At 51.5% G+C, this 71725-nt stretch overlaps 2 protein-coding genes across 2 annotated transcripts; one reads left to right on the forward strand and one right to left on the reverse strand.

Annotated features, from left to right (window-relative positions):
- The first annotated feature begins 23732 nt into the window (after nt 1-23732).
- On the forward strand, nt 23733-35272 carry LOC142250706 (uncharacterized). The gene is made up of 5 exons (XM_075322904.1): nt 23733-23965; nt 24779-24971; nt 25041-25158; nt 33750-33815; nt 34208-35272. Exons 1-5 carry the CDS (start codon nt 23901-23903, stop codon nt 34627-34629), a joined length of 864 nt encoding a protein of 287 aa, XP_075179019.1. The 5' UTR covers nt 23733-23900; the 3' UTR covers nt 34630-35272.
- A 7714-nt stretch (nt 35273-42986) lies between these two features.
- Nucleotides 42987-58074, reverse strand: LOC142250707 (uncharacterized). The gene is made up of 5 exons (XM_075322905.1): nt 57955-58074; nt 47366-47558; nt 47179-47296; nt 46660-46731; nt 42987-45071 (listed from the first exon to the last, which is right to left on the reverse strand). The coding sequence occupies exons 1-5, from the start codon at nt 58017-58019 to the stop codon at nt 44623-44625; spliced, it is 897 nt and encodes a 298-aa protein (XP_075179020.1). The 5' UTR covers nt 58020-58074; the 3' UTR covers nt 42987-44622.
- Between the last annotated feature and the right edge of the window lie 13651 nt (nt 58075-71725).

Here is a 71725-nt window from a genome sequence, read left to right on the forward strand (position 1 = left end):
CAGCTCTTAGGTTGGAGGAGATCTTCCACCCGCGCCGATTATAGTTTCTGCTGTATGGTCTGTGTGCTGTGGTGTCCCAGAGTTACTGGATAAAGTGTTGTTTTATGCTTGGTGTTGTGGCGTTACCCATCGTCTTGCTTCCACCCTGTGTTTTGACGCTCCGTCGCTGCCGTGCTCTGCGTGTTTTGATGCCTTTCGGCTGTTGCTTGTATCAGTCTGAGACTTTTTATGTACTACGTCATAATAGTACAGCGTAGCTCTTCAGCAGCCATAGGGAACAGTCACATGGACTGCAGTCACCGATCACTCTGCGGCAGCTCTGCTTGGTTTATTTTGTATAAGTCCTTATCTGATGAAGTAATATATACAAGGCACTCCTGAATTCAGTAAAATATGATGATTTTTTTTATTATTTCATACTCCGTATAGTCAAGTCAGACGTTGCGGCCCAAACATGGCCTTCATCAGTAACTAGCACCTGAGATGAATATAGATAGATTATAGTTTCACTCTTTTCATTGGCAGTATTTGGAATGCTAGCAGATATGTGACTGTGATCTGCAGCCTGTTATTTCTGCCATGGGCAGTTGTAGTAATGCTATTAAGAGAATTTCTGTGGTTTGCAGCCTGTCATTAGCAGTATCTGCTGCTATCCACTCTATTCATCTCAGGTGCTAGTTACTGATGAAGGCCATGTTTGGGCCGCAACGTCTGACTTGACTATACTGAGTATGAAATAATAAAAAATCATCATATTTTACTGAATTCAGGAGTGCCTTGTATATATTACTACTGTATATGGTCTGGAAACCTACCTGAGCACCCTGGTAACTAGAAATTCGGTGGAAGTGCCTTATCCTTTTGAACTTATCTGATGAAGGACTTTTACACAACCGCAGCGTTGCACATGGAATGTCTCAGACTGCTGCAAACACAACGTTGTGGGCATTACTGTAGAGCGGCAGCTTTGTCGCACATTGGAGGGCAAATTGTGCCCTTTCTGAGCCCAGGCTGTGTATCCGCATTGTCACCATCTTCCTATCATAGTTAGGATGCTCTGTGAGCCCCGACTCCAAAATGCCATAGTCTCAGGGGTTAATGACCATCTATTGGTGGACATAAAGGAGGGCGAGCGGCCTGCACTGAAGGTGGTGTAGAGAAGAAACTGGCAAGGTCTGGGATAACGGGTAGGTGTCACCAAACTGGCCAGCGTCAGTGATGTAGGACCTGCAGACGGAGGCTCCAGCACACACAGTGCTGGGAGGTTTGTTTTAATGGGCCTGGAGTTTTGGTCCTTGTTTTAGGAGTGACCAGGCTCCCATGCCTCCAGTCTAGGTTTTGGTGGGACTACATAAGGCAGTTAAGCTGCCATTTTCAGAGAGTGGAGTTGGAATCGCCTCTTGTGTGTAGGGGACAGTCGCTTTATACAGTTTTGCTGAAAAGTTTACACACCCCGGCAGATTTTTTTTCTTTCACGGACTTTTTTCAGAGAATATGAATGATAACACACAATCATGTTTTCCACTCTTGGTTAGTGGTTGGGTGAAGCCATTTATTGTCAAACTACTGTGTTTTCTCTTTATAAATCATAATGACAACCAAAAACATCCAAATGAACCTGATGAAAAGTTCACACACCCCGGTGATTTTGACTGATAACATGCACAGAAGTTGACACAAATAGGTGTGAATGGCTGATAAAGGTAACATCCTCACTTGTGACCTGTTTGCTTGTAATCAGTGTGTGTGTATAAATGCGGAGTGAGTTTCTGGGATCGACACAGACTCTTGCATCTTTCATCCAGGCACTGACATTTCTGGATTGTGAGTGATGGGGAAAGCAAAAGAATTGTCATTGGATATACGGGAAAAGATAGTTGAAGTGTATAAAACAGGAAAGGGATACAAAAAGATGTCCAAGGAATTGATAATGTCAGTCAGCAGTTTTCAAACTGTGATTAAAAAATGGAAAATCAGGGGCTCTGTAAAAACCAAACCACGATCAGGTAGCCCAACAAAAAATTTGGCAACAACTGCCAGGAAATTTGTTCGGGATGCAAAGAAAAACCCACAAACATCATCAGCTCAAATACAAGAGTCACTGAAAACAAGCAGTGTGGCTGTATCAAGATGCACATGAAGAAAAATGGGCTGCATGGTCGAGTCGCCAGAAGAAAGCCGTTACTGCGCAAATGCCACAAAGTATCTCACCTCAAATACGCCAAACATCACAGAGACAAGCCTCCAAACTTCTGGAACAAGGTAATTTGGAGTGATGAGACCAAAAGCAAACTTTTTGGCCACAACCATAAACGTTACATTTGGAGAGGAGTCAGCCAGGCCAATGATGAAAGGAACACCATTCATACAGTAAAGCACGGAGATGGATCAATGATGATGTGGAGATGTGTGAGCTACAAAGGCGCAGGAAACTTGGTCAAAGCTGAAGGAAAGATGAATGCAGCACGTTATCAGCAAATACTGGAAGAAAATTTGCACTCATCTGCCCAAAAGCTGCACATGGGACATACTTGAATGTTCCAACATGACCAATCCAAAACACAAGGTCAGGTCAACTTGCCATTGGCTACAGCAGAACAAAGTGAAGGTTCTAGAGTGACCATCTCAGTCTCCTGACCTCAATATCATTGAGCTACTCTGGGGATAACTCAAGCGCGCAGATCGTGCAAGAAACCCAGGAATTTACAGGAACTGGAGGCGCCAAGAAGAATGGGCAGCTTCACCATCTGACCAAGAAGAATGGGCAGCTTTACCATCTGAGAAAATAAAGACCCTCATCCACAACTACTACAAAAGACTTCAAGCTGTCATTGATGTTAGAGGGGGCAATACACGGTATTAAGAACTAGGGTGTGTGAACTTTTCATCAGGGTCATTTAGATGTTCTTGGTTGTCATTATAATTTAGAAAGAGAAAACACAGTAGATGATAGTAAATGGCTTCACCCGACCACTAACCATGAGTGCAAAAAAAGATTGTGTGTTGTCAGTCATATTCTCTGAAAAAAGGCCAAGAAAGCAAAAAATCTGCCGGGGTGTGTAGACTTTTGAGCACAACTGTATTGTTCTATCATTTTGCCAGTGGACGGACATCTGTGTGAATGAGTATGTTAAATAGATCTAACAATTGGACTAAGGCGGGCTTTGCACACTACGACATCGCAGGTGCGATGTCGGTGGGGTCAAATTGAAAGTGACGCACATCCGGCATCGCATGCGACATCGCAGTGTGTAAAGCCTAGATGATACGATTAACGAGCGCAAAAGCGTCGTAATCGTATCATCGGTGCAGCGTCGGCGTAATCCATAATTACGCTGACGCGACGGTCCGATGTTGTTCGTCGCTCCTGCGGCAGCACACATCACTGTGTGTGAAGTCGCAGGAGCGAGGAACATCTCCTACCGGCGTCACCGCGGATTCCGTAGGTTATGCGGAAGGAAGGAGATGGGCGGGATGTTTACATCCTGCTCATCTCCGCCCCTCCGCTCCTATTGGCTGCCTGCCGTGTGACGTCGCAGTGACGCCGCACGACCCGCCCCCTTAATAAGGAGGCGGGTTGCCGGCCAGAGCGACGGTCGCAGGGCAGGTGAGTGCATGTGAAGCCGGCGTAGCGATAATTTTCGCAAGATATTGTACCTGCGACGGGGGCGGGGACTATCGCGTGCGACATCGCAGCATCGGCTTGCGATGTCGCAACGTGCAATGCCCGCCTAAGAATTGTGCTGCCTGTGCCGACCTCAACCTCTGCCGAGTGGAGTCTCCACAGGGCTGCAAAGATTTATGTGCTGCAGGCCCCTCGTATCTGACCTTATTAGGGGGCGACGTAACCCCACTCTGCCGGAGAAGGACACAGCTCTGCACAAAGCCACAAAAATACTTTAATGAAGATAAAAAGCTGATAATCCACCTCTCACATACAGAAACTGGGCTACGTGTGCCAGACAGGCCATGCTGGAAGCTGTAGTTCTACATGCCCTCTCCATCTACTGCAAGGCTCATCCACCAGTCAGGCCATGCTGGGAGTTGTAGTTCTGTGAGGTGCTGTAATATGGTCTATTGTTGGTTCTTCTCCCAGCGGCCCCCTCTCTTCTTTACTCGTCGGGGTGCTGGGAGTTGTAGTTCTGTGGGGTCCCCTCTCTTCTTTACTCGTCGGGGTGCTGGGAGTTGTAGTTCTGTGGGGTCGACTCGTCGGGGTGCTGGGAGTTGTAGTTCCTGTTGTCCCTGAGCCATAGTTCTGGTTTAGCTTTTTGGCCACGATGATGTTCTCGTACTCGGCCTCCGCCTGCCGCAGTGCGTCCATGAGGAGCGGACTGCCCAGCTCTGCCGCGAGTATCTTGTGGTGCCTGATGCTGTACAGGGCGTCTGCCAAGTCTATGGCTTCTTCAGCAGGCAGAGGAGCTTCCGGACCATTGGACTCGGGGTCACTATGGGGATCATCATCCTCACAGCCGTCGGCACTGTTGAAGCATTCAAGGTGTTCATCAATATTTTCCAAGTCGAGGGTTACGTTGGCCGCTTCACCATATTGATTGAGAATAGCAAGAGAGCGTGCAGCGTCCTCGTCGTCATCATGGCTGATATTTAGTGTGGGCACAAAGCCGCTCAGCAGGAAGCCCCGTGTGATGGTCTCCGGCTTTACGTCATCCCATGCAGTCTTCACCCAGCTCAGTGCATCTGTCACAGTGATGCCCTCCGCTAGTGCCTGTTCCGGCCGGGCGTCATCCATCCTGGCCAGCAGGGAGCGCAGCAACTTCTTACGATAATGGATCTTAAAGGCACGTATCACACCCTGGTGCATCGGTGGTAACCATGATGTGCCGTGCGCCGGGAGCAGCCTCACCTCCACATGTGGCAGCTGATCGGTATAGTGACAGGGAGTGCTGTCTACAAATAGTACAATTCTACGCTCTTGTTGCTGCATTCTCTCATTCAGTGATTCTAGAAATGAGCGATAGATCTCGGGGGTCATCCACGCCCTCCTGTTAGTGTGCCGGCACACCCCCAGCGAGGACACATGCATGCTGCGTGAGTACCCTGGAAGATTAGTGGTGTGGACCACCAGGGCCGGCTCCTTATCTCCGCACAGGTTGGCACACAATGCCACGGTCAGCCTGTTTCCTGCCTTCCTCCCACCCTCGCACTGGGCACTCTTCCCTTGTAATGTCTTGTCTGGAATGTCTTTGAAGAGGAGGCCAGTTGCCTCCATGTTGTAGATGTCACTGTCCGCGTAGCCGGCCGTTGTGACCTGCAGCCACTCCTTCCAGGCTGCGCCGTAGTCGTCTTCTCTCATTTCTAATCTGGCACCACAAATAGGATGTAAACTGATGTTGTGTCGTGTCCGAAACTTGTTCAGCCAGCCATTACTGGCGTGGAAGCGGTGGAGGCCCAGCTGGGAAGCAATCTGTAAGGCCTTCTCCTGCAGCATGGGACCACTGATGGGGTAGTGTACCGCACGGGCGTGGTGGAACCAGGCCAGCACCGCCTTGTTCACGTCCTCATATGGCTGCCAGCGACGTCTCTTTGAGTTCTCATTCACATTCTCCTGCCACTGCCGCAGGTAATGCTCCTTGTTGGCCAGGGTCGCCTGGATCTGGGTCTTACTGCAATGGAACTCTCTGGCCAGGTCCCGCTGGGATCTCCCTGCTTCATTCTCCTTAATGACGGAGATCCGGTCCCGTAGGGTTAAGATGCACAGTTTCCTCTTTGTGCTGCAGGTCGCCATGTCCACCGCCTGCTCCTGAAACACAAGTCACACAATGATATCACACAGTCACTTATCCACAATCCCTGCCTCTGTCCTCCTGCAGCTACCAGCTATCACCATCTGTGTGGTGTGACTGTGGGCACAAATTAGTGCATAGGTGCCCAGTATACAAGTATGCACAAACGCACAGCGCTGAGCACTTGTAAAACAGAGCAGCTCTACCACCGCTCCAATCTCGTGGACAGCTCTCGTCACCGCTGCACTCCGACAGAGATGGCAGAGGATATGCTCTATTATTTTACAAGTATAAAAGATTTGGGGTCCTTAAAACTCCTTAAATTATTCTATAACTTCCAATGTAGCTACTCGTGTGGCCGACATGTGCGGGGTACGATTCATTATTGAATGGGTGGGTCAGCAGAAAATAACTGCTTGTATAAAGCAGGTTTTAGTGTTGTTTTTTTCATTATTTTTGTACTTTTATTATTTTCCATCTCACACTGCATAGAAAATACTAAATCTTCTCATTTTCACCCTGCGGCTTTCTATAATAGTACTCATGGATTAGAAGCATCAGACGCTCTGAGACCATCTGCAGCAAAGAAGCATCTAATGTGCATGTGACGGGAGGGGACACTGCCTATTGGGAATGATGGATCCTGAGTTATCTATGGTTCTGCCCCACCCTCTTCCCCTCTGATCCCAGTATGGTTCCACCTATTCTGATCCCACTATGGTTCCCCCTCTCCCTCTCTAATTCTAGTATGGCTCCCCTTTCTCCACCTCTCACCCCAGTATGGTCCCCCTCTTCCCCTCTGATCCAGTATGGTCCCCTCTCTCCACCTCTGATCCCAGTATGGTTCCCTCTCTCCACCTCTGATCCAGTATGGTCCTCTCTCTCCACCTCTGATCCAGTATGGTCCCCTCTCTCCACCTCTGATCCAGTATGGTCCCCTCTGTCCACCTCTGATCCCAGTATGGTTCCCTCTCTCCACCTCTGATCCAGTATGGTCCTCTCTCTCCACCTCTGATCCAGTATGGTCCCCTCTCTCCACCTCTGATCCAGTATGGTCCCCTCTCTCCACCTCTGATCCAGTATGGTCCCCTCTCTCCACCTCTGATCCAGTATGGTCCTCTCTCTCCACCTCTGATCCAGTATGGTCCCCTCTCTCCACCTCTGATCCAGTATGGTCCTCTCTCTCCACCTCTGATCCAGTATGGTCCCCTCTCTCCACCTCTGATCCCAGTATGGTTCCCTCCTCTTCCCTTCCGATTCCAGTATTACCCCCCCTCTCAACCTTTAATTTCAACATGAGACCCTCCACTCTCTGATCCCACTATGGTACCCCCTCCACGCCCTCCACCTCTTATTCCACAATAGTCCCCCCATCCACCTAATCCCAGTATGGTCCCCTTTCTGATCCTAGTATGGGTCCTCCCTCTGTCTGATTCCCATCCTCTCCTCTGATCCCAGTATTGTTCCCCCTCTCCCTCTCTGATCTCAGTATGATTCCCCCTCTGATGCCAGTATGATTGCCCCTCTCTGATCTCAGTATGATTCCCCACCCTGCTCTAGTAAAATCCCCCCTCTGATCACAGTATTGTCCCCCCTCTCCCCCTCTGATCCCAGTATGATTCCCCCTCTGATCCCAGTATGATTCCCCCTCTGATCCCAGTATGATTGCCCCTCTCTGATCCCAGTATGATTGCGCCTCTCTGATCCCAGTATGATTGCCCCCCTCTGATCCCAGTATTGTCTCCCCCTCTGATCTCAGTATGATTGCCCCTCTCTGATCTCACTATGATATCCCCCCCTTTCTGGTCCCAGTATGGTTTCCCCCTTCCCCCTGTCCCCCTCTGAACCACAGTATGTTTCCCACCCTTTCTCTCTTTGATTCCAGTATAGTGCCACCTTCTGATCCCAGTATCGCCTCGCTGAATGGTACCCTATCTACCTCTTTGATCCCAGTATGGTTCCCCCTTCGCCCTCTCTGTTCCCAGTTTGGTGCCCGCTCAGATCCCAGTATGGTTCCCCCCTCTCCACCTCTGATCCCAGTATAGTTCCCCCTCATCCCCTCTGGACCCAGTATGGTCTCCCCCTCTCTCCCTCTGATCCCAGTATGGTCTCCTCCTCTGATTCCAGTATGTTCTACCCTTCTTCCCCTCTGATCCCAGTATGGTTCCCCTTTGTCCCTCTTTGATCCCATCCCAGTATGGTCTCCGCGCTTTGAACCCAGTATGTTCTCCCCCTCTCTCCCTCTGATCTCAATATGATCTCCCCTCTGAACACAGTATGGTTGTCCCTATCCCGCTTTGATCCCAGTATAGTTCCCCCTCTTCCTCTCTGATCCCAGTATGCTTCTGCCCTATGCCACCAGTATGGTTCCCCCTCTCTCCCTTTGATGCCACTATGGTTCCCCCTCTCCCTCTCTGATCGCAGTATGGTTCCCCCTTGTCCTCTGATCCCAGTATGATTCCCCCTTCTCCCTCTCTGATCCCAATATGGTCCCTCTCTGATCCCAGTATGGTTCCACTTCTCCCTCTCTCATCCTAGTATGGTTCCCTCTCTGCTCTGATCCCTGTATGATCTCCTCTCTAATCTCAGTTTGGTTCCCCCTCTCCCCCTCTGATCCCAGTATGGTTCCCCCTCTCCCCCTCTGATCCCAGTATGATTGCCCCTCTCTGATCCCAGTATGATTGCCCCTCTCTGATCCCAGTATGATTGCCCCTCTCTGATCCCAGTATGATTCCCCCTCTGATCCCAGTATGATTGCCCCTCTGATCCCAGTATTGTCTCCCTCTCTGATCCCAGTATGATTGCCCCTCTGATCCCAGTATTGTCTCCCTCTCTGATCCCAGTATGATTGCCCCTCTGATCCCAGTATTGTCTCCCTCTCTGATCCCAGTATGATTGCCCCTCTCTGATCTCAGTATGATTCCCCCTCTAATCCCAGTATGATTCCCCCTCTGATCCCAGTATGATTCCCCCTCTGATCCCAGTATTGTCTCCCCCTCTGATCCTAGTATGATTCCCCCTCTCTCTGTCTGATCTCAGTATGATTCCTCCCTGATCTCACTATGATATCCCCCCCCTTTCTGGTCCCAGTATGGTTTCCCCCTTCCCCCTGTCCCCCTCTGAACCACAGTATGTTTCCCACCCTTTCCCTCTTTGATTCCAGTATAGTGCCACCTTCTGATCTCAGCATCGCCCCCCCCCCCCCCCACCGCCTCGCTGAATGGTAGCACTTCTCCCTCTTTGATCCCAGTATGTTCTCCCCCTCTCGCCCTCTGATCTCAATATGATCTACCCTCTGAACACAGTATGGTTGTCCCTATCCCGCTTTGATCCCAGTATAGTTCCGCCTCTTCCTCTCTTATCCCAGTATGGTTCTGCCCTATGCCACCAGTATAGTTCCCCCTCTCTCCCTTTGATGCTAGTATGGTTCCCCCTCTCCCTCTTTGATCGCAGTATGGTTCCCCCTTGTCCTCTGATCCCAGTATGATTCTCCCTTCTCCCTCTCTGATCCCAATATGGTTCCACTTCTCCCTCTCTCATCCTAGTATGGTTCCCTCTCTGCTCTGATCCCTGTATGATCTCCTCTCTAATCTCAGTTTGGTTCCCCCTCTCCCCCTCTGATCCAAGTATGGTTCCCCCTCTCCCCCTCTGATCCCAGTATGGTCTCCTCTCTCATCCAGGTATGGTTCCCCTTCTCCCCATCTCATACCAGTATGGTTCTCCCTCTCCTCCTCTGATCCCAGCCAGTATGATCCCCCCTCTCCCTCTCTGATCCCAGTATGGTTCCCCCTCTCCCTCTCTGATCCCGGTATCGTTTCCCTCTGATCCCAGTATGGTTCCTCCCCCCCTCCTTTTCTGATTCCAGTATTGTTCCCACTTTCCACCTCTGATCCCAGTATGATCTTCCCCCCTTTCTGGTCCCAATATGGTTCCCTCTCTCTCTGATCAGAGTATGATCCCCCCTTTCTGGTCCCAGTATGGTTCCTCCCTTTTCCCCTCTGATTCCATTATTGTGCTACCTTCTGATCCCAGTATGGCCCCCCCTCTGTATGGTCCCCCTTCACCTGTTCTGATCCCAGCATAGTATGGTTCCCCTTCTCATCCCAGCATGGTCCCCCCTTTCCGCCTCTGAACCCAGTATGGTTCCCACCCTTTCCCCCTCTGATTCCATTATAGTGCCACCTTCTGATCCCAGTTTGTCCCCCCCCCCCCGTATGGTTCCCCTTCCCCCTCTCTGATGCCAGTATAGTATGGTTCCCCCTCTGGTCCCAGTATGGTTCCCCCCTTCCCCCTGTTCCCCTCTGAACCACAGTATGGTTCCCAACCTTTTCCGCTTTGATTCCAGTACAGTGCCACCTTTTGATCCCAGTATCGGCCCTTGCCTCTCTGAATGGTACCCCCTCTGCCTCTTTGATCTTACTATGGTTCCCCCTTCTCCCTCTTTGATCCCAGCATGTTTCCCCCTTCTCCCTCTCTGATCCCAGTTTGATTCCATCTCTGATCCCAGTTTGGTCCCCTCTCAGATCCCAGTATGGTTCCCCCTTCTCGGTGTCTGATCCCAGTATGGTTCCCCCCTTCTACCTCCCTGATCCCAGTATGGTTCCCTCCTTCTCTGATCCCTGTATGGTTCCCCCCTTCTCCCTCTCTGATCCCAGTATGGTATCCCTCCCTCTCTGATCCCTGTATGGTTCCCCCCTTCTACCTCTCTGATCCCAGTATGGTATCCCTCCCTCTCTGATCCCAGGATGGTTCCCCCCTTCTCCCTCTCTGATCCCAGGATGGTTCCCCCCTTCTCCCTCTCTGATCCCAGGATGGTTCCCCCCTTCTCCCTCTCTGATCCCAGTATGGTATCCCTCCCTCTCTGATCCCTGTATGGTTCCCCCCTTCTCCCTCTCTGATCCCTGTATGGTTCCCCCCTTCTCCCTCTCTGATCCCTGTATGGTTCCCCCCTTCTACCTCTCTGATCCCAGTATGGTATCCCTCCCTCTCTGATCCCAGTATGGTATCCCTCCCTCTCTGATCCCAGGATGGTTCCCCCCTTCTACCTCTCTGATCCCAGGATGGTTCCCCCCTTCTCCCTCCCTGATCCCAGTATCCCCCTGTCTCTGAGCCTCTACTCACTTGCTTCCTTTATCTGGGGGTCTTCTGGTCTGTATGGTGACGCAGTGATCAGGTGGTCCCTGGTCACGTGAGCTGGCCTTTTTGTGTCTTCAGTGGTCTTCCCCCTCCCCCTCGGCAGCTCTCTGCTGTGGTGCTGTGATTGCTGCCCCCTGGTGGTGCTTGTGAGGAAGGCTTAGTGTTACTGCTTTTCCTTTAGTCTCTGATTGCTGTCAGTGACTCTGCAGCTCGTCCTGCTCTGAGCTGAAGGTTTGTTACAGTGGTTTCCACTCCGTAACCACATCAGCTGCAGCTTTGTTACAATGTTTAAGAAACATTCAGGTCGAGACTGGATACAGTGTAAAAAACCTACAGCTCACAGTGGAGCATCTGTGGACATAAGAGATTAGTTCCCAGGGGACCCTGGATCACTCTTCTGGGGGGATCATCCACTTCAGTTGTGATCTCTCTCCTCCCCTCATTGGGGCTCAGTGGTTAGCACTGCAGTCTTGTGGTGGCTTAGTGGTTAGCACTGCAGTCTTGTGGCTCAGTGGTCAGCACTGCAGTCTTGTGGTGACTCAGTGGTTAGCACTGCAGTCTTGTGGCTCAGTGGTTAGCACTGCAGTCTTGTGGTGGCTCAGTGGTTAGCACTGCAGTCTTGTGGTGGCTCAGTGGTTAGCACTGCAGTCTTGTGGCTCAGTGGTCAGCACTGCAGTCTTGTGGTGGCTCAGTGGTTAGCACTGCAGTCTTGTGGCTCAGTGGTTAGCACTGCAGTCTTGTGGTGGCTCAGTGGTTAGCACTGCAGTCTTGTGGTGGCTCAGTGGTTAGCACTGCAGTCTTGTGGCTCAGTGGTTAGCACTGCAGTCTTGTGGTGGCTCAGTGGTTAGCACTGCAGTCTTGCAGCGCTGCAGTCCTTGGTTTTAATCCCACCAAGGACAACATCTGCAGGAGTTTGTATGTTCTCCCCGTGTTTTGTGGGTTTCCTCCAGTTTTCTCCCACACTCCAAAGACTGATAGGGACTTTAGATTGTGAGCCCCAATGGCGACAGTGATACTGATGTCTGTAAAGCGCTGTGGAATATGTTAGCGCTATATAAAAAGAAAGGTTTATTTATTTATCCCCTGTAGGTGGTGCTCTGTCCCGTCGCGTGTTCTCCACCCCGCTGTGCACTGACACTGGACATGACGCCTCTCTGCACTCTCCAGTTTGGGATTATCCAACCTCGCAGAAATTCCAGGACAGTTCGTGAAACTTGGGCACTTTCTTGTTTGTGAATAAATGTGAAGTGTCCGAGAGTTATTGATAATCTGTTCAGAAAAGATAAAAGTCAAGCCGACGATCCTGCGCATCAGGGAGGTGATGGGGCCCTACAACAGTGTGATGGGGCCCTACAACAGGTGTGATGGGGCCCTACAACAGGGGTGATGGGGCCCTACAACAGGGGTGATGGGGCCCTACAACAGGTGTGATGGGGCCCTACAACAGGTGTGATGGGGCCCTACAACAGGTGTGATGGGGCCCTACAACAGGTGTGATGGGGCCCTACAACAAGTGTGATGGGGCCCTACAACAGGTGTGATGGGGCCCTACAACAGGGGTGATGGGGCCCTACAACAGGTGTGATGGGGCCCTACAACAGGGGTGATGGGGCCCTACAACAAGTGTGATGGGGCCCTACAACAAGTGTGATGGGGCCCTACAACAGGTGTGATGGGGCCCTACAACAGGTGTGATGGGGCCCTACAACAGGTGTGATGGGGCCCTACAACACGTGTGATGGGGCCCTACAACAGGTGTGATGGGGCCCTACAACAGGTGTGATGGGGCCCTACAACAAGTGTTATGGGGCCCTACAACAGGGGTGATGGGGCCCTACAACAGGGGTGATGGGGCCCTACAACAGGTGTGATGGGGCCCTACAACAGGGGTTATGGGACCCTACAACAGGTGTGATGGGGCCCTACAACAGGTGTGATGGGGCCCTACAACAGGTGTGATGGGGCCCTACAACAGGGGTTATGGGGCCCTACAACAGGTGTGATGGGGCCCTACAACAGGTGTGATGGGGCCCTACAACAGGGGTGATGGGGCCCTACAACAGGGGTTATGGGGCCCTACAACAGGTGTGGTGGGGCCCTACAACAGGTGTGATGGGGCCCTACAACAGGTGTGATGGGGCCCTACAACAAGTGTGATGGGGCCCTACAACAGGGGTGATGGGGCCCTACAACAGGGGTGATGGGGCCCTACAACAGGTGTGATGGGGCCCTACAACAGGGGTTATGGGACCCTACAACAGGTGTGATGGGGCCCTACAACAGGTGTGATGGGGCCCTACAACAAGTGTGATGGGGCCCTACAACAGGGGTGATGGGGCCCTACAACAGGGGTGATGGGGCCCTACAACAGGTGTGATGGGGCCCTACAACAGGTGTGATGGGGCCCTACAACAGGGGTTATGGGACCCTACAACAGGTGTGATGGGGCCCTACAACAGGTATGATGGGGCCCTACAACAGGTGTGATGGGGCCCTACAACAGGGGTTATGGGGCCCTACAACAGGTGTGATGGGGCCCTACAACAGGTGTGATGGGGCCCTACAACAGGGGTGATGGGGCCCTACAACAGGGGTTATGGGGCCCTACAACAGGTGTGGTGGGGCCCTACAACAGGTGTGATGGGGCCCTACAACAGGTGTGATGGGGCCCTACAACAGTGTGATGGGGCCCTACAACAGGTGTGATGGGGCCCTACAACAGGTGTGATGGGGCCCTACAACAGGGGTGATGGGGCCCTACAACAGGGGTGATGGGGCCCTACAACAGGTGTGATGGGGCCCTACAACAGGTGTGATGGGGCCCTACAACAGGTGTGATGGGGCCCTACAACAAGTGTGATGGGGCCCTACAACAGGTGTGATGGGGCCCTACAACAGGGGTGATGGGGCCCTACAACAGGTGTGATGGGGCCCTACAACAGGGGTGATGGGGCCCTACAACAAGTGTGATGGGGCCCTACAACAAGTGTGATGGGGCCCTACAACAGGTGTGATGGGGCCCTACAACAGGTGTGATGGGGCCCTACAACAGGTGTGATGGGGCCCTACAACAGGTGTGATGGGGCCCTACAACACGTGTGATGGGGCCCTACAACAGGTGTGATGGGGCCCTACAACAGGTGTGATGGGGCCCTACAACAAGTGTGATGGGGCCCTACAACAGGGGTGATGGGGCCCTACAACAGGGGTGATGGGGCCCTACAACAGGTGTGATGGGGCCCTACAACAGGGGTTATGGGACCCTACAACAGGTGTGATGGGGCCCTACAACAGGTGTGATGGGGCCCTACAACAGGTGTGATGGGGCCCTACAACAGGGGTTATGGGGCCCTACAACAGGTGTGATGGGGCCCTACAACAGGTGTGATGGGGCCCTACAACAGGGGTGATGGGGCCCTACAACAGGGGTGATGGGGCCCTACAACAGGTGTGATGGGGCCCTACAACAGGGGTGATGGGGCCCTACAACAAGTGTGATGGGGCCCTACAACAAGTGTGATGGGGCCCTACAACAGGTGTGATGGGGCCCTACAACAGGTGTGATGGGGCCCTACAACAGGTGTGATGGGGCCCTACAACACGTGTGATGGGGCCCTACAACAGGTGTGATGGGGCCCTACAACAGGTGTGATGGGGCCCTACAACAAGTGTTATGGGGCCCTACAACAGGGGTGATGGGGCCCTACAACAGGGGTGATGGGGCCCTACAACAGGTGTGATGGGGCCCTACAACAGGGGTTATGGGACCCTACAACAGGTGTGATGGGGCCCTACAACAGGTGTGATGGGGCCCTACAACAGGTGTGATGGGGCCCTACAACAGGGGTTATGGGGCCCTACAACAGGTGTGATGGGGCCCTACAACAGGTGTGATGGGGCCCTACAACAGGGGTGATGGGGCCCTACAACAGGGGTTATGGGGCCCTACAACAGGTGTGGTGGGGCCCTACAACAGGTGTGATGGGGCCCTACAACAGGTGTGATGGGGCCCTACAACAAGTGTGATGGGGCCCTACAACAGGGGTGATGGGGCCCTACAACAGGGGTGATGGGGCCCTACAACAGGTGTGATGGGGCCCTACAACAGGGGTTATGGGACCCTACAACAGGTGTGATGGGGCCCTACAACAGGTGTGATGGGGCCCTACAACAAGTGTGATGGGGCCCTACAACAGGGGTGATGGGGCCCTACAACAGGGGTGATGGGGCCCTACAACAGGTGTGATGGGGCCCTACAACAGGGGTTATGGGACCCTACAACAGGTGTGATGGGGCCCTACAACAGGTGTGATGGGGCCCTACAACAGGTGTGATGGGGCCCTACAACAGGGGTTATGGGGCCCTACAACAGGTGTGATGGGGCCCTACAACAGGTGTGATGGGGCCCTACAACAGGGGTGATGGGGCCCTACAACAGGGGTTATGGGGCCCTACAACAGGTGTGGTGGGGCCCTACAACAGGTGTGATGGGGCCCTACAACAGGTGTGATGGGGCCCTACAACAGTGTGATGGGGCCCTACAACAGGTGTGATGGGGCCCTACAACAGGTGTGATGGGGCCCTACAACAGGGGTGATGGGGCCCTACAACAGGGGTGATGGGGCCCTACAACAGGTGTGATGGGGCCCTACAACAGGTGTGATGGGGCCCTACAACAGGTGTGATGGGGCCCTACAACAAGTGTGATGGGGCCCTACAACAGGTGTGATGGGGCCCTACAACAGGGGTGATGGGGCCCTACAACAGGTGTGATGGGGCCCTACAACAGGGGTGATGGGGCCCTACAACAAGTGTGATGGGGCCCTACAACAAGTGTGATGGGGCCCTACAACAGGTGTGATGGGGCCCTACAACAGGTGTGATGGGGCCCTACAACAGGTGTGATGGGGCCCTACAACAGGTGTGATGGGGCCCTACAACAGGTGTGATGGGGCCCTACAACAGGTGTGATGGGGCCCTACAACAGGTGTGATGGGGCCCTACAACAAGTGTGATGGGGCCCTACAACAGGGGTGATGGGGCCCTACAACAGGGGTGATGGGGCCCTACAACAGGTGTGATGGGGCCCTACAACAGGGGTTATGGGACCCTACAACAGGTGTGATGGGGCCCTACAACAGGTGTGATGGGGCCCTACAACAGGTGTGATGGGGCCCTACAACAGGGGTTATGGGGCCCTACAACAGGTGTGATGGGGCCCTACAACAGGTGTGATGGGGCCCTACAACAGGGGTGATGGGGCCCTACAACAGGGGTTATGGGGCCCTACAACAGGTGTCGTGGGGCCCTACAACAGGTGTGATGGGGCCCTACAACAGGTGTGATGGGGCCCTACAACAAGTGTGATGGGGCCCTACAACAGGGGTGATGGGGCCCTACAACAGGGGTGATGGGGCCCTACAACAGGTGTGATGGGGCCCTACAACAGGGGTTATGGGACCCTACAACAGGTGTGATGGGGCCCTACAACAAGTGTGATGGGGCCCTACAACAGGGGTGATGGGGCCCTACAACAGGGGTGATGGGGCCCTACAACAGGTGTGATGGGGCCCTACAACAGGGGTTATGGGACCCTACAACAGGTGTGATGGGGCCCTACAACAGGTGTGATGGGGCCCTACAACAGGTGTGATGGGGCCCTACAACAGGGGTTATGGGGCCCTACAACAGGTGTGATGGGGCCCTACAACAGGTGTGATGGGGCCCTACAACAGGTGTGATGGGGCCCTACAACAGGTGTGATGGGGCCCTACAACAGGTGTGATGGGGCCCTACAACAGGTGTGATGGGGCCCTACAACAAGTGTGATGGGGCCCTACAACAGGTGTGATGGGGCCCTACAACAGGTGTGATGGGGCCCTACAACAGGTGTGATGGGGCCCTACAACAGGTGTGATGGGGCCCTACAACAGGGGTGATGGGGCCCTACAACAGGGGTTATGGGGCCCTACAACAGGTGTGGTGGGGCCCTACAACAGGTGTGATGGGGCCCTACAACAGGTGTGATGGGGCCCTACAACAAGTGTGATGGGGCCCTACAACAGGGGTGATGGGGCCCTACAATAGGGGTGATGGGGCCCTACAACAGGTGTGATGGGGCCCTACAACAGGGGTTATGGGACCCTACAACAGGTGTGATGGGGCCCTACAACAGGTGTGATGGGGCCCTACAACAGGGGTGATGGGGCCCTACAACAGGGGTGATGGGGCCCTACAACAGGTGTGATGGGGCCCTACAACAGGGGTTATGGGACCCTACAACAGGTGTGATGGGGCCCTACAACAGGTGTGATGGGGCCCTACAACAGGTGTGATGGGGCCTTACAACAGGGGTTATGGGGCCCTACAACAAGTATGATTGGGGCCCTACAACAGGTGTGATGGGGCCCTGCAACAGGTGTGATGGGGCCTTGCAACAGGGGTGATGGGGCCCTACAACAGGTGTGATGGGGCCCTACAACAGGTGTGATGGGGCCTTGCAACAGGGGTGATGGGGCCCTACAACAGGTGTGATGGGGCCCTACAACAGGTGTGATGGGGCCCTACAACAGGTGTGATGGGGCCCTACAACAGGTCTGATGGGGCCCTACAACAGGTGTGATGGTGCCCTACAACAGGTGTGATGGGGCCCTACAACAGGTGTGATGGTGCCCTACAACAGGTGTGATGGGGCCCTACAACAGGTGTGATGGGGCCCTACAACAGGTGTGATGGGGCCCTACAACAGGGGTTATGGGGCCCTACAACAAGTATGATTGGGGCCCTGCAACAGGTGTGATGGGGCCCTGCAACAGGTGTGATTGGGCCTTGCAACAGGGGTGATGGGGCCCTACAACAGGTGTGGTGGGGCCCTACAACAGGTGTGATGGGGCCTTGCAACAGGTGTGATGGGGCCCTACAACAGGTGTGATGGGGCCCTACAACAGGTGTGATGGGGCCCTACAAGAGGTGTGATGGGGCCCTACAACAGGGGTGATGGGGCCCTACAACAGGTGTGATGGGGCCCTACAACAGGGGTTATGGGGCCCTACAACAAGTATGATTGGGGCCCTGCAACAGGTGTGATGGGGCCTTGCAACAGGTGTGATGGGGCCCTGCAACAGGTGTGATGGGGCCTTGCAACAGGGGTGATGGGGCCCTACAACAGGTGTGATGGGGCCCTACAACAGGTGTGATGGGGCCTTACAACAGGTGTGATGGGGCCCTACAACAGGTGTGATGGGGCCCTACAACAGGTGTGATGGGGCCCTACAACAGGTGTGATGGGGCCCTACAACAAGTGTGATGGGGCCCTACAACAGGTGTGATGGGGCCCTACAACAGGTGTGATGTGGCCCTACAACAGGTGTGATTGGGGCCCTACAACAGGTGTGATGGGGCCCTACAACAGGTGTGATGGGGCCCTACAACAGGTGTGATGTGGCCCTAGAACAGGTGTGATGGGGCCCTACAACAGATGTGATGGGGCCCTAGAACAGGTGTGATTGGGGCCCTACAACAAGTGTGATGGGGCCCTACAACAGGTGTGATGTGGCCCTACAACAGGTGTGATTGGGGCTCTACAACAGGTGTGATGGGGCCCTACAACAGGTGTGATGGGGCCCTACAACAGGTGTGATTGGGGCCCTACAACAGGTGTGATGGGGCCCTACAACAGGTGTGATGTGGCCCTACAACAGGTGTGATGTGGCCCTACAACAGGTGTGATGGGGCCCTACAACAGGTGTGATGGGGCCCAGAACAGGTGTGATGGGGCACTACGACAGCTGGAGTGGGCATAATAATGTTATTTCTGTCGTCCACATATGCAGCAGTGCAGTGCACATCAGATAAAAAGACATTACAAAGTAACACGGAGCTCACCAGTTACAGGAGATGGGGGGTCCTGCCTGCAAGCTGCAATATATGAGGAAGTGGAGGTAGAACAAGCTAGTCGTGTACGGTCAGCCATCCGCATAAGGGTCACGATATAAAGCAGTGGCATCCGTCAGCAGCCAGGATCTTTCTAATACAGGTACTTAAAAATATGAGGGCCAGGTATTGTATCAATCAGGGTAGAACATTCCAGAAAACTGCCGCAGCATGAGAGAAGTCCTGGAGACAGGAGTGGGAGGTCCAGATTATAGAAGAAGGGGGGGGGGAAGCTCATACATAATGGATGTGCACACCAGACAGTCTGTATATTGAATAAAGGGAAAATCTTTATTATATCCAAGGACACTGAAACACATAAAATAATTTAGAAACATGAGAACATCCAGAAGGCGACCTCCACAGAGTACAGCGACCTCCACAGAGTACAGCGACCTCCACAGAGTACAGCGACCTCCACAGAGTACAGCTACCTCCACAAAGTACAGCGACCTCCACAGAGTACAGCTACCTCCACAAAGTACAGAGACCTCCACAGAGTAAAGTGACCTCTTCATGTACAACACCCCATATAATCAATTATGCAGTGATAAGTCAGCGCATGGATAGATGCAAATATCAAAGAATTGCAAAATCATATGTCTATCCGGACATCGAGGGCATAAAGGGCAAAGCAAAGGAATACTCTGCGTGACAGGGCACCTGATGGATCTAGTAGACTCGCTGTAAGGGGTGTTTAGGGGGTTAATATAGTGGTGAAAGACGGGGCTTTTTTGTCTTTTATTTCAAATAAAGGATTTTCAGTGTTTGTGTTTATTTACATTTACTTACAGATTAGTTATAGGGGGGGTCTCATAGACATCTGCCATCACTAAGCTAGGGCTTAGTGGCAGCTCTGGGCTGCTATTAACTCCTTATTACCCCAATTGCCACCACATTAGGGTAATCGGGATGAGCCGGGTAAAGTCCCGGGACTGTTGCATCTAATGGATGCGGCAATTCCAGGCAGCTGCTGGCTGATATTTGTAGGCTGGGGGGACCCAATAACATGGGTCTTCCCAGTCTGAAAATATCAGCTGTGAGGCTTTATCTTGGCATCAAAATAGAGGGGGACCGCACAGCGTTATTTTTTAATTATTTATTGTACTGTATGATATAGAGCCGCCCACCGGCAGCTGTGATTGGTTGCAGTCTAACAGCTGTCACACAGCGTGGGGGCGTGTCTGACTGCAACCAATCATAGGTGTCGGTGGGTGGAGGAAGCAGTGAAAATGAAATGAGCCTAATGAGCAGCTGGCACTTTCAGAAGCAGGAGAGGCCGCGGGAGCAGTGTACAGCCGCGCTGCGTCAGTGAATATGAAGGAGAGAGATTAGAAACAAGTTGGTGACCTGCGTTTTTTGTTGGCAAGAACGGATCCAAAGCGCAACAAAAATGTGATGCAAACGTACGCTCCGTCTATAGTGTGGCCCCATCACGTCAGTAACCTCGTATTGTGCAGTCACCACCTCTCGTTACTCGGACCTATAGAGGACGACTTACGGCTCTAACAAAAAGGTCCATATAGCTTCATTATCCGTCTATCAATACCAACTGTCCATACCACATTAAATGATCTTACACCTCTGCCTCTCACATGTATTATGCTTATGTGAGTGACCGCTATGGACTTGTGTCCTCTATACACCTCTTCCTACGATGCGTAGTAACCTATATATTCTTGTCTTCTAGCTATGGTCGCTTTCCCTCGTCCCCAGACCTCTCCTTCCGGTATGTTCAGTATTTGCTCTTGAGCTCTTCCTCTTTGTACTATGTGATGTTATTAATCAGATTTCATGTTCTGCTAATTCTTGTTATAATTTCTGTAATCTTATTTCTTCCACTTTGTGCTAATATCTGTTCTCACCGTTCCATGTAGAATGTCTATGAGAATTTGTATTATTATTTATTATAGCGCCATTTATTCCATGTTGCTTTACAAGTGAAAGAGGGTATACGTACAACAATCATTAACAGTACAAAACAGACTGGTATAGGAGGAGAGAGGACCCTGCCCACGAGGGCTCAGAGTCTACAGGAGGAGAGAGGACCCTGCCCACGAGGGCTCACAGTCCACAGGAGGAGAGAGGACCCTGCCCACGAGGGCTCAGAGTCTACAGGAGGAGAGAGGACCCTGCCCACGAGGGCTCACAGTCCACAGGAGGAGAGAGGACCCTGCCCGCGAGGGCTCACAGTCTACAGGAGGAGAGAGGACCCTGCCCGCGAGGGCTCACAGTCTACAGGAGGAGAGAGGACCCTGCCCACGAGGGCTCAGAGTCTACAGGAGGAGAGAGGACCCTGCCCACGAGGGCTCACAGTCCACAGGAGGAGAGAGGACCCTGCCCACGAGGGCTCACAGTCCACAGGAGGAGAGAGGACCCTGCCCGCGAGGGCTCACAGTCTACAGGAGGAGAGAGGACCCTGCCCACGAGGGCTCACAGTCTACAGGAGGAGAGAGGACCCTGCCCGCGAGGGCTCACAGTCTACAGGAGGAGAGAGGACCCTGCCCACGAGGGCTCACAGTCTACAGGAGGAGAGACGACCCTGCACACGAGGGCTCACAGTCTACAGGAGGAGAAAGGACCCTGCCCACGAGGGCTCACAGTCTACAGGAGGAGAGAGGACCCTGCCCGCGAGGGCTCACAGTCTACAAGAGGAGAGAGGACCCTGCCCACGAGGGCTCACAGTCTACAGGAGGATAGAGGACCCTGCCCACGAGGGCTCACAGTCTACAAGAGGAGAGAGGACCCTGCCCACGAGGGCTCACAGTCTACAGGAGGAGAGAGGACCCTGCCCGCGAGGGCTCACAGTCCACAGGAGGAGAGAGGACCCTGCCCGCGAGGGCTCACAGTCCACAGGAGGAGAGAGGACCCTGCCCGCGAGGGCTCACAGTCTACAAGAGGAGAGAGGACCCTGCCCACGAGGGCTCACAGTCTACAGGAGGATAGAGGACCCTGCCCACGAGGGCTCACAGTCTACAAGAGGAGAGAGGACCCTGCCCACGAGGGCTCACAGTCCACAGGAGGAGAGAGGACCCTGCCCGCGAGGGCTCACAGTCTACAGGGAAAGGGTGATGGTAGAATAGGTGAGGACAGAGCTGGTTGCGCAGTGGTGTACTGGACTGAGGGCTATTGTAGGTTGTAGGCTTGTTGGAAGAGATGGGTCTTGAGGTTCCTCTTGAAGCTTTCCACGGTAGGGGAGAGTCTGATATGCTGAGTAGTGTTGAGCGGACCCGGACTGGCAAAATCCGGATCCGCACGGTTTTAGCGGCAGATCCAAATCCGACCCGGACGTGGGATTCCGATTGCACGATCCGGATCCGTTTTTTTTCTTTTCTCTATCTCTATCTCGTCCCGGATTCCGCTCCCCATTGACATATATGGGGCCGGATTCCGGATCGGATCCGGACTTCTATGTCAACCCGCCGCGGATCCGCCGGACCCGGATTATAGGCAGTCCGCTCAACTCTAATGCTGAGGTATCATTGCATTATTTTATTAATGTTTTGTTATCACATGTAATCCTTGAAATCGGCTGATGTTTAGGCTGACACATCGCACAGGATCTCCCATGTTTTATTATTGATCACGAAAATAAAAGCGTTATAGAGAGGGAATTCCTCCTTTTCCTCTTTTTTTTCCCTCTTATTATTTGAGTGCTGAAGCATTTACTGCTCTATTCTACTACCGTTGTTTGGCTTCAGAGCACCACATTACTGACCTTGTGAGCCAGTTATATCCTACTATGTGATGGAGGCCGCGCCGTGTGATGGAGGCCGTGCAGTGTGACGAAGGCCGTGTCGTGTGACGAAGGCCGTGCCGTGTGATGGAGGCCATGCTATGTAACGGAGGCTGACGAGTGACGGGGGCCGTGCTGTGTGACAGAGGCCGTGCAGTGTGACGAAGGCCGTGTCGTGTGACGAAGGCCGTGCCGTGTGATGGAGGCCATGCTATGTAACGGAGGCTGACGAGTGACGGAGGCCGTGCTGTGTGACAGAGGCTGTGCTGTGTGACAGAGGCTGTGCAGTGTGACGGAGGCCATGCTATGTGACGGAAGCCATGCTGTGTGACGGAGGCTGTGCCGTGTGATGGAGGCCGTGCTGTGTGACAGAGGCTGTGCCGTGTGATGGAGGCTGTGCTGTGTGACAGAGGCCGTGCTGTGTGACGGAGGCCATGCTGTGTGATGGAGGCCATGTTGTGTGACGGAGGCTGTGACATGTGACAGAGGCTGTGCTGTGTGACGGAGGCCGTGGGCCCCACCAGCTGGTTCCTGTGTGCTCTCTGCTGCTCTCGGCACATGTGGTTGTTGTTAAACACGCGTCATATAGTGTTGGGGCAGATTAACCCTTCACTGGATTCTGCTCTTTCCTTATTCATTCCCCATGTTGGGGTCTCTCAGGAGCCATCAGCCCCCAGTATGAGGATTATTTGTCTAGCAGGAGCCCCTCTCCTTGGGTCATGTCCGCACTTCTGACATTTTCTTTCCACAGCTGAAGCTTCACTTCAAGTTTGTGTTCTTTCAACTACACAGTGCGGCACAACTCACCTCCTCCCCTTCCTGCACCATACGTCCACAAAGGACACAGAGCAATCAATGTCTATACATAATGGGCACAGCACACCTCCTCCCCTCCCTGCTAACAGGGCACAGAGACATCAATGTCTATAGATAGTGGGCAGAGCTCACCTCCTCCCCTCCCTGCTCCATACCGTCCACACAACAGACAGTATCACACAGGAGAGGATTAGATACACAGCTCAGCAGGCAGTATCATACAGGAGAGGATTAGATACACAGCTCAGCAGACAGTATCACACAGGATAGGATTAGATACACAGCTCAGGAGACAGTATCACACAAGCCGAGATTAGGTGCAGCACTTCCGTCCTTCTTGTTACATGTAAGTAGAGGGTTAATGGCAGCTCCGTCCTCCGTCCCTTCCCCTCAGTGATTTCTGGGCAGGAGACAGTCAGCATTGCTGCTATCACACTCCCACAATCTCATAACTTCTGCCAGTGTGATAATTTTCTGGCAGCCTGGTGCATAATAAGTGCCCCCACCCGGAGGACTTCCCACGGATTACAGCTCCGGAGATGCTGCTGTTGCCGGTTGCTCTGCTGCTCCTGCTCTGCGGGGAAGGACGGGGGCGCAGACCGATGTAAGTAAAGGCTAGTCAAGGAATGCATGTGCCATAGTGGCTATAGTGTGTCGGCAGCACAGAGTATTTAAGGCATGGATGCACCATAGTGTCTTGACTAGAGTATATCACCAGCACAGAGTATTTCAGGCATGGATGCACCATAGTGTCTAGAGTATATCACCAGCACAGAGTATATAAGGCATGGATGTGCCATAGTGTCTAGAGTATATCACCAGCACAGAGTATTTCAGGCATGGATGCACCATAGTGTAGAGTATATCACCAGCACTGAGTATTTCAGGCATGGATGCACCATAGTGTAGAGTATATCACCAGCACAGAGTATTTCAGGCATGCATGCACCATAGTGTAGAGTATATCACCAGCACTGAGTATTTCAGGCATGGATGCAACATAGTGTCTAGAGTATGTTAGCAGCATAGAGTATTTCAGGCATGGATGCGCCATAGTATCTGTAGTATGTCGGCAGCACAAAGTATTTCAGGCATGGATGTGCCATAGTATCTTGAGTATGTCAGCAGTACAGAGTATTTCTGGCATGGATGCATAGTGCCTGGAATATGTCAGCAGCACGGAGTCTTTCAGGCATGGATGTGCCATAGTATCTGGAGTATGTCGGCAGCACAGAGTATTTTAGGCATGGATGTGCCATAGTATCTGGAGTATTTCAGGCATGGATGTGCCATAGTGTCTGGAGTATGTCAGCAGCACAGAGTATTTGAGGCATAGAGTGCAGGTTCCTGATATTGGGGTCCAGTCGCGGTGATGCAAACCCCCATATTGTACAGTAATTTCCTCTTTCTCCCACAGTCCCCATGTGACGGCCCCGGAAACATGGCGCCTTGATGTCCTGGAGAGGGTTTTGGTGCGGACCTCCCAGCAGTCGGAGAGTTTCCCGGTGACGGTTTCCATAGTGAGTTACCCGGATCAAAAGACGATGTTTTCCTCGGCGCTGCTGGCACTGACTCCTGACAACCGCTTCCAGGGGGCGGTGGAGCTGGCGGTGAGTGGGGGAGGGGATGCGGCGTTCCCGGAGCTCACGCTTCATCTCACTCAGGTTCTTCTGTCGTAGGTGACGGCGGAGGATTCCCCCGGAGAGTTTGTGTATCTGGTGGTGGAATCCGAGGTGTTCAGAGAAGATCGGAAAATTCCGGTGACCGGCGGCACCCGTACCACCATGGAGGACCCCGGTAATGGCTGTCTCCAGTGGCCCTAATTATTTCAAGTCTGTAATAGTGTTGGTCTTTTAATATAGGACAATAGACTTTTTTAACCTCTTGACCTACAGGGCCCGGCTGTGACTGGTCATACGGAAAAATACACTGACTTTTATGTGTGAGTGTAAAACGTTACGGCATATAAGAGATGCATTTCTCACCAAATGTCAGTAGCAGTCCATCCAATCCACACCGGCAAAGAGATCAATACATAGACGTCCATAAATTATGTGCAATAATGAGAAATGACAGCGGGAAAAAGTATTCACCACATGAAGAAAGAGAGGAGCAAAAACCCCTGGAAAGTCCTGACACCAGCAGAAATCTGTCAGTAATTAGAAGCAATCCTGCCACTTAGTGACAAATAATATCAGATGGTTCAACTGATGGCCTATAGAAAGGTGTCTCTTTACCAAAATGCCACACAAGAAACATCTCATGATGGGTAAAACCAGTGAGCTGTGTCAAGAGCTTCCCAACCTTATTGGTGTAAAATATACTGATGGCATTGTTACAGAAGAATTTCTAAACTACTGAAGGATCCAGTGACTGTTGGGGCCATAATCCAGAAGAGGAAAGAACATAATTTCACTGTAAACCGGCCATGACTAGGTGCTCCCCACAAGATTTCAGACAGAGAAGTGAAAAGAATTATCAGAAGAGTTGTCCAGGAGCCAAGGACACCTGTGGAGGCTACAAAAAGATCTGGAATCAGCAAATACAATTACTTTTAAGAAAACAATAAATAATGCCCCCCCCCAATGGCCTGTATGCACGCTCTTGTATGCACGCTCACCACGCAAGGCTCCATTGCTAAACAATAAGCACATTCAAGAGCATTTAAAGCTTCCTCAACAACATTTAGAGTCTGTGAAATACTGGAGAATATAGTATCAGATGAGACCAAACCTGAACTCTTTGGAGGTCATAATACACAAAATGTTTGGAGGTCAAAAGGCAAATCACCCCAAAAACACCAATAGTGAAGTGAGGAGGTGGGAACATTATGGTGTGGGGCTGGATTTCAGCAAACGGCCCTGGCAAACATCTTAAAACTGAAAGAAGGATGAATGGACACATAATTGGGATATTCCTGATAAACATCTGCTGCCATCTACCAGGATGATGAAGAAGAAACGGCGGACAGTTCACAAGACAATGATCCCAAACACGGCCAAGGAAACTACCAAAGCTGAGCCGCGCACCAGAGCTGAATCCAATAGAAAACGTCTGGAAGGAACTAAAGCTCAGAGTTCATAGAAGGAGCTGGGACCTGAAGGATGTGAGGTGTGTGTAAGAATGGGCCAAAATCCACCTGAGCAATGCAGGTGACTAGTGTCTCCATACAGGATGTGAGGCGTTTGTGTGGAAGAAAGGACCAAAATCCACCTGAACAATGCAGGAGGCGTCTGGAAGCTTCATCACCAACAAAGTACCAGGTATTAAATACATTTCAGTAATGTGTTCAATACTTTTTCTGATGTAATTTCTCATTATTACACATACTTTATGGACATCTATGGCGATTTCTTTACCACTGGATGGGTTGTTACTGACATCTGGGGACATTCATGTCAATAGCAGCTTAAGATATATATTTGCTTAGAGAATTGTTGACGTGTCCAATACTTATGTCACCCGCTGTAAGTCAGAATTAAGGGATGTTTCAGAAGGCAATGCACTTGAATCATTATGAGATGTCATGTTTTGATGGTGCAGCAGACGCCACCACTCCCATCCAGAGGACTGCAGCCCTGGAAGCAGTTCATGTGTCAGATCTGCCATGGGACTACTCTCACCTCCCTTTATACAGCCTTTCTGTGGGTCTATAGACTCCCTATCCTCCCTGTATACAGCCTTTCTGTGGGTCTATAGACTCCCTATCCTCCCTGTATACAGCCTTTCTGTGGGTCTATAGACTCCTTCTCCTCTCAGTATATAGCCTCTCTGTGGATCTATAGACTCCCTCTCCTCCCTGTATACAGCCTTTATTTGGGTCTATAGACTCCTCTCTCCTTCATGTATACAGCTTTTCTCTGGGTCTATAGACTCCTTCTCCACTCAGTATATAGCCTTTCTGTGGGTCTATATACTCCCTTTCCTCCCTGTATACAGCCTTTATGTGGGTCTATAGACTCCCTCTCCTCCCTGTATACAGCCTTTCTCTGGGTCTAGAGATGTCCTCTTCTCCCTGTATACAGCCGTTCTGTGGGTCTATAGACGCTCTCTCCTTCCTGTATACAGCCTTTCTGGGGGTTATAGACTTTCTCCTCCCTGTATACAGCCTTTCTGTGGGTCTATAGACTCCCTCTCCTCCCTGTATACAGCCTTTCTGTGGGTCTATAGACTCCCTCTCCTCCCTGTATATAGCCTTTCTGTGGGTTTATAGAATCCCTTTCCTCCCTGTATACAGCCTTTTTGGGGCTATAGACTCCCTCTCCTCCCTGTATACAGCCTTTCTGTGGGTCTATAGACTCCCTCTCCTCCCTGTAGACAGCCTTTCTGTGGGTCCATAGACTCCCTCTCCTTTCTGTATACAGGGAGGGGAGGGGAGTCTATAGACACACAGAAAGTATGTCTATAGACTCCCCTCCCTGTATACAGCCTTTCTGTCGGTCTATAGACTCCCTCTGCTCCCTGTAGACAGCCTTTCTGTGGGTCTATAGACTCCCCTCCCCTCCCTGTAGACAGCCTTTCTGTGGGTCCATAGACTCCCTCTCCTTTCTGTATACAGGGAGGGGAGGGGAGTCTATAGACACAAAGAAAGTGTGTCTATAGACTCCCCTCCCTGTATACAGCCTTTCTGTCGGTCTATATACTCCCTCTCCTCCCTGTAGACAGCTTTTCTGTGGGTCTATAGACTCCCCTCCCCTCCCTGTAGACAGCCTTTCTGTGGGTCTATAGACGCTTTCTCCTCCCTGTGGACAGCCTTTCTGTGGGTCTATAGACTCCCTCTCCTCCCTGTAGACAGCCTTTCTGTGGGTCTATAGACGCTTTCTCCTCAATGTGGACAGCCTTTCTGTGGGTCTATAGACTCACTCTCCTCCATGTAGACAGCCTTTGTTTGGGTCTATAGACTCCCTCTCCTCCCAGTATACAGCCTTTCTGTGGGTCTATAGACTCCCTCTCCTCCCTGTATACAGCCTTTCTTTGGGTCTATAGACTCCCTATCCTCCCTGTATACAGCCTTTCTGTGGGTCTATAGACTCCCTATCCTCCCTGTATACAGCCTTTCTGTGGGTCTATAGACTCCTTCTCCTCTCAGTATATAGCCTCTCTGTGGATCTATAGACTCCCTCTCCTCCCTGTATACAGCCTTTATGTGGGTCTATAGACTCCTCTCTCCTTCATGTATACAGCTTTTCTCTGGGTCTATAGACTCCTTCTCCACTCAGTATATAGCCTTTCTGTGGGTCTATATACTCCCTTTCCTCCCTGTATACAGCCTTTATGTGGGTCTATAGACTCCCTCTCCTCCCTGTATACAGCCTTTCTCTGGGTCTAGAGATGTCCTCTTCTCCCTGTATACAGCCGTTCTGTGGGTCTATAGACGCTCTCTCCTTCCTGTATACAGCCTTTCTGGGGGTTATAGACTTTCTCCTCCCTGTATACAGCCTTTCTGTGGGTCTATAGACTCCCTCTCCTCCCTGTATACAGCCTTTCTGTGGGTCTATAGACTCCCTCTCCTCCCTGTATATAGCCTTTCTGTGGGTTTATAGAATCCCTTTCCTCCCTGTATACAGCCTTTCTGGGGCTATAGACTCCCTCTCCTCCTTGTATACAGCCTTTCTGTGGGTCTATAGACTCCCTCTCCTCCCTGTAGACAGCCTTTCTGTGGGTCCATAGACTCCCTCTCCTTTCTGTATACAGGGAGGGGAGGGGAGTCTATAGACACACAGAAAGTATGTCTATAGACTCCCCTCCCTGTATACAGCCTTTCTGTCGGTCTATAGACTCCCTCTCCTCCCTGTAGACAGCCTTTCTGTGGGTCTATAGACTCCCCTCCCCTCCCTGTAGACAGCCTTTCTGTGGGTCCATAGACTCCCTCTCCTTTCTGTATACAGGGAGGGGAGGGGAGTCTATAGACACAAAGAAAGTGTGTCTATAGACTCCCCTCCCTGTATACAGCCTTTCTGTCGGTCTATATACTCCCTCTCCTCCCTGTAGACAGCCTTTCTGTGGGTCTATAGACTCCCCTCCCCTCCCTGTAGACAGCCTTTCTGTGGGTCTATAGACGCTTTCTCCTCCCTGTGGACAGCCTTTCTGTGGGTCTATAGACTCCCTCTCCTCCCTGTAGACAGCCTTTCTGTGGGTCTATAGACGCTTTCTCCTCCCTGTGGACAGCCTTTCTGTGGGTTTATAGACTCACTCTCCTCCATGTAGACAGCCTTTGTTTGGGTCTATAGACTCCCTCTCCTCCCAGTATACAGCCTTTCTGTGGGTCTATAGACTCCCTCTCCTCCCTGTATACAGCCTTTCTTTGGGTCTATAGACTCCCTCTCCTCCCTGTATACAGCCTTTCTGTGGGTCTATAGACTCCCTCTCCTCCCTGTATACAGCATTTCTGTGGGTCTATAGACTCCCTCTCCTCCCTGTATACAGTCTTTCTTTGGGTCTATAGACTCCCTATCCTCCCTGTATACAGCCTTTCTGTGGGTCTATAGACTCCCTCTCCTCCCTGTAGACAGCCTTTCTGTGGGTCTATAGACTCCCTCTCCTCCCTGTAGACAGCCTTTCTGTGGGTCCATAGACTCCCTCTCCTTTCTGTATACAGGGAGGGGAGGGGAGTCTATAGACACACAGAAAGTGTGTCTATAGACTCCCCTCCCTGTATACAGCCTTTCTGTCGGTCTATAGACTCCCTCTCCTCCCTGTAAACAGCCTTTCTGTGGGTCTATAGACACTTTCTCCTCCCTGTGGACAGCCTTTCTGTGGGTCTATAGACTCACTCTCCTCCCTGTAGACAGCCTTTCTGTGGGTCTATAGACTCCCTCTCCTCCCTATATACAGCATTTCTGTGGGTGTATAGACTCCCTCTCCTCCCTGTATACAGCCTTTCTTTGGGTCTATAGACTCCCTCTACTCCCTGTATACAGCCTTTCTGTGGGTCTACAGACTCCCTCTCCTCCCTGTATACAGCATTTCTGTGGGTCTATAGACTCCCTCTCCTCCTTGTAGACAGCCTTTCTGTGGGTCCATAGACTCCCTCTCCTTTCTGTATACAGGGAGGGGAGGGGAGTCTATAGACACACAGAAAGTGTCTCTATAGACTCCCCTCCCTGTATACAGCCTTTCTGTCGGTCTATAGACTACCCTCTCCTCCCTGTATATAGCCTTTCTGTGGGTCTATAGACTCCCTCTCCCTGTATACAGCCTTTCTGTGGGTGCACAGTGGGCCGTCATTCTGTAGGGGTTGGAGGGGGTGTTATTTTATTTCACCCTTTGTTCCTTTTTGCCTCCGTCTTGTGCTTTTTAGTGTTTTTAGTGCTTTGATCCTATTGTTTTCTGTATTGCATCCTATTTCTCTCTATTTTCGGTGATCACATCTGCTTCTTCTCTTTTCTGATCTCTTTCTGGATGTGTGCTGGTTTGATTCTGTTCAATTCTGTGGTGCCCTTCGCTTCTTGCTTATATTATCCATTCGGTTCTTGGTAAGGTTCCGTAATATCGGGATGTCCTCATATCTCACCTCCAGTGAGGGGTAGACGAGGCGTCCCAGTCACACCAGTGCTTTCTATAACCAGTGGCAACTGACAATAGATTACAGAGGAGATCAACAAGCCAGGACAAGAATAAAAAACACCCAGAGGCCGACCCCACACACACCCATACATATAGCACGCACGCACGCACACTCACACGCACGCACGCACGCACACACACGCACGCACACACGCACGCACGAGCTGCGCTTCCTAGATGAAGCTGAAGGGTTGGTTAGTCCATTTGGGTGAGGGTGTCGGGCAGCACAATCACCTCGGCCTCCCTTCTCAGAATTCCTCTTTATAATCCCATTCCATTACGCTGACACTTGTGAGACATTCTGAGGTGTCGGAATTGTCTGGGCAGTGCACATACTAAAGGACCATATCTGCTGTGTGTCATGTGTGTCTTTACACCAGCAGCATGCTCAGACATGGTGGCTGTGCCCATGTATCTACACCCTGACAATCTGCACATGCGCAGGTGCTGAGGATCCAGTGCTGTCAGACGCTGTGATCTCCTCCATGTGATGGGCTCTTCTACGAGGAGATGTTGGATCAGGTCCACATCTGTGAGAAGCTTCTCATATTTCCTCCCATATCTCCATCCCTCGAGGATTGGAGGTAGGAACAAATCTGACCGGCTGGATTTCATTAGCGAGGTGTTTTTGTAGCTGTCTAAAGTTGATCTCTGGATGAATATTTTGCTTTCCCCTAACCCTCTCTCATTGTTTTACAGTTATGTCCCCGTCTATTATCTGCACTCTTCTCCTGAAATACTCTATCCCTGTCTATTATCTGCACTCTTCTCCTGAAATACTCTATCCTCGTCTATTATCTGCACTTTTCTCCTGAAATACTCTACCCCGTCTATTATCTGCACTCTTCTCCTGAAATACTCTATCCCTGTCTATTATCTGCACTCTTCTCGTGAAATACTCTATCCTCATCTATTATCTGCACTCTTCTCCTGAAATACTCTATCCCTGTCTATTATCTGTACTCTTCTCCTGAAATACTCTATCCTCATCTATTATCTGCACTTTTCTCTAGAAGTACTCTTCCCATGTCTATTATCTGCACTCCACTCCTGAAACACTCTATGATCGTCTATTATCTGCACTTTTCTCCTGAAACACTCTATCCCCGTCTATTATCTGCACTCTTATCCTGAAATACTCTATCCCATCTATTATCTGCACTCTTCTCGTGAAATACTCTATCCTCATCTATTATCTGCACTCTTCTCCTGAAATACTCTATCCCCATCTATTATCTGCACTCCTCTCCTGAAATACTCTACCCCGTCTATTATCTGCACTTTTCTCTAGAAGTACTCTTCCCATGTCTATTATCTGCACTCCTCTCCTGAAACACTCTATGATCGTCTATTATCTGCACTTTTCTCCTGAAACACTCTATCCCCGTCTATTATCTGCACTCTTATCCTGAAATACTCTATCCCATCTATTATCTGCACTCTTCTCGTGAAATACTCTATCCCCGTCTATTATCTGCACTCTTCTCCTGAAATACTCTACCCCGTCTATTATCTGCACTCTTCTCCTGAAATACTCTACCCCGTCTATTATCTGCACTCCTCTCCTGAAATACTCTACCCCGTCTATTATCTGGAAAAAACCAAGGAGAAAAATTGTATGAAAAATACCCTGAATATAAATAAATAAATTGCAAGTGCTTAATAACAGGGTACTTAGTGTATACATTTTTGCAAAAAGGTAAAAAGCTGTCTCACCTCGTCACGGTGTACCCATCTGAGACAGTCCCTAACCTACTGAAGTTAAAAACATTATCAATACCTGACTTGTGTCATGTCAGAACTCCAATATGGATGGTGGCAAGTGGTTAGCTGTGTCCCAGATAAAATACACAGCAAAGTGAGACGCAATCAGCTGTTCAGTCTCAGTACTAGGAGGGCTGCACCCCCAACTTGCAACCAAGCAAGAAAACATACAAAAAACACAAAAACCTGAGCTGAAACAATGTTCAGTAAACATGCGACATTAAGCATGTGAATTGCAGCCTTAAGACTCCTGAAACACTCTATGATCGTCTATTATCTGCACTTTTCTCCTGAAACACTCTATCCCCGTCTATTATCTGCACTCTTATCCTGAAATACTCTATCCCATCTATTATCTGCACTCTTCTCGTGAAATACTCTATCCCCGTCTATTATCTGCACTCTTCTCCTGAAATACTCTACCCCGTCTATTATCTGCACTCTTCTCCTGAAATACTCTACCCCGTCTATTATCTGCACTCCTCTCCTGAAATACTCTACCCCGTCTATTATCTGCACTCTTCTCCTGAAATACTCTACCCCGTCTATTATCTGCACTCTTCTCGTGAAATACTCTATCCCCGTCTATTATCTGCACTCCTCTCCTGAAATACTCTACCCCGTCTATTATCTGCACTCTTCTCCTGAAATACTCTACCCCGTCTATTATCTGCACTATTCTCTTGATATTTTCTGTCCCCGTCTATTATCTGCACTCTTCTCCTGAAATACTCTATCCCATCTATTATCTGCACTCTTCTCCTGAAATACTCTATCCCCGTCTGTTATCTGCACTCTTCTCCTGAAATACTCTATGCCCATCTATTATCTGCACTCTTCTCCTGAAATACTCTACCCCGTCTATTATCTGCACTCTTCTCCTGCAATAGTCTGTCCCGTCTATTATCTGCACTCTTCTCCTGAAATACTCTACCCCGTCTATTATCTGCACTATTCTTCTGAAGTACTCTATCCCCGTCTATTATCTGCACTCTTCTCCTGAAATACTCTGTGCTGCTCAGGGAAGGGATTGTAATATTTCTTATTTCTTATTCCAGATATTTCTGGTCTCCGGAGAAGACGGCGACAATCTCTGCTGACTATGCCACAGCTGCACGGCATGAGTACGTTACATCTGTTAATGTCAGGGTCTGTAGTGACGCCCGGGGGGTCCTGATGGTTGGAGCCTTCACGGCTCCTGTGGATGGAGATCTCCGTCCCCCGATGCTGTGATATCCGGAATCATGTGTGATCTAGATATGTAGGAGGGGCGGATATCTGACCCCAGGTGTGGTGCACAAAGGTCTCAGCTGTGGGGTCTCCCCAGGTCATGGCCTCGGCAGACGCCGTCGCTTCTATAGGAGGTAACTAGACCTGGCCTCCTCTGATTGTGCCCCTAGGTTGTGCGGAGCGGCCGGTCTGGAGCCTTCAGGGCAGAAAGGTCATAGACAAAGTATGTGAACCCCTGTAGACTCTGTCATTACTGTGACTTATAGCTGCTTCTTCTCCGTTCTAGCCAGCAGATACCAGAACCCCAATATCCAGAAATGTTGTCGCGACGGCTCCGCACAGTTCTCGCAGCACTTGAATTGTAATAGTGAGCGCTACGAAGAGATAAAACGGAGCAGACCGCACTGTTATCGGGCGTATGAAGAGTGCTGCCTCTACACCGAGGGGCACATGGTGAAGTCTGTACCACTGGCCAGTCAAATGGAAATCCCACCATTGTTCATGGAGGAACCTGTGGTCGTCAGGCTCCTGGAGGAGCCCATTACCATCACGGTGACGCAGAGCAGCGCTGGGAGCGCGGTCACCAGGATGTTCACCGTGAAGGTCGACCCCACCCAGGATGTCTCCATACAGCTGAGCAGCACAATGTTCCACACTAAGGTGGACATGTCGTTCAGGACTCTGCCCCCTGTATATGGTGATCAGTGAACGGCGCCACCTGGTGTCCATATGTAAATGAGAAAACAATAAAGAGCGTCCTGTACAATCCTCCGACCTGTAATCCACTATCTGGCACCTGCTGCCTAATCTGCAATGTCCGAAGATGCAGGACCGGAGTATGGGGCACATACAGTGGCATCTCATCCGGCCTGGTGCCTCAGGTGACCCCTGTCAACGTACCCATAAGGTGGTCACTGTCCCCCCACAATAAATAAAAGAATTGCTCAGCGGGGCATGGCTACTCTGGCGTCTCACCGACTACCCACTATATAGTCCTGCAGATCCTACCAGATCTATCCAAAACGGCACGTGTGCCTACTGCATGCCCCCATAGCGATGAGTCTACTGCCAGAAATGGAGGTGGGCCCCTTCCCCGGTTGGTGCCGTTCTCTTCACACACTGACCGCCTCACACACCACGGCTGCAGGTGGACGAGCAGTGACCAGACTGCCTATCAGCCTCCTCCATTACAAAAGCTTCTCTTAGGGAAAACCTACTCTCCATTGGAGGGTTCAGATGGGTGGGTGGGGTACCATATGACTTTTTCGTACCATTTATGGCCTCATTTGCTTCTCGTAGCCAAGAAGAGGGTTGATGATGATGTTCGTCCATTATATTTGAAGAAGACCTTAACATCTAAAGGGTTGTGGGCTGTACACGATGTGTCTGCAAGTGGCTGATGAGGCTTATGTTGGCACTAAATGTTCTGCCACATGTTGGGCAACCATGTGTGGGCATGTGACGCCCTGGCAAAACCAGGTAGTCACAGGCCCCCGCATTACACCTTCCCTCATTAGGAAACACACAGCCAACCATTAAACCCTAGTCACCCCCCTTAGGGACAGTAAAGCGCGCTTTACACGCTACGAGATCGCTACACCGATCTCGTTGGGGTCACGGATTTTGTGACACACATCCGGCCGCTGTAGCGATCTCGTTGTGTGTGACTCCTAGGAGCAATTTTGGATCGTTGAAAAAAAACGTCCAAAATCTCTCCTCGTTGACATGGGGGTCCATTCCCAATTATCGCTGCTGTCGCTGGGGCGAAGTTGATCCTCGTCCCTGCGGCAGCACACATCGCTACGTGTGACGCCGCAGGAACGAGGAACCTCTCCTTACCTGCCACACTTCAGCAATGAGGAAGGAAGGAGGTGGGCGGGATGTTCGTCCCGCTCATCTCCGCCCCTCCGCTTTGATTGGGTGGCCGCTTAATGACGTCGCTGTGACGCCGAGCGAACCGCCCCCATAGAAAGGAGGTGGATTGCCGGTCACAGCAACGTCGCCAAGCAGGTAAGTACGTGTGACGCTGCCGTAGCGGTAATGTTCGCTACGGCAGCGATCTCCACATATCGGCATAACGATAGGGGCGGGTGCTATCACGCTCGCCATCGCTAGCATTGACTAGCGATGTCGCAGCGTGTAAATCCACCCTTAAACACACCAGTGGGGGTGGCCAGGCGGTTGGTGCACGCCCACCCAGGGGTTTAGATAGCCCGGGGCGGGAGAAAGAGTAGATTAGCTTTAGAGAGGAGTGAGAGTGGAGGTCAGGCCTGTTTGTCAGGCCTGAAGCAAACTGACAGGTACCAGGGTAGGAGCCCTGGTGCCACTAGCTATCAGGCAGACGGTGGTCTCCGTCGACAGGAGACAGGAAGACGGCTCGGTGGAACCGAGATGGACCGGGCCAGGGTTGGAGCCCGCCGGTACCGACACAGGGAACCGACCCGGAAACCGTAGCACAAAGGGGGGTACTCGGACCCTGAAGCCAGGAACCAGAACCTACTGAAACTGGTTAATTAACCGATTGAGGCGAGGGCTAGAGGTCCTGTCCCACCCAAAGTCCCTCATAGAAGACAACAGCCCACCGATTAGGGATAAGAGGTCACTGTCAAGGCCCATAGATCCCACGGGCCAGCGTCTGCGGGCACGGCTCCTTAGGCCACATCCAGCCGGGAGCGGACTCCTACGTTTCATAAAAGCAAGTCTTTTCTACTAAAACAGTGCAGGAAAAGGATAGAGACCACCAGCCGGGTGGGGGATCCCGAACGCAACCAGCCACGGCTCCGGCCACCACCACCTTGGTTTACCAGAGACTCGTGTGTTTTACTGAAAGTGAGTACACCAACACCCCCCTGCGGTCGTCATTCCCACTGCACCAGAGCCATCGGGTCCCGGGGCCACCATCCCTGCCCAAGGAAGGGTTAACATCTTGCTGCACAACATCTCCCCCGGGTGCCCCGTAGCAGCAGCGGTGGTGTCCCACCTCACCACACACCGTGGATGGCGTCACGAACCTATTACGGCCTAGCTCGTACATCTACGTCCCCCATTTTATTCGGCGTGTCCGCGAGACCCCCGGGTCCAGAGACCCTCGAGCCACCACCCCTGAAGGTCCAGATCCGAGCAGCGGCGGCTGCTGGCACGGGGGCGGCACAGGCACCATGGACGCAGCATTTGTAGCCCTGGCTTTCCGGAGTGCTGTACAATAAGATGTACTTTATTCCCCGAATAACAATGTGGTTGTGTAATAAAGCGCACATACATGTTCTCATGTATAAATCTGTGTTTTACACCTATCACCCACAAAAGGATGCTACCCCCGTCTGTGTCCCCTCAGGTGCCGGGTCATGATTAGCCCCTCTCCGATGCATCCTGCAGAGCTCTGCACTGACAGCCAGTGTAATCTCCCTTTATAGGGCTGCATTTATCTTCTACCATCTGCATCCATTTAGCTTCGTTTGTGTATGGTTTGCAGCACTGCTCCATTAGCTTGTTTCCAGCAGAGCTCAGCAGTCCTGTACTCTGCTCCGCCTGCAGCACTGCTTCGTTAGTTTGTTTCCGGCAAAGCTCAGCAGTCCTGTATTATGCTTCGCCTGCAGCACTGCTCCGTTAGCATGTTTCCAGCAGAGCTTAGAAGTCCTGTATTATGCTTTGCCTGCAGTCCTGCTCCGTTAGCTTGTATCTGGCAGGACTCAGCAGTCCTGTACTCTGCTCCGCCTGCAGCATGGAGCTTGTAAAACCAGGCAGGGCTGAGCTGTGTTTAATGCCTTCTGCTGGCAGATCAGGCATGTGAAACTGTTGATGATGCATAAGGCAGAAGAGCGGCCATTGGATTACCCAGATTTTTAACACTTGGGATCCCCTTCACCTTTCTTGCTTTTGTCTTCTTTCTGCTACACATCATTATAATGATCTTACTCCATCTGAATGTCCCTTTTGTCTTACCTGCAAGGTCCACTGGGCATTGGCCTTCTACCAGGTAGGTCATTCCTGCACATTTACAGACCCCACATCTGATCAGCGCTCCCGGACTGGAGCCTGTTGTTGTTATGAAGGTCATAATAGATTCACACACACAGGACAACTAGGTTTCAAGAGTCCCGCTTAGGTCAAAATGGCTCTTCCTTGTGTATGTGGTAATGCTCGGTCTCCTTCCAGCACTTCTCACAGTCCTTCCTCATCCCTCGTGAGATGTCAGTTTACGTAGGATCCATCGTACCTCAATATTCACCTCATCACATGTCCGTGATCACTTTTCTATATCATTTTGGCTTCCAAAAATCAATTCGCCTTTCGATTATCCTCTGACCTCAGACCTCCTTTCTCTGAAGCGTTATGAGGTCCTTAGTTCATGCAAAGTTCCTCAAAGGGCACCAGACCCTCAGTGTCACCGTCCTTGTGGATGGGCACTCTACCTTCACAGGAGGCAGCTTGTGGTCGGACTTTCTTTAGACATCTTCACTCAGATTCTATCATCTCCTGTTATCATCACAAAAATTACTCTGGAGACACGAGGGTCAGTGGGTGCTCTCCTGTGGAGACCCACACGAAGGTCAGTGGGTGGCAGTGGGTGCTCTCCTGTGAACAGACGGAGGCCAGTGGGTGCTCTCCCGTGGAGACACGAGGGACAGTGGGTGCTCTCGTGTGGAGACACGGGGGTCAGTGGGTACCCTCCTGTGGAGACACGGCGGGTTCAGTGGGTGCTCTGTGGAGACACGAAGGTCAGTGGGTGCTCTCCTGTGGAGACACGAAGGCCAGTGGGTGCTCTCCTGTGGAGACACGGGTGTCAGTGGGTGCTCTCGTGTGGAGACACGGGGGTGTCAGTGGGTGCTCTCGTGTGGGGACACGGGGGTCAGTGCGTGCTCTCCTGTGGAGACACGGGGGTCAGTGCGTGCTCTCCTGTGTAGACACGAGGGTCAGTGGGTGCTCTCCTGTGGAGACACGAGGGTCAGTGGGTGCTCTCCTGTGGAGACACGAGGGTCAGTGGGTGCTCTCCTGTGGAGACACGAGGGTCAGTGGGTGCTCTCCTGTGGAGACACGAGGGTCAGTGGGTGCTCTCCTGTGGAGACACGAGGGTCAGTGGGTGCTCTCCTGTGGAGACACGAGGGTCAGTGGGTGGTCTCGTTTGCTGGCCTGGTTCTCTATAAAGACCGCATGAACCAGGACTCATCCCACTGAACGCTCATACTCCTTCCCCATGGGCAGAACACTACAGACACCATAGGGTGAGGGAACCACAGACCAACAGGGAAAAACATATTGTACATTCCCAGCAAGACACAAGATGGTGCAAGTGACAGAGTCACACCCTTCCACTGGCCCACCATGGATTAGAGTCTTCCTGATTTCGGGGCTTCCCAGGTCACTATCCCAGCCAGCAGCACCCCGCCTTTGGTGAGCCCCCGCTGAGAGGAGATAGCAGCAAACTTAGCAAGCTGCCCGAGCACAGTGAGGTATATAGCCAGGAGACTGGATTGTCCCAACCTGGGTTCTCCAATGAATTTATGGGCTCAGTGTTTGGCAGTGACGCAGATTGTGCTCCTCCTTAAGGGCGCATTAGATAATACACTATATACAAGGTGGGATTACAGAATATATATGTGAGAAGCACAGATAATTAACTCCTGAAATACTGATAAGACGGAGCTGGAGGAATAATTCTGATAACACACAATATTGTATTAATGTGTGACCAAGATAAGCGATGACAGAGGAGATACGTTATTTTAGTCTGTAAATTACATGGGAATATTTGAGCCATAGTGAAGTCATAAGCCCCAAATCACCCCTCTAAATAAATTATTAAAGCTAGTACAATCATTTCAGAGGTGGACGCCTGGTCCAGAGACCTCACCATGGTGCCCAATGGTGTCCTGGACTCACCCACACGCGGCAATCTGCCCACACATTACACCCCTGATATCAGCAGAAGAGCGATATGAGGGGTCCGATGCCTAAACACCCTGGCAATTCAGGCTTCGCACTTTTGACTTAGAGATTAATGTTTTCCTCGCGTAGATTTGGTCTTTTCAGTTAATAAAATAAAATCTATCACAGTTGAAAAGAAAAGATGGTCCGACTCGTCCGCCATAGTATTCTCCATAGACGCAAGCTCCATCCCCAGCCCTGATAGACCCTGGAGATGTGATTCCTACATCCTCCACCATCACAAGTATAGAGAGAGTATAGAAGACTATATATGTCCCCAACCCTGAAGAATTATCCATACACCCCCCCTGGTCCATACACACCCTCTGGTCCATACACCCCCCCTGGTCCATACACACCCTTTGGTCAGCCCGCAAAGCTGTTATACGGGTCTCCTCATCCAACTGAAAAACTCATAGAGAGAAAACAGACCTCATTATTACCGAAATCCAAGAACTAGAATCCTCCCTACAAGAATCCCTTCACTTCACTACACCCAGAGAATAAAGCGTAGAAAAGAACTACAAACCCTGTTCTCAGAAGAAAACGACAAAATGACACCTGAAGCCAAAGGAAAGTTTCACCTCTCAAATAAAAAAACATCGAAAATCCACAAACAGAATAAAACAACAAAGATTAAAAAGCAGAATCCTACAGAAATATCAAGAGCCAAGTATGTCAGCGCCCCGAGGACATAGCATTCAGAGCTTTACAATATGGAAAGGGACCCAAATACCCCCAACCCACCACCGAAATGATGGACATGAGTTAGCTAAATTAAAGCGCACCAATCCCCAGGATTTTCCTGTATAACCTAAAGCCAGTGCTATACTGGCACTATCAGGCCGATTCTATACAGACCTTTAGTTGTCAGCTCGAATGTATAGGTTTTGAAACACAAGCAAGTAAAGTTTGTAAAATCAGCAACTTTTTGAGTGGCAGCAGCTGCCGATCAGCTGATAGATGGCCTACAACTATCACCTGACCACAATTTAACTATCCCTGTGCTACTGATGAAACCTCCTGCTGCTGACCTGGTTTACTGACTACTCTACTCCCCTCTGGTGGTTTGCCTGCTAACTGCACTCTGAAGCTATACTGCATGTCTCCCTTAGTACCGTGTGACAGGATCATTCGAGACCCTTACCCAAAAATATGCTACATAAGTCCACCATCATTACCTGGAAATCTTTCCTCAACACCCAGATGCACAAAACAAATGATACTCCAAAATTCACACCCCTAGAAAGCCTAGAATTTATTATCCCCAAAATGAATCTAGCATCCTGGAAACAACAAATCTATTGTTCATCCTTAAGCCTGCTTTACACGAGACGATAGATTGTGCGATAGCACAATCGATCGTACCCGCCCCCGTCGTTTTTGCGTCACGGGCAATTAGTTGCCCATGGCGCACAAACTCGTTGAACCCCCGTCACACACACTTACCTTCCGGACGACCTCGCTGTGGGCGACGAACGTCCACTTCCTGGAGTGGGCGGGACGTTCGGCGTCACAGCGACGTCACACGGCAGGCGGCCAATAGAAGCGGAGGGGCGGAGATGAGCGGGATGTAAACATCCCGCCCACCTCCTTCCTTCCATTAAGCCGTCGGGTGCCGCGGGAGGCAGGTAAAGCTGCTGTTCATCGTTCCCGTGGTGTCACACGGAGCAACGTGTGATGCCACGGAAACGATGAACAACCGCCGCCATTTTAATTAAACAATTATATGAAACCTAGCGACGAGTACACGACTCACGATTTGTGAGCGATACTGCGTCGCTAGGAGGTGTCACACGAAACCATGTCGTGCGGTATGCCGGATGTGAGTCACGAAAACCGTGACCCCAACGACATATCGCACAATCTATCGTCTCGTGTAAAGCCCGCTTAATAGATGATGTCCCGGTCACTTTAAGAGAGATTAAACTCAAATATGGTCTCCCCAACAAAGAGTATAGACATTGACTATGCATTAATCAATATTTTTCAGCGGAAGAAGTCAGACTGAAATTACCATGCGTTTTTGACACATTTTTACCGCATTTTGCCCAATGCATTTATTAAGTCAAATCTATTGACTGGAAGGGCTCAAAAACGCTGGAAAAACGCAAAAAGAATTGACATGCTGCATCATGGCGACATCTTCAAAAAGACAGCCAAAAAAAGATGTACAGTTTTGACAGCAAAATAGAAATCTCATTCCTGGCCAGGAAATTAATTGCCTTGAGGTGGATGGGGGGTTCAAATCCAACTGTGCGAGCCTGGATTAAACTGGTTAACTCGATAATTCCATATGAGCGGGTGGTATACTTTAATAGAGGACATCCGGAAAAATTCAGGAAAATTTGGGATATGTGGAACTCCTCCCCCGGCACACTCGAAGAAGCCTCAGGTTGATTACTGTTACAATAATAGATTCATACTCAGTATTGGATAATGAAGCGCATTCCAGTGGCATAGCTAGGCGGTATAGAATAGGAATAGTTATTGTTACTAATTTTCGTTTTCTTTAGGTTTAGAGACTACAGATTACATTGATTAAAATTGACTACATGCTATATATATATCAGTATGTACTGGCAGGATCAGTGTTGTAGCATGCAGTTGACAAGGTCGACAGAGGTGCAGATAGTGCTATGAAAATCTTATTACCTTATCCGTTAATGTTACTATTTGTTCATGCTATTGACAGACATTCCTGGAAAGTACTTGAGTAATGCTATGTGTGATTTATTCTGTACCACATGATGTTTTTGGAATTAATAAAACGAAGTTAAAAAGAAAAATAGAAATCTCATAGACTTTGCTGGGGGAAGGAAATGCATGCATTTCGGTGCATCTTTGTGACCTCAAAAACGCACCAAAAATGCAGCAAAAGATGCCCTGTGTAAGCATAGCCTTAAAGTCTGTACAAACTTGTTTGAAGCTGCCTGTAAAACTTGAGTTGCCCGCCCATTTCTCTGGCTGAATTCTCAGCTCAGCAGGGGGATATGCTGGCTAGAGCTTCTCCTTTAGTCTTAATTACCTTTTGTCACCTTGCCATTTGGTGACCAGATCTGAGGTGATTTCTCCTTGCTGCAGGGCAGGGGGTGTGGAAAAGGAAGGAAGAAAACGATCAAGTGTCCAATGTGTGCAAAAGAACAATTTTTTATTGATCAGTACAGAGGTGGACATACAGAAAATAAAAGATAAAAACAGAAACCAGGAGAAACAGCGGTAACAGTCACAATTATGAATGTTTGACTGATGCAAGCACCATGTGGTATAATATAAGTATCTAACAATTGTCAGCCAGTGTCTTAAAGGGGTAAAATTTATTTAGTATGATAATGATATAGATCAAAAAGGGGATTAATATTTTAATCATCCAGCATATTTATACATCCAGAGTTATTAAATACCCCATATAGCAAAGTTATTATGTTTGTTATATGATGGTGAGTCATACAGCAATGATTCAACATCCACAATTGTATCCCAACAGACACCCTATTATAGGCGTCCAGGTGCTGGCAAAGTCAAACAGAACCACGTGGAAGATTCAATATAGACTCCTATATAGGAGATAGAGGCAAAGCACACTATAATAAGTAATGGCAAATACCAATCCATATGTGCCAATAAGGTGCCAATCATAGGGACAAGTTGCCCTCTCCAAATTAGTGGACTGAACATGCACAATATGAAATAAACTGAAATAAACTTACCACGTGTATAGATAGATGAATAAAAAGGAGCGTGAACCGCCGGAGACTCCTCCTACCCGACGGCCGTTTCGGCAACCGCCTTTGTCAGGGAGGGTGGGGGGGGTGTAAATTTTATTTCTCATAATTTTACTCACTAAGCAGCTTTGTGATCCACTAGCTGGAACTGTAGCTCCTCGGCTGAGTTCATGTAGAATATCCTCAAATCTTGAAGCAGCTTTGTGATCCTCCAGCTGGAACCGTAGCTCCTCGGCTGAGGCCATATAGAATATTTCTCTGGTGACAGAAGCAAGGCCCTTTTATACCCCTCAATTTTCTTACAGGATTGGTGGAGTTGGCTGATCTCTCATTGGTTGCTAGTCCAATCTGACTGCATAATTACACAGGGAAGTATCTTCGTTACATGTGTGATATGACATGGGGGAGTGTTTATATTACATGTGTGATATTATATGTCTGGATTAAGTGTGTCATATTACTCGGTGGAGTGTCTGTATTGTAGGGTTGATATTATGTGAATGAAAGATGGTTATTTTGGATTCCATGACACGATGTCTCCTGAGGTTGAGCACCAGCTGTTGTGCCTCACTTGTTCTTCCCGATTTGGTGCTTTGACCTTAGACATTCTTGAAGTGACTACCGTCCTGTGCATGAAGCAAGCACCGGATTAGTGGATTACAAGCTTGGATGATATTGCAGAACAGATTTTATTCCTTTTGGCTCTGGGTATAACTCTCACCAGTCCCATTGGTGAGGCGGTGCTGGGTATAACTCTCACCATTCCCATTCCCCTTGGTGAGTTGGTGCTGGGTATAACTCTCACCATTCCCCTTGGTGAGGCAGTGCTGGGTATAACTCTCACCATTCTCATTCCCCTTGGTGAGTTGGTGCTGGGTATAACTCTCACCATTCCCCTTGGTGAGGCGGTGCCGGGTATAACTCTCACCATTCTCATTCCCCTTGGTAAGGTGGTGCTAAGTATAACTCTCACCATTCCCATACCCCTTGGTGAGGCGGTGCCGTGTATAACTTTCACCATTCCCATTCCCCTTGGTGAGGCGGTGCTGGGTCACTGGTTACCATCCGCGGGGGTCAGTGTCCCATGTGACACATTGATGTTGGACTGGAAGTCTGCACTGCTCAGCTGTACGGAGATGTCCTGAGTGGGATCGATCCTCACGGTAAATGTACTGGTGATGGTTCGGCCAATGCCGCTCTGCGTCACTGTGATCCGGATTGTATCATCCACTAGGCCGCTGATCACTGGGACGTGCACCTCTTCACTGACGATATAAGGGGTAGGAAGTGCCGAAATTCCCGGCCAGAAGGAGGCAATCGGCAGGTCTTTGCGCATGTGCCACTCGGCGTAGTTGCAGCACTCCTCGTACGCTTGCTGACAGCGCGGTTTGGTCCGTTTTAGCGCCTCACTGTGTTCACTGTTACAATTATCATGCTGTGTATAATATTCAGTGCCGTTTAGACAGCAGCGCAGGATATTGGGATTCCGGAATCTCTGGGCTGAGAATAGAGAGGTTACACTGGTAAATTACAGAGAATGCAATGTATGGGAGGACAATTCACACCCGCGCCCACTCCGCCTGCACAGCAGCCGACAACGCCGTGTGGGGAGTGCATATCTACACGGTAAAGTGACCTCAGCAGCAACACCGGCACCATATAGGCCCATGCAGCAAACTATATGACAATCCAAAACCTTGTGACCTCCTCTGAGCTTCCCGGACCTCAGGTGTTAAGCCAAAAAAAAAATGGAAGATTGAGACTGACAGCTCCTCTGGGTGTAGGAGACTCATGACTACGTGCCACACTCATGACCATGCACTGGACTTAAGAGCAGACACCGGACTCGTCACCAGGTGCTGGAATCATAGACCTCGCACCGGACTCGTGACCAGGCGCTGGAATCATAGACCTCGCACCGAACTCGTGACCAGGTGCTGGAATCATAGACCTCGCACCGGACTTGTCACCAGGCGCTGGAATCATAGACCTCGCACTGGACTTGTCACCAGGCGCTGCAATCATAGACCTCGCACCGAACTCGTCACCAGGTGCTGGAATCATAGACCTCGCACCAAACTCGTCACCTGGCGCTGGAATCATTGACCTTGCACCGGACTCGTCACCAGGCGTTGGAATCATAGACCTCGCACCAGACTCGTCACCAGGCGCTGAAATCATAGACCTTGCACCGGACTCGTCACCAGGCGCTAGAATCATAGACCTCGCACCGGACTGGTCACCAGGCGCTGAAATCATAGACCTCGCACTGGACTCGTCACCAGGCGCTGGAATGATATATCTCGCACCGGACTTGTGACCAGGTGCTGGAATCATAGACCTCGCACCGGACTTGTGACCAGGCGCTGGAATCATAGACCTCACACAGAACTCGTCACCAGGTGCTGGAATCATAGACCTCGCACCGGACTCGTCACCAGGCGCTAGAATCATAGACCTCGCACCGGACTCGTCACCAGGCGCTGAAATCATAGACCTTGTATAGGACTCGTCACCAGGTGCTGGAATCATAGACTTCGCACCGGACTCTTCACCAGGTGCTGGAATCATAACCTCGCACCGGACTTGGGACCAGGCGCTGGAATCATAGACCTCGCACCGGACTCGTCACCAGGTGCTGGAATCATACACCTCGCACCGGACTCGTCACCAGGTGCTGGAATCATTGACCTTGCACCGGACTCGTCACCAGGCGCTGGAATCATAGACCTCGCACCAAACTCGTCACCTGGCGCTGGAATCATTGACCTTGCACCGGACTCGTTACCAGGTGCTGGAATCATACACCTCGCACCGGACTCGTCACCTGGCGCTGGAATCATTGACTTTGCACTGGACTCGTGACCAGACACTGGAATCATAGACCTTGCAGCGGGCTCGTCACCAGGCGCTAGAATCATAGACCTCGCACCGGACTCGTCACCAGGCGCTGGAATCATTGACTTTGTACCGGACTCGTGACCACTTGAACTTGTGTCTCATCAGATGGATGCAGTTTACACTGTAAGTTCTGACACAACACTGCCCATCACTGCACAGAACCCCCATGATAACAGGTGTGACTTACTCAAGTGCTGCATCTGCGGCGCGGTCAGCAGAGATTGCCGCCGCTGGCGTCTTCTCCAGGGAGCAGAAATATCTGCAATAAGAAATATTCCCATCAGGGTGAAATGTTTCCACATAATCTGCGTCTGAAAACTCAGCACCTCCCCCACCACAATGATGTATAGAGAGGGGACAGGGTCAAGAACCCAGCAAAGGAGTGCAGACAGTGAAGGGGAGGGCCCCAGCAGCACAGAGGATTTCAGGAGACGAGGTAGATCTGAGGAGGACATATATGAAAGAGCAGGGCTCCCAGCAGCACAGAGGATTTCAGGAGAGGAGGTAGATATCATGAAGGACATATATGAAGGAGCAGGGCTCCCAGCAGCACAGAGGATTTCAGGAGCTCATTTGTAGATGGTCCTCAGATGTCTCACAGTGGAGGGTCTGTTACAGTGTGTCAGTGCAGACATTCCTCTGTGAGGTGAATACAGCCGCACACATCTCTCCAGCCCTGTTACAGCCATAGAAGTGCGGCAATTACCGGGGTCCTCCATGGTGGTGTGGGCGGCGCCGGTCACCGGGATTCTCTGATCTTCTCTGAACACCTCAGATTCCACCACCAGATACACAAACTCTCCAGGGGAATCCTCCGCCATCACCTACGACAGAAGAACCTGAGTGAGATGAAGCGTGAGCTCCGGAGACGCCGCATCCCCTCCCCCACTCACCGCCAGCTCCACCGCCCCCCGGAAGCGGTTATCAGGAGTCAGCGCCAGCAGCACCGAGGAGAACATCGTCCTTTTATCCGGGTAACTCATTATGGAAACCGTCACAGGGAAACTCTCCGACTGCTGGGACGTCCGCACCAAAACCCTCTCCAGGACGGCAAGACGCCATGTTTCCGGGGCCGTCACATGGGGGCTGTGGGAGAAAGAGGAAATTGCTGTACAATATGGGGGTTTGCATCACCGCGACTGGACCCCAATATCAGGAACCTGCACTCTATGCCTGAAATACTCTGTGCTGCCTACATACTTCACATACTATGGCACATCCATGCCTGAAATACTCTGTGCTGCCGACATACTCCAGACACTATGGCGCATCTGTGAAGCCCCACAAGTATTGTGTCAGTGCATTACCTTCAGGGACTCCACTCGGCTGGATCTGGTCACAGGTAGGAGATCTTCTTCTTGTCGTGACGCCACTCTCAGTATTGCGGCCAGTGGGGACCGCCACTGCAGGTTAGGGGACGCCTGGGGCTGATGGTGGGTGCAGTCGGATGTAGTAGCCTCCTGAGAGTGAGGCAAGCCCCAGGGCCCAGTGTAGGTTTGTAGTACCACAAGTCGCAGAATGACTCACACAGGCAGAGCTGTCTTTCAAGGGCTTTACTCACATTTGATGGCAGGGTGAGTAGCCCGGGCGTAGCTGGGATGAACCAGATGGGAACCAGGTATCCTTCAGGCTGACTTTATGAGGGTGACTACTGACTCGCCTTCCTTAGCCCTTGGTGGTTTGGGGTGACCCCGACTTTGAGTCCCTATGGGGGTCACCCAGGGAAGATGCTGCAGCCTCTCTCCCCCTTTTGTTTGCCGTTTGCTTGTTCCCCGGACCAGGCCACTCCAGCTGCTTGCCTCCTGTGACCTATGGGCCCTCACTGCGGTTACGTGGCTGCGGCTTTTGTGGTGTTGTGGTGTGGGCTTTGAGAGCCCCACACCGGCAGGTTTAGCAGAAGAAAGCTGGATCTATCTTCGCTTCGGGATCTGCCGCCCGGTTGGGCCTGGTGCTCTCTAGCAGTCTCCTTACTTCCCACTCCGTGCTTTCTCTCTAGCTGAAGCTGGCTTTCAGGTAGCACTCCTAGTTGACCGTTCTCCCCCGTCAGTAGCCACTGCGCGGGCGCTGTTAGACAGCAACAGCCCCACAGGTCTGCTCCTCACTGAGCCCTCTGGAGTTCTCTGCTCTAACTGACTCACTGCTCCTCCTCTCCTGTTCTTGCCTACGCCACCTAGCAACCAGACTCTCCACCACACCCCTTGAGAGGAGATGGAGGCTTTTGACCCCCTGCCACTATTCCAGTGGAGGTATAGGCTTTGCCCCCTCCTGGGATCCCCAGGGGTCCTCTCATGGGTACATGTGTGAGACCTGATCACTATGCGCCTGTGTTCCACACCCCGGTCAGCCTTCTGGATTACCTGTATTGTACTGTCCCCAGCACGGGTGCAGTACTCAGTGGTGCCTGACCAGGTCAGGGGCGCCACATTCCCCCTTAGTTATCACCAGCACGTCCTCGGGCTGCAAGACAACATTTTAAAATGCATAAAACATTAAAACATGTAAAAACATTTTTAAAAGCACCAGGTACCATACATCACCACCCTCCACCCACAAGTCCGTTAACCCACCCAAAACCCTCTCACGTTGGCCGCGGCTTCAGCCACTTCTGGCAGGATGTAGAGGCGGCTTACATGGGCTGGTGGTTTCAGGGTATACCTGGCCTGGTGGATCCGCGCCTTCAGCCTCTTCTGGCAGGATGCAGAGGCGGCCTCCACAGTTGGTGCTGACCAGGTACCCTCTTTGTGGTGGAGAGCCAGGCCCCATAAACAGGCATGCTCTCTGGTCGCAGGTGAGCCAAGGCCCTATATACGGACGGGCTCCTCCTGGTTGCAGACGAGCCAAGCCCCTAAACAGGCTGACTCTGGTGGTGGTGGTGCCCTTTTGGTGTAACTATTTACACTGCGAGAGTTTGTGGCTATAGCCAGTTCATAGCCTTAAGGTTTATGGTTTTCTCACAATAGTTTTTGTGGGCACATGCTTAAACGTAAACGTTGCAAAACAAAACTTTTCAAACTTCAACTGGTAACTTCTTTCTTTACTTTACTTTACTTTACTCCTCTTTACCAGGGCTTGAGCCTGTATGGCGGTGGCACCTGCTGCTTTCCTGCTCTCTGTCGTCGTCTGTGGTCGTCTCATCCGTAGGTTCTTTTTCTCTGCTTTGTCTTCCTTCTCTTTCTTTAGGACTTTGTGTTACGTCCAGGGCATACAATCCTCTTTCACCTTGATGCATAGTAAACTGGACTGAATCTCCCATCTTTAGATTTCTGCCAGGGTGTCCTCTAGGCAGATGAGCTCTCACATCTCTTCTGTTGACAAATATCCCTTCTTTGATACCAGGTGCTACGATGAATCCATATCCACTTCTCAGATTAAAATCCTCCACTACTCCTCTGAAAAGGGGTCCTCTGGCCTGGGCTTTGGACCTTCTCAGGGCTCGTTTTTCTTGCAGGTCTCTGGCGGTGACTTCTCTCTGCTCTGGAGATGACGGTGCAGAGGATAGTTGCGTTCTGTTGCGGTGTGTCTTACGGGCTGGATTCTGTAGGGTGCAGCTCACAAACTCCCAGGTAAGGCTTTTGGGCAGATCTTCTTCTGCAGATGGTGTCAGGTCTTCCTCATCCCAGCGAGAATAAGGCAGCATCTCTGGCTCTGGGTATGGCTCTGGAGTCAGCCCCTCAACCTCCTGGCCTCCTCCCCCCCTTAGTTCTTCCTGGCACTCCTTGGGTAGCAGTGCTGGGGATGGACTTCTTTCTGCCGGCCCAGGTGGGGAACTCTTTGCCGTGGTTGCTGCGGGAGCTGTCGGGATACTCTTTGGGGTGTGCGGAGGGAGCATGTACCGCTCCACCATCTCCCGTGGGAACTTAGCTTCCAGGTCGGCTTTTAGCTGCCAGTATGCGGAGTCCTCACCTACCAGGGATTGCCTAGCAGGGACTTCCTGAACCTGGGGAGCCTTGTCTGCTCTGGCCTTGCGGGCCGGGGTAAATGGTACGTCAGCCTTGTCTTGGCGGGCCGCGCCTGGCATGGCGGCGGCCTGGTCTTGGCGGGCCGCGCCTGGCATGGCGGCGGCCTGGTCTTGGCGGGCCGCGCCCTGTATGGCGGCGGCCTGGATCGGCGTCGCAGCTGCGATGGGATCCGTGCAGGCTGGGCTGGGCGTCGCTGCAGGGACCGGGTCTTGGTGGGCCGAGCAGGGCATCGCTGCGGCGGCCGGGGCTTGGCGGGCCGAGCAGGGCATCGCTGCGGCGGCCTGGGCTTGGCGGGCCGAGCAGGGCATCGTTGCGGCGGCCGGGGCTTGGCGGGCCGCACCTGGCGTGGCTGCGGCCTGGTTCAGCGTCGCCGCACCGGGCGCCTCTTCAGGGACCGCGGGCGTGGCAGTAGGGGTCGGGGCACTTGCGCTAGCCGGGGCATCACTCGACTCACCCATCGTTGGCAGCATCGGGGTCTGAGTTGTCACCGCCCGATCTGGCACTCGGTGCGCGGCTCTCTCCTCGTAGGCCCGAACCGCCGCGGTCATCCATAGGAACTCCTCGCGTCCCTCTCTGATCAGCCTTCCGACCCTGGCTTCTAGTTGATCGCAGAACTCGGCAAGCTCCCGACACCACCAGGCAGCGGAGCCTGGCTCTGGATCTCTGCTCTCAGACGCCATCTTCATTAGCAAGCTGCTGGCTTCTCTCCTGCTCCGCCGTCTCCGGACGCTTCCGCTCTCTTCGCTGGCAAGCTCAGAACCCTGCAGGGGATCTCTGGGTAGCCACACCTCTTCGTGGGCGGTAACTTCTTCCAGCGCGGGCTGCTGTTGTTTTTCAGCGCGCTTTTCATGGTGGCAATATGGCGGCGCTTCCAATTTTTCAAGCGGACCGCCCAGGCACATGGTCACCTGTCTGAACAGGTCTAGTCCTTATCCTGTTCGTGACGCCAGATGTGAAGCCCCACAGGTGTTGTATCGGTGCATACCTTCAGGGACTCCACGTAGCTGGTGCTGGTCACAGGTAGGAGATCTTCTTCTTGTCGTGACGCCACTCTCAGTATTGCGGTCAGTAGGGACCGCCACTGCAGGTTGAGGGTCGCCTGGGGCTGATGGTGTGTGCAGTTAGTTGGAATAGCCTCCTGAGAGTGAGGCAAGCCCCAGGGCCCAGTGTAGGTTTGTAGTACCACAAGTCGCAGAATGACTCACACAGGCAGAGCTGTCTTTCAAGGGCTTTACTCACATTTGATGGCAGGGTGAGTAGCCCGGGCGTAGCTGGGATGAACCAGATGGGAACCAGGTATCCTTCAGGCTGACTTTATGAGGGTGACTACTGACTCGCCTTCCTTAGCCCTTGGTGGTTTGGGGTGACCCCGACTTTGAGTCCCTATGGGGGTCACCCAGGGAAGATGCTGCAGCCTCTCTCCCCCTTTTGTTTGCCGTTTGCTTGTTCCCCGGACCAGGCCACTCCAGCTGCTTGCCTCCTGTGACCTATGGGCCCTCACTGCGGTTACGTGGCTGCGGCTTTTGTGGTGTTGTGGTGTGGGCTTTGAGAGCCCCACACCGGCAGGTTTAGCAGAAGAAAGCTGGATCTATCTTCGCTTCGGGATCTGCCGCCCGGTTGGGCCTGGTGCTCTCTAGCAGTCTCCTTACTTCCCACTCCGTGCTTTCTCTCTAGCTGAAGCTGGCTTTCAGGTAGCACTCCTAGTTGACCGTTCTCCCCCGTCAGTAGCCACTGCGCGGGCGCTGTTAGACAGCAACAGCCCCACAGGTCTGCTCCTCACTGAGCCCTCTGGAGTTCTCTGCTCTAACTGACTCACTGCTCCTCCTCTCCTGTTCTTGCCTACGCCACCTAGCAACCAGACTCTCCACCACACCCCTTGAGAGGAGATGGAGGCTTTTGACCCCCTGCCACTATTCCAGTGGAGGTATAGGCTTTGCCCCCTCCTGGGATCCCCAGGGGTCCTCTCATGGGTACATGTGTGAGACCTGATCACTATGCGCCTGTGTTCCACACCCCGGTCAGCCTTCTGGATTACCTGTATTGTACTGTCCCCAGCATGGGTGCAGTACTCAGTGGTGCCTGACCAGGTCAGGGGCGCCACACATCCATACCTGAAATACTCTGTGCTGCCGACATATTCCAGACACTATTGCGCATCCATGTCTGAAATACTCTGTGTCGCCGACATACTCCAGACACTATGGCGCATCCATGCCTGAAATACTCTGTGCTGCCGACACACTCCAGACACTATGGCGCATCCATGCCTGAAATAGTCTGTGCTGCCGACATATTCCAGACACTATGGAACATCCATTCCTTGACTAGCCATAATATCGATACCTCTCCTGAAATACTCTGTGCTGCACAAAGACCGTGCTCCATCCACTATGTAACTCTGTCTGTGACCCTGTGGTTAGCACCGTCATCACCAGAATTCCTCTGTGCTGCTGACGTGCGGCCTCTGGGGTTGGCTGAGCCATGATTTAGTTAAAAGACAACCCATTCTTTCAAAAGGGAGCAGAGAATAAGCTGCTACCAGACTCCATGGTCCTCACATGATTGGGAATCCTCTTTCCTCCAGACTCCTCTGTCCTCACTCTAAACTACTGATCTTCCTCCCTCCTGAATCCTCTGCGCTCCTCCTCCTTTTTCCAGACACCTCTGTCCTCCTCATTTCTACACACTGTACTGTTCTCCTCCTCCTCTTTCCAGGCTCCTCTATCCTTCTCCATCATTAATTCTTTGCTCTCCTCCTCCTTTTTGCAGACACCTCTGTCCTGCTCCTCCCTCCAGATTCCTCTGTCCTCCTCCTCTTTCCAGACTACTTTGTCCTCCTACTCCACTGACACCTCTATCCTCCTCCCTTCTGACTTCTCTGTTCTCCTCCTCTTTCTAGACTGGTATGTCCTCATACTCCTCCTCCTTCCATACTTCTCTGTTCGCCTCATCTCTCCAAACTCCTTTGTCCTCCTTTTTCTTTCAGATACCTTTTTGTCCTGCTCCTCCCTCCAGACTCACTTGTTCTCATCCTCCTCTTCCCTCCAAACTCCTCTGTCCTCCTCCTTCCTCCAGATTCCTCTGTACTCATGCTCCTCCCTCCAGACTCCTGTCCTCATGCTCCTCCCTCCAGATTCCACTGTCTGCTCCTTCCTCCATGCTCCTCTGTCCTAATGCGTTTTCCTCCAGGCTCCTCCGTCCACATGCTCTTTACTCCAGACTCCTCTGTCCTTCACCCTCCAGATTGTTCTGTCCTCCTCCTGTTCCCCCCAGACTATACTTTCTTCCCCCTTTTCCCTCCAGACTGTTCGGTCCTCCTCCATCCATTTTCCAGATTTCTCTGTCTCCCTCCTTCCCCCCTAGACTACACTTTCCTCCTCCTTTTCACTCCATACTCCTCCTCCTTCCAACAGACTCCTGTTATCCTACTCCTCTCTTCAGATCCCTCTGTCCTTTTCCTATTCCATCTAGAAATCTCTATCCTCCTCCTCCAGATTCCTAATCATCATCTCTTCAGACTACTTTGTTCTTCTCCTTTCAAACACCTCAGTCCTGCTCTTTCCTCCAGACTCCTCTGTCCCACTCTTGCCTTTAGATTCCTCTGTCCTTCTCCTTCCTCCTCCAGGCTCCTCTGTTCTCATCCTTCTGCTCCCTCTAGACTCCCCTATTCTCATCCTTCTCCTCCATCCACACTCCTCTGTCCTCCTTCTCCCTTCCTCTGTCCTCCTCCCTGCAGACTCCTTCTCCTCCCTCCAGACTCCTATGTCCTCACCCTCCTACTCCCTCCAGACTCCTCAAACCTCATACTCCCTGCAGACTCTTCTATCCTCATCCTCCCTGCAGACTTCTCTTTCCTCGTCCTACCTCCAGACTGCTCTGTCCTCCTACTCCCCCCAGACTACACTTTCCTCCTTTTCCCTACAGACTTCTCCATCCCCTTTCCAGATTCCTCTGTCCTCCTACTTTCCCCAGTCTACACTTTCCTCCTTTTCCCTCCAGACTCCCCTGTCCTCTTCCTCCTTCTTCCAACAGACTCCTGTTATCCTACTCTTCTTTTCAGATGCCTCTGTCCTTCTCCTGTTCCATCTAGACATCTCTGTCCTCCTCCTTCTACAGATTCTTCTACCCTGCTCCTCCTTCCAGATACCTCATCATCATCTCTCCAGACTACTTTGTCCCCCTCTTCCTTTCAGACACTTCTGTCCTGCTCCTTCCTCCAGATTCCTCTGTTCTCCTCCTGCTTCTAGGTTCCTCTGTCCATATCCTCCTGCTTCATTTAGACTCCCCTGTTCTCATCCATCTCCTCCCTTCAGACTGCTCTATCTTCCTCCTCCTCCTCTCTCCAGATTCCTCTGTTCTCCTTCTCCCTCCAGGCTCCTCTGTACTCATGCTACTACTCCCTCTAGACTCCCTTGTTTCTGTCCTCCTCCTCCTACCTTCAAACTGCTCTGTCCTCCTCCATCCAGACTTCTCTGTCCGCATCCTCCCTCCAGACTCCTCTGTCCTCCTCCTCCTTTCTGACTCATCTGTCGTCATCCTCCCTGCAGACATTTCTATCCTCCTACTCCCTCAGAGTCCTCTGTACTCTAAAGCGGGCTTTACAAACTACGATATTGCTAGCAATTTCTAGCGATATCGAGCGTGTAAGTACCCGCCCCCGTCGCACATGTGATATCGTGTGATCGCTGCCGCAGCGAACATTATCGCTACGGCAGCGTCACACGAACTTACCTGGTCGGCGGCGTCGCTGTGACTGCCGAACAATCCCTCCCTCAAGGGGGAGGGACGTTCGGCGTCACCGCGACGTCACTAAGCAACCAGCCAATCAAAGCGGAGGGGCGGAGATGAGCGGGACGTAACATCCCGCCCACCTCTTTCCTTCCGCATTGCGGCCGGTGGCAGGTAAGGAGACGTTCCTCGCTCCTGCGGTGTCACACACAGCGATGTGTGCTACCGCAGGAACGAGGAACAACATTGATAAACAACCCTTACCGATTTTTGAGTTTGTGACGACCTCTCCATGGTGAACGATTTTCACCATTTTTGAGGTCACTTAAGGTCGCTGGTAAGTGTCACACGCTGCGATATCGTTAATGAAGCCGGATGTGCGTCACTAACAACGTGACCCCGACGATAATTCATTAACGATATCGTAGCATGTAAAGCCCCCTTTACTTTCCCCCCAGACTACACTTTTCTCCTCCTTGTCCCTCCAAACTCCTCCTTCCTCCTCTGTCCTCCTCCCTCCACTTTCCAGATTCCTCTGTCCTCCTACTTTCCCCTGCTCTGTCCTCCGCTTCTGTGTTCCAGACTCCTGTTATCCTCCTCCTCTGTTCAGATTCCTCTGTCCTTCTCCTGTTCTCTCTAGAGAGCTCTGTCCTCCTCCAGACTGCTTCTCCTCCCTCTAGAATCCTGTTATCCTCCTCCTCCCTCCAGACTCATCTGTCCTCACCATCTTCCCTCAAAACTCCTCTGTCCTCTTTTCACCCTCAGACTCCTTTGTTGTCCTCCTCTTCTTCCCTCCAGACTCCCCTGTTCTCCTCCTCCATTTAGACTTATCTGTTCTTATCCATTTAGATACTTCTGTCCTTCTCTTCCTCCCTCCAGACTTCTGTTCTCCTCCCGATTTTCAAATTCATCTGTCCTCCTCCTTCCCACCACACAGACTACACTTTCTCCACCTTTTCCATCTAGACTCCTCCTTCCTCCAGACTCCTGTCCTCCTCCTTTTCCTTCTAGACTCCCTCCTCCTCCAGACTTGTCTATCCTCCTCCAGACTCGTTATCCTCTTCCTCTTTTCAGACTTCTATGTCCTCCTCTTTAACACCAGTCGCCTTTTTCCTACTCATCATCCGCCACTCTCACGACTGCTCTGCCTCTCTCCCTCCAGACTCCTGTCCTCCTGCTCCTCCCTCCAGACTCCTCTTTCCTCCTCCCCCAGACTCATCTGTGCTCCTCCCAATAAAATCCTCTGTTCTTCTTTCTACAGACTCCTCTGTCCTCCTCCCGTCATAATCCTCTGTTCTCCTCCCTACAGACTCCTGTTATCGCCACCACTCTCCAGACTCCTCTGTCTCCTGCTTTTCCCCCAGACTACACTTTTCTCCTTTTCCCTCTAGACTCGTCTATCCTCTTCCTCCCTCTAGACTTCTGTCCTCCTCTTTCCTGATTCCTCTGTCCGCCTTACGCCCCACCCAGACTACACTATCCTCCTCCTTTTTCTTCTAGACACCTCTGTCTTCCCTCCTCCTCCAGACTCCTCTGTTCTCCTCCACCCTTCAGACTGCTGTGTCCTTCTCCTTTTCCCTCCAGACTTTTGTCCTCCTCCTCCTTCTTCCAGACTTCCTACTCTGTCCTCCTTCCTATGCAATAAGCTCCTTTTTCTAAAAGTAATATCTTACAAGCCTTCCGGTTTCTCGTCCTCCGCAGTCCATGATGTCTTCCCTAGCTGCTGTCATGGAGGCTTGCACATTTCTTGCACTAGGCAGGACGGAGGAGTTGGGGGTATTTGTTCCCCCTATTGTAGATTTGTAGACCTCAGACAGGTGGAGCTGCTCCGGCTCCTTGGCCCCCTGCACCCTGGGAGCACCTGACAGGTTCCTGGCTTTCTTCCTGACCTCCTCTGTATCAGTATGGACGACTCCCAGTGACAACTCCCTGACTCCCTCCAGGCGGATCTGCTCGTTGCGCCTCTTGTTTTCCATATTCTGAGTACAGCAGAGGCCAGGAGGTCACACCGGGAGGGAGGTGGGGGGGTTACCAAGCAGTGGGTGGGTCACCGTGGAGTGGAGGGATCACCGTGGAGTGGGCGGTACACCATAGAGTGGGGGGGAGTACAACGTAGAGAGGGGGGATCAATGTGGAGAGGGGGGGTGACCGTGGAGTGGGAGAAGTACACCGTGGAGTGGTGGGGTCACTGTGGAATGGGGGTACACTATGGAGTGGGGGGGTCACCATGGAGTGAGTGGTCACTGTGGAGTGAAGGGACACCGTGGAGTGGGGGGTGTCACTGTGGAGTGAGGGGTCACCGTGGAATGGGGGGTTACCATGGAGTGGGGGGGTTACCGTGGAGTGAGGGGGTCACCATGGAGTGAAGGGTCATCGTGGAGTGAAGGGTCACCGTGGAGTGGGGGTGTCACCATGGAGTGGGGGGGGGGTCACTGTGGATTAGGGGGTCACCATGGAGTGAAGGGTCACCGAGTGGGGGGGTCACCGTGAAGATGGGGGGTCACCATGGAGTGTGGGTCACTGTGGATTGGGGGGTCACCATGGAGTGAAGAGTCACCATCGAGTGGAGGGGTCACCATGGAGTGGGGGGTCACCATGGAGTAAGGGTGTCACCGTGGAGTGGTGTTGTAGCAAAATCTTTTGTTGCTGCCATTGAATCTGCTCCTGATCAGTGATCGCTCCTCCGCCCCAGTGTGTGACTATCCAGGAGATCAGTACATTCCCTAAAATACTCTGTGCTGCTGGCACACTATCACCACTATGGCACATGCATTCCTTGACTAGCCATTACTTACATCAATCTGCGTCCCCGTCCTTCTCCGCAGAGTAGGAGCAGCAGAGAGACCGGCAGCAGCAGCATCTCCGGAGCTGTAATCCGTGGGATCCCCGGGAGGGGTCACTTACTTATGCACCAGGCTGTGAGCCAATTATCACTTTGGGAAGTCGTCTGATTACACAACATTTCCTGAGAAAGAGGAGTCATGTCTGTGATGTAGTCACTGAACACAGCTGATCTCCCCACCCTCTGCTCCTCATGTGCTGGGATCCTCTGTGTACAGAGGCCCCCTCCTAAATCGTACCCATTATGATCCCCTGCTTTGTATTACACATGTGCCAAAATCATAAATTTACAGAGTCCCCTCCTTATACCCCTCATGTGCCTGGACCCTCTGTGGAGACACGGGGGTCAGTGGGTGCTCTCCTGTGGAGACACAGGGGTCAGTGGGTGTTCTCCTGTGAAGTCACGGGGGTCAGTGGGTGCTCTACTGTGGAGACACGGAGGTCAGTAGGTGCTCTCCTGTGGAGACACGGAGGTCAGTGGGTGTTCTCCTGTGGATACAAGGGGGTCAGTGGGTGTTCTCCTGTGGAGACACAGGGGTGAGTGGGTGTACTGCTGTGGAGACACGAGGGTCAGTGCGTGTTCTCCTGTGGAGGCACTGGGGTCAGTGCGTGTTCTCCTGTGGAGGCACTGGGGTCAGTGGGTGCTCTCCAGTGGAGACACGAGGGGCAGTGGGTGCTCTCCTGTGGAGACACGGGGGTCAGTGGGTGTTCTCCTGTGAAATCACGGGGGTCAGTGGGTGCTCTACTGTGGAGACACGGAGGTCAGTAGGTGCTCTCCTGTGGAGACACGGAGGTCAGTGGGTGTTCTCCTGTGGATACAAGGGGGTCAGTGGGTGTTCTCCTGTGGAGACACAGGGGTGAGTGGGTGTACTGCTGTGGAGACACGAGGGTCAGTGCGTGTTCTCCAGTGGAGGCACTGGGGTCAGTGCGTGTTCTCCTGTGGAGGCACTGGGGTCAGTGGGTGCTCTCCAGTGGAGACACGAGGGGCAGTGGGTGCTCTCCTGTGGAGACACGAGGGTCAGTGGGTGGTCTCCTGTGGAGACACGAGGGTCAGTGGGTGCTCTCCTGTAGATACACGAGGGTCAGTGGGTGCTCTCCTGTGGAGACACGAGGGTCAGTGGGTGCTCTCGTCCACTGGCCTGGCTCTTTATTAAGACCGCATGAAGCAGTGCTCATCCCACTAAACACCTGCACTCCTTCCCTGTGGGCCGAACACTACAGACACCACAGGGTGAGGGAACCACACATTGGTAAGACCAACACATAAAAACATATTTTACATTCGCAGCAAGACACAAGATGGTACAAGTAACAGAGTCTCACCCTTCCACTGGCCCACCATGGATTAGAGTCTTCGTGACTTCGGGGCTTCCAGGGCCACTATCCCAGCCAGCAGCACCCTGCCTTTGGTGGGCACTCACTGTGAGGAGGTAGCAGCCAACTTAGGAAACTGACAGAGCACAGTGAGGTATAAAGCCAGGAGACTAAAGTGTTCCAACCTCGATTCTCCAAGCAAATTCATGGGCTCAACATTGAGCAGTGAAGCAGTTCTTTGCTCTTCCAGCTGGTACCGTATCTCCTACCCTGTGGTCATGTAGAATATCAGCTCTGTGCTCCTCCAGATGGTACCGTAGCTCCTACCCTGAAATCATAGAATATCTGTTCTGTGCTCCTCCATCTGTTACCGTAGCTCCTACACTGAGGTCATGTACAATATCAGTTCTGTGCTCCTCCAGCTAGTACCGTAGCTCCTACCCTGAGGTCATATAGAATATCGGAAGTGACGTAGTTCTGTGCTCCTCTAGCTGAATCCATAGCTCCTACCCTGAGGTCATGAGGAATACCTCCCTGGTGACAGGAGCAAGGACCTTTTATACCATTAGGTTCTCAATTTAGGGTATTGTGTCTTACAGGATTGGTGGAGACGGCTGCTCTCTAGTCGCTAGTTCAATCCGACTGTATAATTTCCCTGTGTACTCTGCAGTCAGAGGGGCTGAGGCAATCCACATTTACAGACAATAAGGCTCTGATCAGTCTGACATCAGACAATGGCTAACGTCTCGATTTAGAAAACAAAGGAAAAATACACTCATCCTAAGAGCAGTTCACCCCACACAAAAATGGCCAGATGCCCGCTTCTTGTACCCATCATGTGCCTGGACCCTTTATGCATAGAGCCTCCTCCTTGTTGTACCCCTTATGTGCCTGGGCCCTCCATATACAAAGCCCTCCTTCTTTGTACCTCCCATGTTTCAGGACCAGGGCTGTGATCAGTGCATGACAACCATGACTCCTGTATGGGGCCTGGTGAGCTGAAGCACAGAGGGGGACCTGGAGATGCTGGCAGCCTGGGCCCTTCCTCTTCCATTCTTCTCACCGGGCACTAGCGCTGTATATAGAGGAGAGCAAGCAGGGGGTACCGTCAGGCGTCTGTGGTGCCTCCCCAGTGGCTTCATGGGAGTCGGACGTTCTCTGAGCCGCTGTCAAGCAGAATGCAGATCAGAGATGTTGCAGCATCGGCTGGCAGAGATCAGCTGTACTAGCGTCTATTAGATGCCAGTACAATGGAAGTCCTGACCTGACGACGTTAGAAGTGATCCTGTCAGCTGATAACGCTGCTGACATCACCCCTCAACACCGCGGAGGTGGGCACAGAGCTGGTGGAAAGAGCTTCAATGGAGCTGAAGACACCGAAGATTGATTGTACTTAGGAGACGGGGAAATGGGGAGGAGAGTGAATGTGGAGGAGGGTGCATACACAGTATGAGGAGGAGGGATGGGTGCAAACAGAGTATGAGGAGTGAGGTGGGATGGGTGCGGACACAGTATGAGGAGGGGGATGGGTACTGACACAGCGGGACCCAGCTCTCTCTCAACCACCGACAAGCTATCAGAAACTTTTACTAGCCCAGTGAAATAGAATCCTGCCGGTCCATTCAGTAGTCTCCCACTAGTTCCTCATTAGATATAGGCCTGGTCCATTACTCGAAAGACATACAGATAGGGACTCTAGATTGTGAGCCCCAATGGGGACAGTGTTGCTAATGTATGTAAAGCGCTGTGGAATTAATAGCGCTATATAAATGAATACAATTATTATTATAATTATTATTATTACTAGAAGGTGGCCCGATTCTAATGCATCGGGTATTCTAGAATTTATTGTGTAGTTACTGTATGATTTTTGTTATATATATAGATGTTGTCTGTAGTTGCCAAGTGTTTGTGTAGGGCACTGTAAATGTTCTGGGTGTTGTCTGGGTGGGGGTGTGTGAGAGCGGTGTTGTATGTGTGTTGCGTTGTTTGTAGAGCGCTGTGTGTCTGCAGCGTTGTGTGTGTGTGGTGCTGTGTGTTGCGTTGTGTGTGTTGTGTTGTTTGTGGAGCGCTGTATGTCTGCAGCATTGTGTGTGTGTGTGTGGTGCTGTGTGTGTTGCACGGTTTGTGTGGGTGTGTGTGTGTTTTGGGGGGAGGTATGTTTTGTGCAGTGTGTGTGTGTGTTGGAGGAGTAGTCCTGGAGGGAGAGGAGTATAATAGGAGGAATAGTCCTGGGGGGAGAGGAGTATAATAGGAGTTGTAGTCCTGGAGGTGAGGAGTATAATAGGGGGAGTAGTCCTGGGGGTGAGGAATCTAATAGGAGGAGTAGTCCTGGAGAGAGAGGAGTATAATAGGAGGAGTAGTCCTGGAGGTGAGGAGTATAATAGGAGGAGTAGTCCTGGAGGTGAGGAGTATAATAGGAGGAGTAGTCCTGGGGGTGAGGAGTCTAATAGGAGGAGTAGTCCTGGGGGGAGAGGAGTATAATAGGAGGAGAATTCCTGGGGGGAGAGGAGGATAATAGGAGGAGTAGTCCTGGGGGTGAGGAGTCTAAGAGACAGTGCTGGGTCACTTGTTGGGTCTCCTGCTGTGCAGCACGCATCAGCGTGTGACAGCAGGAGACCAACGATCTGAATGGGCAGGGAGCCGGCATACGCTGGTAACCATGCTACACAATATTACCCTATGTGTACCATGGTTACCAGCGTACCCCGCCCCCCGCACGCACGGGAGCCCACACCAGCGTACGCCGGCAACCCCAGCAATGGGAGGGTATGTCTCGGCTGGGTTGCCGGCGTACGCTGGTGTGGGCTCCCGGGGGTACAGCACTCACCTGGGAGTCGGGGCTCCGTGTCGGTTCGGGGAATGCGTGCGGAGGGGCGGGGCCAGAGCGAGCGTGCAATGCGTTAGGGGGGTGGGGTGTGGACGAGTTGCCAATGCGTGCAGGGGGCCGGGGCGAGAGGCCAATCCGTGTGGGGGGGGAGCCTGGGCGAGCGGCCAATCCGTGTGGGGGGGAGGAGCCGAGGCGAGCGGCCAATGAGACGCTTGTCACGGTAACAACAGAATTTTGGAGCAAGACAGACAGACAGACAGAATAAGGCAATTATATATATAGATTATTATTATATCGGGCCAAAAACCAGCCCAGGTAACGTGTAATATTAAACCAAGCTCACGGACATGGGGTTCGAGGATCGAGATAAAATAAGCAGCCCAAGATTAAATTATATATTTAATCGCCTTAAGGGCACACTAGATGATACACTATGTACAAGATGGGATTTACAGAAAATATGTCAGAAGTACAGATACAGATAAGATATGGTTGTAAACAGATACACATGATTTTCCCCACACGTGACACAACGCAACCTTCCAGAGAAAAAGACACCCATGAAATGTCCGCTCTCATTTTTATGGACCTACGCACCTTCCATGCATCACCCCCTTGTGAGCTAATACTGGGTTGAACATGGGCTGTGCTTCCAGTTTCCAGAAAGATAAGAATTGGCAGTTTTCCCCATATTCCTGCCCCTGAGTGTCCCACGCAGAAGATATGACCATAATATTTCTAGCTATGATTTGATCTATCTATGGATAAGAAACATGAGGTGTCTGTTGGCTTTCCATGGCAAGTTATTCATTTTGGGCTGATCCGCACTTCACACTATTTATAAAACATGTGTGACGCACCATCATGAAGTCAGAAATACGGTATGTCTGCCCTATCTGTGGGAGCGACAGGCTCCCCAATATTGTAGCTCTTACACAGGAGCCTTGAAGTCTGAACAATCTTGTTTGAAGTTGCTTGTAAAACTTGTAGGTGCCCACCCATTCCTAGCTAAATTACTCTTGACAGCAAGGAGCCTGGTTCTACTGAGGAATGCTTCCTGAGTCTTGATTAATTTTTGTCACCCTACCATTTGGCCCTTGTGGCAGAGCAGAATGTGTGTTAATGGAATGTGACAGCTGTCTGACGAATGTCATGTTCCTCACAATATTTCTCACAGCATACAATTTCAGTGTCTAAATATATAAGGACCTGGCACCAGCCTAGGGTTTTATTGATCGGTCATCTCATATGATCAACCCCATGGTCACGTGGCAATGCCATCATCATGTATCTATCTATGTAAGTATCTAGAGGTCTTTTTTTTCTTCAAAATATGCAAAAATTCCATTCCTGACAATGATCCCCCAGTATAGGGGGGCACGCCCAGTACAGAGAGAATTCCCAGTATAGGCAGCACGCCCAGTATAGGAAAGCACGCCGAATATAGAGGGGAAAGCCCAGTATAGGGGGAATGCCCATAATAGGGAGCATGCCCAGTATAGGGAGTACACCCAGTATAGGGAGCATACCCAGTATAGGAGGGCACACCTAGTATAGGAGAGCATGCCCAGTATAGAGGCCACACCCAGTATAGGGAGCACGCCCAGTATAGGCAGCATGTCCAGTGTAGGAGGGCACGCCCATTAGAGGGGGCATGCCCAGTATAGGAGGCACGATCAGTATCGGGGGCATACCCAGTATAGGAGTCACGCTAGTATAGGAGGGCATGCCCAGTATTGGAAAGCATACCCAGTATAGAGAGCACACCCAGTTTAGGGAGTATGCCCAGTATGGGAGGCACACCCAGTATAGGAGGCCACGACCAGTATAGGAGGGCACCCCCAGTATAGAAGGGCATATCCAGTATAGGGGGTATGCCCAGTATAAGAGGCATGCCGGTATGGGAGGGGATGCCCACTATAGGGGGCATGCCTAGTATAGGAGGACACGCCCAGTATAGGGAGCACACCCAGTACAGGGAGTAAATCGCTGGAGCTAAAGCTGAAAGTATCATCAGACACATACAGGAAAGAAGCCATGCTTTAAATAGGGAGGACACAGCTGCACTGGCAATTAGCAACCTGAGCTCTTAGGGTACCTTCACACTTAGCGATGCAGCAGCGATCCGACCAGCGATCTGACCTGGTCAGGATCGCTGCTGCATCGCTACATGGTCGCTGGTGAGCTGTCAAACAGGCAGATCTCACCAGCGACCACTGAACAGCCCCCAGCCAGCAGCGACGTGCAAGCGACGCTGCGCTTGCACGGAGCCGCCGACTGGAAGCTGCGGAGACTGGTAACTAAGGTAAACATCGGGTATGGTTACCCGATGTTTACATTAGTTACCAGCGCTGTGTGCAGAGAGCAGGGAGCCGCGCACACTGAGCGCTGGCTCCTTGCTCTCCTAGCTGCATTACACATCGGGTTAATTAAGCCGATATGTAATGCAGCTACATGTGCAGAGAGCAGGGAGCCGCGCACACTGCTTAGCGCTGGCTCCTTGCTCTCCTAGCTGCTGTACACATCGGGTTAATTAACCCGATGTGTACAGCAGCTACATGTGCAGAGAGCCGGAGCCGGCAGCACAGGCAGCGTGAGAGCTGCGGAGGCTGGTAACTAAGGTAAATATCGGGTAACCACCTTGGTTACCCGATGTTTATCTTGGTTACAAGCTTACCTCAGCTGCCAGACGCCGGCTCCTGCTCCCTGCTCGCTTCATTTGTCGCTCTCTCGCTGTCACACACAGCGATCTGTGTGTCACAGCGGGAGAGCGGCTTTGAAGAAAACGAACCAGGGCTGTGTGTAACGAGCGGCGATCTCGCAGCAGGGGCCAGATCGCTGCTTAGTGTCACACACAGCGAGATCGCTAATGAGGTCACTGCTGCGTCACAAAAACTGTGACTCAGCAGCGATCTCGGCAGCGAACTCGCTGTGTGTGAAGCACCCCTTAGATCCTGCTCACTAGTCTGCAGGAATTAACTCCTGCAGAGCTGAAAACCAGTGAATCTGAACCAGCCGACGCCCGGCTCAGGCTGAATAATACAGAAGCCACAGGTTGCTTGTCAGACTCTGTGGTGTGAACAGAGTCCGAAAACACCATGCCCACAGGTGTGTGCAAAGCCAAATATCACATGACAGTACCCCTTCCTCTACAAGGGACCTCAAGACCACCTGCCTAAGTCTGTCAGGATGATTATGATGAAAGAGCCTAACCAGATGATCCGCATGGATACGCGATGCCGCTACCCAAGTCCTCTCTTCCGGACCGTAACAGTGCCAGCACACAAGATACTGCAGTGAGCGACGTACCACCCTAGAGTCAACAACTTTAGCCACCTTGAACTCTAGGGGGCCATCAACCAAGACTGGGGTGGTGGGGCGGGAGGTGGAATACCTGTCCCCACAAATCTCTTTAAAAGGGATTTGTGGAACATGTTATGGATTCTGTATACTGCTGGTAAATCCAAATGATAGGTTAAAGTATGAACCAATGAAATGATGACCCAGCTTCAGAGACCACACTATGTTCCTTGTGGATAACCACACCCAATCACCCACACACAGTTCCAGACCAGCCACATGTTTACACCTAGAGCCCATGCTACACAAGTGCTGCTGAACCTTAGACCAAGTAGACGATAATGCCTACCCTGCCTGATCCTCCTCCAGGACCCTGGAAGAGTGACCCTTACTTAAAGTACAAAACTGGGGGTGCTGCCCATACACACAGAAAAAGGGCAAGACCGCAGAGGACTCATGATGATGGTTGTTGATTGTGAGTTCTGCCAGACGGAGGAAAGCCGACCACTCCTGCTTATCAGGCACAAAACAGCATAAATATTGCTCTAGATTTTGATTCATGCGCTCCATCTGACCTTTAGACTACGGATGGAAAGCAGACGAGTGTGACAATTTGATCCCCAACCGAGAGCAAAATGCCTTTGAGAAGTTCACAATGAACTGAGTACCTCTATCAGATACAATGTCAGACGGAACACCATGTAGTCTGACAATCTCGCAAATGAAACCCTGGGATAAAGTCTTGGCATTAGGTAGAGACGTGAAGGCAACAAAGTGGGTCATCTCAGAAAATCAACCACAACTAAGAAATCCATATTGCCAGCAGAGGGGGATAGATCCATAATAAAGTCCATGGATATGTCTATCCAGGGCTTGCTAGGTACACCTTAAGGTAGCAAACACCCCGACAGACGAGAGTGCGATGGTTTCGATCGTGCACAGACAGTAGACGCGGACACGTAGGAGTCCACATCCTTACGGATCCTGGGCTACCAAAACGCAATAGGAGGTCCAATGTACCCTTCACCCCAGGGTGACCAGCAAGAACAGAATCGTGATGCTTCCACAAAACCTAAAGGCAAAGGTTCAGGGGAACAAATGACTTGTTAGCTGGAACCCCCGATGGTGCCTCATTCTGTGCCTAAGCAATCTCTGATTCCACCTCAGTACTGAGTGCTAATACAACCACTCCTTTCTGCAAAATGGGCACTGGTTCCTCTTGAGGCTTCCCCCCCAGAAAGCACCTGGACAAGGCATCCGCCTTAGTGTTTTTGGATTCAGGGTCGTAGGTGACAAAAAAATTAAACCTGCTAAAGAACAACGACCACCGAGCTTGTCTCGGAGAAAGGCACTTAGCAGTTTCAAGGTACAACAGATTCTTGTGGTCAGTAATAACAGTAACCGGGTGGGTAACCCCCTCCAGGAAGTGTCGCCATTCCTCAAATGCCAACTTGATGGCAAGCAGCTCCCTGTTACCTATGTCATAATTATGTTCTGAAGGTGACAGCTTCCTAGAAAAGAAAGCGCACAGGTGAAGCTTACCCAATGATGGACCCTGAGACAACACAGCCCCCACCCCCACATCAGAAGCATCCACCTCTACAGTGAAAGGCAGAGGCACATCGGGCTGTACTAGTATAGGAATTGATACAAAACAATTCTTTAAACACTCAAAGGTGTGTAAAGCACTCTCTGTCCAGTCAGAAAAGTCTGTCCCCTTCTTTGTCATGTCAGTCAAAGATCTGGCTATGGCAGAAAAATCTCTAATACATTTTCTGTAATAGTTGGCGAAACCTAAAAACCGCTGTAGCACTTTAGGATTTTCAGGACAGTCCCATTTTAATAGAGCTTGTACCTTACAGGGATCCATCCTGAAACCAGAGGCGGAAATAATATAACCCAGGAAAGGCAACTCCTGAACCAAGAATACACACTTCTCTGGTTTGGCGTAAAGCTTGTTTGCCCTGAGTACCTGTAACACCTGTTTAATGGTTTTTCATGTGAGCTATGGTCTTGGGAAAAAATGAGGATGTTATCCAGGTAAATGACAACAAACCTACCCAACAGATGAGCAAACACATCATTAATAAAGTGTTGAAATACTGCAGGCGCATTGGTGAGACCAAAGGACATTACCAGATGCTCATAGTGACCCTCTGGCGTATTAAACAATGTTTTCCACTCATCCCCCTCACAAACCTTGATGAGGATATAGGCCCCCCAAAATCAAGCTTAGAAAACCATTTAGCACCGGAAATTTGGTTAAGGAGATTAGGAATGAGTGGCATTGGGTATGGATCATGAACCGTAACCTGGTTCAGCTCCCGGAAATCCAAACACGGTTGTAATCCCCCATCTTTCTTTTTGATGAAGAAAAACTTGGCCGCAACCAAAGAGGAAGAAGGTCTAATGTGTCCATTGGCCAAACTCTCAACTGTATACTCTTTGAGAGCCAGCCTCGCCAGGCCAGACAAATTGTACAGTCTGCATTTGGGCAAGTGAGCCCATGGCTTACACCTCATAGTACAAACATATGGTTTGTGTGTAGATATCTCCTTACTACCCTTCTCTGAGAACATATCTTTGAACTCAAAGGTTATGGAATATTAGGGCTAACAGTAGCCACACAGGCAGTGAAGCTCACAGTATTACTATTATTATTACAAGGTTGTGTAACGAGAGCCATGGGAACCCCAGCACCACCGATGCAGCTAGGTCCTTGGGTTTCTGGCAGGTGAGCCGCTCAGTATGAATTAATCCAATGTGGAGTTTTAAGTCATGGACACACCACCTTGAAGAACCCCTGGGACAGAGGAGACAAATCAATGGTCACAATCCGTATAGGATTAAGTAGAGCCTCCACCTGTAACCCAGAGGTGTGGGGAAATTGCTCATCCACGATATTTGCCCCAGCACCACTTTTTAGAAAGGCCTGAATGGACACCTCACATCCCCCAACTTTCGCAGCCAACAAACACTGAGTGGCCATCATGGAGGAGAAGCATAGGCCCAGGCAGGAATTCCCCAATCCCCCTGAGCCTAGCAGTTTTCCGCCGTTCAACCCTTCTTGGGTACAAGAGGACATGAGCTGATAAAATGCCCCTTTTTACCACAGAAAAAAACAAGACCCCTCAGACTTACGTGTACTGGACTCTCTGTACACCTGAGACATCCCCCCAACTGCATGGGCTCCACCTTGGGCTCAGGAAGCACCACTGGGGCAGCTGCCCCCTCCCAAATGGACATGGTATCATGAGACCTCTGTCGGAACGGGCGATCTATACGGATTACTAGGATCATCACAGACTCCAGAGGGGGGTACTCCTACATTACTAAGAACTCCTTGAGCCTCTCCGAAACGGCCTGAAAAAACTGTCTCTTGAGAGCAGAGTCATTCCACTGCGTGTCAAACACCCAGCGTCAGAATACAGCGCAGTAATCCTTCGCCGGATGATCCCCTGTTTAAGTGAACAGATCTTAGCCTCAGCTAACGACACCTTATCAGGGGTCATCATAAATTAGGCCGAACGTGGAAAAAAAAGCATGCAATGACACGAACACAGGGGAGTCGGAGGGCAAAGAGAAGGCCCATGCTTGTGGGTCACTGTTACATCTCGTGGCTCTCCTGAGGCAAGGACTGAGGCAGTCTCCCATTCCTTGCCTGCCACGAGCACTCCTGCTCAGCAGCGCCGAAGGTCTGCCAGACTGCGCAGTGTGCAGGAGATACCTTCTCAGAGAGGCAGCAGAAGGGTGACACCTAGTGGTTCTCCTGTTACAAGGAGTGAAGCGGTCTCCCATTCCTGGCCTGCCGCAGACTCTCCTGCTCAGCGGCCCCGAAGGTCTGCGAGGCTGCGCAATGTGCAGAGGTTTACTGCTCAGGGAAGCAGTGAGATTCCCGTTATCTCTGCACATTGTGAGACCGAGGATCCCGCCTCTATTTCCCAGAGGCAGGAGGGTGAGCATGTGCAATGCGTGGTGGGTCCTGATTCGCTCACTGACGTCACACGGCTTGATGACAAGGCTGGTGACGTGGTCAATCCTGACTGGCCAGGCTGGGACGTCGTGGACCCTGATTGGGTCAAGTCCGTCATCTCTGCCTCGCGCCCGCCCTCGGGTGGAGCTGCACCTCCTTAAAAGCTCCCCCTGCCATCATGGCGGCGCGCGACCGTCCTTCTATGTTTGGATGTCTGGCAGCGTGCTGCCACGCCACTGCTCAGGCATTACTGTCTCTTGTGGGCTTGGCCCTTGCTGCTCCGGCAGTACCTCGTTTGCAGGCCGTGTTCCTGCCTTGCTGCTCCGGCAGTACCCCCGTCAACAGGCCGTGTTCCTGTCCCAGGTGAGCTCCTCAAGTCTCCATTGGACTCACCTGCTTATTGAAAGCACACGTGCGTGGGCACCTCTGTGCTACCCTCGTGCCATATTCTCGTGACTTCCACTGGCACACGTGCGTGGGCACCTCTGTGCTTCCCCGTGCAACAGGTACACCGAGACGTGAGATCTGTGCCATACAACCCTCACGGGTTAGGGCAGATCGGTGTACATAGATCGTCTGTGACATTCCAGACGATCGCTAGCAGCAACCCGCTCACTCTTCACCCACCATAGCGGCGGTCCCTTACACCGCACAGTGGACCTTGACTGGCGGAAGCAGTCCATTTCCCATCTTGGCACACTTCCCCGGGTCCCCCTCGTAACAGGTCACTACTAAGAAACTACAATTCCTCCCATCTCCGGCACCTCACTCCCAGAAGAATGAGGTTGCAGTCGAAAATAAAGCTTACAGGCCTTGTGGAATGAGATAAACTGACTGCGATCTCTAGAGATCCACTCTGGAATTGGCAGTTTGGGTTCGGGAGCGCTGGCCACCAACCCAGTCTGCACCACAGGAGGAGCCTGGGCTTGCAGCTGAACCGCCCCCCTTAGCTCTGCTATCTGGAGAGTTAAAGCCTGTAGCTGCTTAGGAAGGACAGTGACCGGATCCATAGGGGGAAAAAAAGGAGGGCTGATGATAATGTCACAGGGTACAATGGGGTATGTAATGACGGGACAGGTGACCCTAGGCTTGCTCCCAGACGAGAGTCCCTGCGCTGACCGTTATCTCGGGGGTAGGTTTGATGGTAGCCAGATCCGAGCCCCCAGCATTACCCTAACTCCTGTCCAAGCCCTGATCTTACTTCCACTCTCCCACATCCTCGGGGGGACTGGAAAACACAAAGACAAAACCCCACAAAACGATACGGACAAGGGAGAGTGGAAACTCATACACACAGCACTCAAAAGACAAAAGAGAGACAGTATGTGTACTGGGAAACAACAGAAAAAGGCTGGAACTAAAACACAACAGGGGGACGCTCACACCACTCAGAAGTGCAACACGGATCACCATAAACAGGAAAATCACCAAGATCGGGAATGCTACAGCTCAAGCTATCATCGGCGCATTTGGGAAAAAAGCCGTAGTTTAAATAGGGAGGAGACAGCTGCACAAGGCAGTTAGTAACCTGAGCTCTTAGGTGGTGCTCACCAGTCTGCAGGAATTAACTCCTGCAGGGCTGAAGACCAGTGAATCTGAACCAGCCGAAGCCCGGCTCAGGCTGAACAATACAGAAGCCTGAGGTTGCTTGTCAGGCTCTGTGGTATGAACAGAGTCTGACAACATTGTGCCTGTAGGTGTGTGCAAAGCCAAACATTGCATGACATAATGTGAGACTGATGGTATGTGTAGTGTATGAGCAGCTGCTGACTGTAATGTGAGGCTGACGGTATGTGTAGTGTATGAGCAGCTGATGACTATAATGTGAGACTGACAGTATGTGTAGTGTATGAGCAGCTGCTGACTGTAATGTGATGCTGACAGTATGTGTAGTGTATGAGCAGCTACTGACTGTAATGTGAGGCTGACAGTATATGTAGTGTATGAGCAGCTCATGACTGTAATGTGAGGCTGACAGTATGTGTAGTGTATGAGCAGCTGATGACTGTAATGTGAGGCAGACAGTATGTGTAGTGTATGAGCAGCTCATGACTGTAATGTGAGGCTGACAGTATGTGTAGTGTATGAGCAGCTCATGACTGTAATGTGAGGCTGACAGTATGTGTAGTGTATGAGCAGCTAATGACTGTAATGTGAGGCAGACAGTATGTGTAGTGTATGAGCAGCTGATGACTGTAATGTGAGGCTGACAGTATGTGTAGTGTATGAGCAGCTGATGACTGTAATGTGAGGCTGACAGTATGTGCAGTGTATGAGCAGCTGATGACTGTAATGTGAGGCTGACAGT

The sequence above is a fragment of the Anomaloglossus baeobatrachus genome, chromosome 9 (genome assembly GCF_048569485.1).
Source record: "Anomaloglossus baeobatrachus isolate aAnoBae1 chromosome 9, aAnoBae1.hap1, whole genome shotgun sequence".
Taxonomy (NCBI): domain Eukaryota; kingdom Metazoa; phylum Chordata; class Amphibia; order Anura; family Aromobatidae; genus Anomaloglossus; species Anomaloglossus baeobatrachus.

Coding starts and splice junctions, on each gene's coding strand:
- LOC142250706 (XM_075322904.1), top strand. CDS start 23,901: ATGCTGCTGTTGCCGGTTGCTCTGCTGCTCCTGCTCTGCGGGGAAGGA. Junction 23,966..24,778: donor GGACGGGGGCGCAGACCGAT/GTAAGTAAAGGC, acceptor TTTCTCCCACAG/TCCCCATGTGACGGCCCCGG. Junction 33,816..34,207: donor GCCACAGCTGCACGGCATGA/GTACGTTACATC, acceptor TCTCCGTTCTAG/CCAGCAGATACCAGAACCCC.
- LOC142250707 (XM_075322905.1), bottom strand. CDS start 58,019: ATGCTGCTGCTGCCGGTCTCTCTGCTGCTCCTACTCTGCGGAGAAGGA. Junction 46,732..47,178: donor CACCACCATGGAGGACCCCG/GTAATTGCCGCA, acceptor TTCTTATTGCAG/ATATTTCTGCTCCCTGGAGA. Junction 45,072..46,659: donor GCCGCAGATGCAGCACTTGA/GTAAGTCACACC, acceptor CTCTATTCTCAG/CCCAGAGATTCCGGAATCCC.